The following is a 70,915-nucleotide window of genomic DNA, read 5'->3' on the forward strand; positions in this document are numbered from 1 at the left end:
TCCATAATTAGCTGCAAATCATGCCATATTGTTTCTCCTACTGGAAGGCTTCCAGATTAGCAAAGGTTTTTACAATAGCTATACACCTGCTTCCCTGTGAACTTTCAGGAAAATAGTTACCTGAGGATTTGGGGCGCTTGTCTCTTCGGAGTGCAACAGATCCCCTTTACCTCTGGAATACTTACGAAAGATGGATGAAAGGATGTATGAAATTTGTCAAGGCCAATTTGTGTTTTTCTCAGAACAAATATTTGCATTGACTTGGTTATTGAACTGGCTCAGCTATAGCAGATGGTAATGATTTTGAGAGAGCTGTGTAGAGAGATCCCAGGACTGAAATAGCAGAGGATGCTGCAAGACAGGAATACAGGGTGAGAGCAGAGTTGTGTATGTGGAGATAGTGGCTTAGAGGTCTGCAGAGGTGCTTCTCGCACCGTTTCAGAATTGAGAGTGGAGTCTTTAGCAGTGGATCAGCAGTGTCTACTTTTAGCTTGGCTACCTGCTTGAAATTAATGTACTGGTTACTGTCACTAGTAAAATCCTAGTTTAGTCTTCAGAATTTTCCAGGCCCTCTGCTTCCCCTTGTTGCCATTTCCTAAAAATAAAGCTTCAGCAAGTACACATTTGTACATACATATTCCTCTCCCAGTCTACAGAATTGCTTTTCTTTTTCAGAAGGATGATATTCTGCTTTTCTGTCATCAAAGAATTTGAAGTTCCAATTTGAAAAAAGTACGTTCTCTTTCTATAAATAAAGCTTAGTGCTTTTCATTCCAGAAGTTCAAAATTCACAAATGGACTTTCAAGCAATAGTTACAATGGCCCCAAATTTTTGTGATATTTTGTAAAAGATAACATAAAATCTCAGTCTTTCTTCTGGATTTTTAAGTCCCTCAGCACATTCCTAATCTGGGATAATTACAGAATTGAGAACATCTCTAAATGTATAAGACCAGTGATTTTGGTATCTGCTGGAGTCATTTTGACAATAGAACTGTACTAGGATTGAACAGTAAGGAGTAGTTGCTGCACGAAGTGCTCTGGTCGGTCCAAAGTGTAGAGATGAGAGAACAGGGGCAGGACTGGCCACATTCACCTCATGTAGGAGCTGCCAGATTTCCATGATGCAGGTGTGTATTTTGCTCTCTACTGAATGATTCAGGATTCAAACCAGTGACATGCCAAAGAAAAACACTATAGCATGCAAACAAGGCCCCAGGGCATCCAGTTGCACAGAAGTTCTACCATTACACTTCTCTGGAGATGGCTAGTTTCTGAAAATGAGAATTTATCAAATTAAGCTCTTACCTTTTTAGGGCTCATAGAACAGAAACTTCAGGTTTCTAAAAGAAACAATGAGAATCTTTCATGTACTGTCTTGGACATAAATTTTGTTATCCCCAAACATGCTTCAAGTAAATTAATAAGATGACAAATAAAGCATGTGTTTGTATAATATTAATATTAATTTAAAATACATTTGTCATCTAGCTATTCCAATATTTATTTGAGGATGTCAAGACTAACTCCTACATCTTCCCTTCCACATACATTATGGCTTTAATCTGTAGGTGCATTACGCAGATCTCTCATTTGAATTTTAGGAGAAAATTGTGGGATGGAAGCATTGTGTTACTTTGTGTAGATCAGCCTATATACAAGTTACATGATGCCATTGGGCTACTAAAATAAATTATGAATTGTCAGGGAACTGGTGAACATAGAGACTCTTGGAGCTTGTAATGGAGTGTAGCTTCATGATTACAGAAATACATTATCGTTCCATACGACAGGGAATGTAGCCACTAGTTTCAAAGCAAGAGTCTGCATGACTTACAGATACCAATCTCTTAGCGTGGAAGCAGAAGTCATGCATCTAACAGCTTGAGGATAGCAGTTCATGACTGCATTATATGATCACATAACAAACATATTCATGATTGCGTTACAAAGTGGATGAGTCTTGTCTCTTGTATTAAAAACTTGGGCTTTGTTCCCAGCTCCACCTATGTGACCTTCATCATGACTTAAACCCCAGCTGTAACTGTTAGTAAAAACTGTGAATGGCATGGAAAGTTTATTAACTAACAGTAGGAGAGCTGCAGCTAGCAGTGAGACTGTCCATAGTGCAATGGGCAGTGCAGTATATGTCTTTTAAACTACAGTGTGTTGTTTGTGTTACTTTTTGTTTTCTCTTCTATGAAATCAAAGAAGTGCTGCTGCTATTCGTCTACACTGCTGCTCCAGCAGGGGCCAAAATAATAATATGTTTTCAACAGAAGATGTGCAGACAAAAGCCCATCTAATGTGCACGCTGGCTTTACCAGCAGCGGTAACACAGAACCATGCCTGCATCTCTCCTGCAGGGTGTATCGGTTCTGTTCTAGTGCCATCTCTGTTATGTTCCTGTCTTGGAGACTAATACCTAGGCTGTGGCAACTGTGCCTGTCCTTTAGGTGCTGATTTCAGTGATATTTCAGAACTTTCAGCTCTTGTAATATGATTCAGTTTTGAGATCTGATCCTAAAGCTTCCCGTGAGACCTGTCTTTATTCTGCTGCAAATCTGTAATAGAGGAGGAACTTGGCAAAAAAGATCATTCAGCACTTACATGACAGTTGTGAGGAAAATAGTGCATGTGAACAGAGACAGAGTAGTCAGGGCCAGAAGATTTTTGCTGTTATATCCAGGATGTTTGCAGGTGACAAGTGGTAAGTGAAGACAGCTCAGGGAATCTCACAGGGAATGACAACTTCCTCATATGCAAGAAATGGTCTGGGGAGAGGAAGAGTAAGCAGAAGACAAAGGAGACACTGCAGGCAAGCACTGGCATATTGAGTTCTCCATGAGCTAGAAGTTTTGGTTTTGGTTTTCTTTTTCCTTTCCCTTCTGCCTCTGTCTCTTCCAGGAGGTCTGAGGAAGGGGTGCACTGCTTCGGTGATGTTATAGACTCTCCCACCCAAGGCTTTCCATGTGCTCTCACTCCTGCTGTCCCCAACAAGGTGAAGGCAGTCCACGTTCCTCTGGCTCAGGGTTGGAATGTGCCTTGAACCACTGAGTAGAAGAAATGACTGAAAGCAAGCTCGTGTGCATGCATGTGTTATAGCTATAGTTGCACACTTCTGTGAGAATCCTAAACTTGTTCATTTAATCATTTCTTATACTATACTGTATCAAGTCAGTAGTCTGACCCATTGAAAGAGAGAAATTCCTGATACCTGTCCGATCAGGTTCCAGGTCAAGCTTTTGCAACACAAGCTGAAGACAATTTGGCCAATTGTATTGTCCATGCTGTCAGTTAAGGAAGAACGATTCGATCTTGTCTTCAGCGAGCAAGTAGTTTCTGTGCCAAAACATGGAAGGAGCTGTTGGCTTCTTCAATATCTGGGTTACCACAGAAGGTAACATTAGCTTCTGCAAATGTTAAGTTCTTTTCCCTGTTGTCTTTTCCTTTTCGCAGGCTGTGGACTTGTTTGAGATGATTGAAAAAATGCAGGTAAGGAGAAGTTATTCTGTTGAACTTTGGGATCTCTTGATTTTTCATAGCCAAACAAATAATCAGCTGCTATTTGTCCTGTCAGTTCACTCCCAATACCCTTTAATTTGGGCTTGCAGAATATTTAGCTCTTCTAGGCCCAAGCTCCTATACCTACTCTTAAATGGGGTTTCAAAAGCGTTTTCCTGTGTTCACTTTTCCAACCAGCATGATGGAAGGAATAGACACAAATTATTATAATTCTGTCTGTTCTTTGCAGAAGGTGTTGCATTAAGGTATCTCTGGCATCTTCTTCAAGAAACTATGTTTCTGCTGGGTAGCAGCTGCTAATGACAGATGATTAACGGGATGTTAACATAACTGCATTTAGCAAGGTCAAACAGTTTAATAAATAACTACTGTAGGCCCTGTCTTTAACTTGCACAAGAAAGAAGGACTCTGGCTTAATTCTCTTATGGAAATATGTGCATTTAGTTGCATATATTACATTATAAAATTAAAATAGAGTAAAAGGGGAAAAAACCAACCCTGCCCTATGAAATAAAGAGACAGTAATATAATAATATGTTATATGTGTTTTATATCTGACAACAAAATCTTTAAAACTATATTTTTCAGATGATCTGTTGTCAGAGCATCCTTACAGACTACCAGTATTTTCTCTGAGTGGTCACCTTCTTTAAAATGCTGTGGCTAACTTTGACCTAACGTAATACGTAACGTGGCACAGAACTCCTGCCTTTTATTATGTGCAGGAATCAAACTTATAAGAAACAATTAACTTCTTTTCTGGAATTTAGGTGATCAAATTATGGATATGAGGAAAATGCAAGACTTTGGTGGGACTATAAAGGTGAGGAGGTAGAAGGTAGCAGCAAAATGCTGAGTATAGAGTTATGAGGCTGAAGTACTATTTGGCAGACTAGAAAGGAGAAGTGGGGGAAGGAGGGGCTGAAGGTATATCTTCTATGTATTCATGTGTAGACAGACACAGACCTTGAAACCACTGTACTGACACCCAAGCTATGTTTGGGATATATTCTCAGTGCTTTAGAATAACAAGCTCTGTAAGTGTGCCTGGCTCATTTAACTCTGTGCTAGAAAGTAAGCTTGAGCATGTAGAGCTTCTTGTTCAGTTCAAGCACATGTTAAAAGGTATGACAATCCTTTCCAGGCCTTTTGAAATCTGTATAAGGAAGAATCACTAGCAGATGTCCCTTACTGGAAGACTGTGTTGCTTAAGATTCTCAGTGTTTCTCAGCTCCCAGTTTACCACATGAAAATTGTCTCTCACTGGATTTGGAGCTCTTTAGTTAGACATATAACAGAGGGAGCTGATGAGAATTTCCAACATATGCAGACCACCTAATTTTGCATCTATATTGTTTTTTTTAGCTGCCCATTGTTAAGACTGTATAGTGGTTTGGTTTTTTTTTTTTAATTTAGGTTGTTTTGTCACCTGACTTGCACTAGGAGAATTAATAACTGCTGCTTAAGTGTGACAGTAATTTTTTGAGATGTGTTTTCCAAAAGAAAAAACTCCCCCCCCCATATTTCTTTTTATTGTTTGTTGTGATCTTTCTTTATATTTTTACTAATTCTTTATTTATTCTTTTTTGGGTTTTTTGCTTTCCCTTTCCTTCCATTTGACTCTGGCTATCCTTTAGATTTGTTGAATCATTCTTGAAAATGAAATCTGGGATTTTCATTAGCAATCAAGTGAGTAAAGGCAAAGCAGGAGACTTGGACATTTCTCCTGTAAAGTAACAACAACAAAGCCACAGGACAGAATTAGTTTTTGAGTACTTTAACAATTGAATTGGAGTATAATTGTTTGACTGAAAATTAACATAGCCATTTCACATTATACGTGATGAATTAACAGGTGAAGTTGTGCTCTCTTTTTAAACTGAAACCTGTCCCTGAGATCTGGGAATGAAGTTTGCCTTTTGTTTTTTCCTCCCCGTCCCCGCCCTGTCCCTATCCCCTCCCCCTTTTCCCCCCAAGAGCAAATGCATTGGTCCCAAACTTTTGCTCTTGAGCTTCTTAAATCTCCACTGTAGAGCTCCACTGAGATTTACATATTTCTACCAGATACTAGTTTACAAGCTAGTTCCGCTGTAGAATACTTGCATAGACATAGCTGTTATAAATCAGATCCTGCTTATTTTCAGAACAAAGTCGAGAGCTGCTTATCCTGTCTGGAATCCCTGATTAGCCACTCCATTAAGCAGTCACTGATGGTGTATAAAAATGTAGTCTCGGCATCATGTTCTGGTATGAGAGTTACAAGATTTAGGTGGCAGTAGTTGAATACTCAGGTGTTGTGTATAAGAGAAAGCTACAACTTAAATCCTGGTCTTCAGCTTCCTATCTGAGTCTGTCTGTATTGATGCTCATTTGGACTATGGCTGGCATTTTATGCAGCCTCTTGGCCCCCGTATCTTTTTGGCTTCTTTTGTTCTGGGCCTCTGCTCAGTCTGTGTTGGGGCTGTCCTAACTGAGATTTTCCTATTCATGTGTGCTTTTGCTGCAGAATTGTGGTGGAAGTGAGCTATTCCTGCCACGGTGAGAAGGCAGAGGATGGAATAGCCTTAAGAAAGAGAATCAAGTCTGGATGCCAGCTGCTGATTCAGGAAGAAACTAGGCATCCAGTAGTCTTTTGCCCTGCCATTCCAACCCACCTCACAGTAATGGTGCCTAGGAAAGCAGATGTGCAGGGCTTTGCTATGTGGCTCCTTGCTGCCTGCAGGAGTCTGTTGCACTAGTCAGATGTATGGATGGAGAGCAGGTCTGATCTTCTGTCTTACCTCCAAGAGACAGATTTGTTCCCTTATATGGATGGAAGCAAGGCACATAAGCTGCTTAATAAGAAAAAGTCTTCTTGCCTAGCCCTAATCCTCAAAACAAGTGTTTGTTACTTCTCTTAACACTGCTCTGAGGTTCTCTGTGCTCTGCCTGACAGTATCTTCAAGGGAGAGGGAAGAGCAGAACAGGAATGAATGGTTTGAAATACTGTTCTTTTGCATTCTGTCTTTACCTCTTCCTTTTTTTTATTGCTTGGGATAGGAAGTAAAGTAGCTAGAAGAGATTAAATAAGAGAATCAGTTTGGGAGACTGCTTTTGATTTCTGCTAGCTTTCTGCTTTTTAGGAGATGTAAGGTGGAGGGAAGCTTTTCGGTTTTAATGCCAAACTAGGGGACTGGCCAAGTTCTAACTTTACTACTCCTGTTTATTCCAAACTTCCAAACTAGCATAAAATAGATAATTATAGAAAGAGACAAAATATGCATATTGGGGATACGGAGAAGGACACAGAGGGTAAGTGAAACAGACATGCTAAAACATAGGATTCACTGTCTGTGACTTTGTTTCCAGGGGAGTCGTCTGGACGAACAAAGATGTTCCCTTCCAGCTCCTCTCAAGGTCAGGCTGAGTTGTTGTTGCCTCCCAAGTTGCTGAGAATGGCAGACAGTTATTGACCTGGCTTGCAGTGTATTTTCATCTTGGAATGAACAGGGAGCCTACAAACAGCCCAAGAACACATATATGCTTGCCTTTGTTTTTTTAAAGTTGCTGCACAAAAGGGTGAAACTATGTAGCTGAAATAGAATCAATACTTCCCTTTTTCAAATTTAAGTGATTCCAATACGTGTTTATTATTATTAACAATCTTAGTTTTGACTAAGTAATTTCTTAAATTTTATTCAATGTAAGAGCTATAATAATATTTATGAAACCACATTATATTTATTTCAGTAGTCTGCTTGAGGACTCATACAGATGCTGCTAGAAAGCTGGTCTGTTTCCCTCAGTATTAGGCCAATAAGAACAGATTCCCGTCTTTAAATTCTCAACTCTTCCTCTCCGTTCCTTCAGTCTCAGCTCAGGCACAATAACCTTAAGATCAACTATGACCTTGAATTTAATCTTGGAATGACCTTAAAAAAAAGGCACATAGAGAATTGATATAGCTCAGTTCTGACAGAGACAGTCAGTGCTCTTTGTGGTGATGGAAGGGGCATCCAACTGGCATAAAGCGGCTAAGATACTGCTCCTATTCTTGCAGTCATACCTCAGCACTGCTTGGTTGTATACCACAGGTCTGTATACCACACAACCTTGATCTCACAGTAAATAACAGTACTGTTTCTACCATCCCTACTGTCACCTCTGTCTGCAGAAGAACAGCAACTGTCTAACACTGTGTGGAAGGAAAGGAGAGAGGCTGTCACGCCTAACCTCATCCAATTTGCTTATAGTTTGGCTACCTCCTCCTTTTGCATGCCTGTATTCTGTGTAGTTTCAAGAAGGAAGGTGGGTGAAATCTGACTCCAAAGTTCTATATTATAATGCCGAGACCTGGGAAATGGAGTCTAACCTTAAATCCTAAAGTAAAACTCTAAAGATGGACTAGGACAGAGTGGAAGCTGAGGGCACAGCTTGCTCCATCATGAGAGCATAACACTTCAAAAGATGTCATACATTTTTGCTAATGGTATCTTCTGATTTCAGACAGAAGAGGAGTATATTCCTTACCCCAGCATCCATGAGGTGAGTTAGTACTGCTCTCCTCTGTTTTTCCTTGGACTTTATTGGCCTTTCAGCTTATTGGCCTGTTAGTTTTCATGTTCTCTGTCCTGAACAGGTATTACAGAAAGGGTGGCCATATCCTCTGATTATCTTACCCCAGTTTGGGGGCTACTGGATTGAAGGGACCAGCCACAACCTCTCCAGCATGAGTCCAACTCTGTCTGATGTACCCTTTACCTGGAGTGGTAAAGTGAAACTGGAAAGTGACCCTACAGCCAAGCTGTACCGCAAACATTTTCTGGGGAAGGTAAGGGTGACCTTCAGAGCCTTCTCTGCTCATCCAGCCTCAAGGCTGAAATGTATCTCAGGCTTTTTCTGATGGACTTAGAAATAACTACACAGCCACTCCATTTCAATTCCTCATGATGCCTTGAACTAATGTAACTAAGGTACATACTACCATATGGCCAGTAGTGTGTTAAGTTGGTCCTGTCCCCTTGTGATATGTACATCATCCTGTGCATTAACAGAAGAGAAAGATTTGCACAGAAAATGCTTATATTTGATTAAGAAGCTCTTTTGAGGCTCCTGGACAGATACCAACCTTGGGATGACAAGGGGAAAAAAGTGTAATAATACTGGAAATGGAGATGGTATTATTTTTAGAGGGGACTTCAGCACTGACAGTGCAAGCCCCTCAGTAGTAAGCAAAATGGTCCGTTTTCCTCGGTGTAGATAAGTAGCAAGTATGGTCACCACAGAATATGTATGAAGAAACTGGACAATGTGATTTATACTTGTTTGATTTAAGTTTGGTGCTAAGTGTTCCCTGACTTTAAAAATTCCAGTCTGACAGATAGGGAAACAGAGCTTGGCCTCATAAAGTGGATGTTTGCTGGCTGAACATGAAGGTCCATCTGGGTTGGCCTGTTTAGGGAATTGATTGATTCCTAGACTGGATCTCAGGATGATATTAACCATCAAGAACAAGTGAGAACAAACTCATGATCTTTTCTGAGATTCAGTTCATGGCATAAGGAGATAAGAAAGCCTGACAGGTATACGCACGCTGCATCTTATTCAGTGGTCTCCCTCTGCGACTGCTAATAAGTTCAAAACCAGGAAGGGGTGGAGCTTTGAGCAGTGCTGGGGACCTGTTCTGCAGTAGTTGGGCTTGTCTGAATGATCTTGTGTACTATGCAACACTAGAAACCGATATTAATATTATTTACATGTAAAGTACCCTTCCTGGAGGCTTCCTCTCTAGACTGTCAGATCTGCTGTACAATTTGTTAATGGGCATTTATCCTGTGACATTCTGGAAGCTTTCAGTATGCCAACTGTAATTATTTTTCTGTCATGGTAAATTTAGGGTTGTGCTTGAAGGTTTCCAGAGCCAGCTAGGATGAGAGGCAAATTGGGATATGATTTTTTCAGTCTGATTGTAGGATTCACTGCTGACCTGATACCACAAAATCACAGAACGGTTGAGATTGGAAGGGATCTCTGGAGCTCATCTTGTCCATACTCCTGCTCAAGCAGGGCCATATCATCATTGTTCCTTCCAAGTGAGATCCAGGAATTCCCGTATAGTCGAACTCTATGCATTTGCAAAGTTCTCAACCATCAGTGCTTCAGTGCTTCAGTACTACAGAAAAACTCCTCTCTCCTATATTCTTCCTTTTCTACAGTGTCCAGTGTTTTATTCTTTAAGTGACATGAATATGTGTCTGTGTTCAATTGAACATGCAAGTTTTTGAGCAAGCTAGTGTCAGAAAAGAACAAGATGAACAGGACTCTTGTCGCAGAAAAGTCTACCCATGGGTAGAAAACTTTACCTGTGTCTTTACCCATGGCTTAAAGGTGTAGGTAAGGAGAGAGCTCAGAGCTTTTCCACAAGGAGAGTGTTCCTTCCGTGCAAAGTTAGAGAGACCAGTGATTTTGATGCTGTGTGGATTGGTCCTTTTCTTGCTGATAACTTGGGAAGGTTATTTCAGAAAGGTAAAGGAAGGTCTCTTGCATGCTTTGAATAACTGCGAACAATTCTTAGCTGAAGAAGAGTCCCTAAGTACTATGTGATGGGAGAGGCATAGCCAGTGGTTTAGGGAATATCCTTTAAGCAAGATGGGAGATTAGAGTGTGTGTGGTATTACAAACTTAATATGCATGTCTGTGTTGTGTGTATGCATATACTAGGTCACTCAAACTTGGACAATTTTTTTATCACTTTTTGTAGAACACCTTGCAGCAGATCCTATAAAACAACCACAAAAAAAAGTGCTAGGGCATGCAAGCCATAGCTCAGTTCCTTTTATTTGTTTCATGGTCTATATTTTATATGACAATTACGCAGTAAGATTCATTTTGCTTGTAGGAAGAAGGCTGTAAAACCTTATGTCTTATACTGTGGGAATTATTAAATGTCTGTGTTGTTTTTCAAGACTATAATAAAGAGAATTAGCCTGAAGCCAGGAAGAATTTAATAAAGGTATACATTGGAAATACCAGTCAAAGAATCTTAGGGTGCAGTTTCACAAGCACTTGAAGCTGGCAGTGCTGATGAGAGAAGCTTTCTTGCCATACATTCATATGTGGTCATGTATTTGTCCATTATGCTGTCCTTTCTTTGTGCTGGTTAAAGTATTGCTGCAGTGCTGTGAACTGTTGGGGGACTGACTCAGTGGAGTCCTCTCAGTGGAAAGAACTATGTCTCAAGTTATTAGTGTGAAATTCTAGCTTAACCTGGGACAAAGAGGAGGAAACTATTTGAAGCAGTTAAAGGACATTTTTATTATTAGGTATAATTGTAATGATCTCTTTTGTTAATCTCTTTTGTTATTTTAAAGTCTCTCTAATTTTGTTTCATTACTACAAGTCTATGCTTTTAGTAAACATGTTCTCTGACTTGCTGAGACTGCAGGTCTTCTCATATTGAGGATCATTTTCCTCTGGTACGCAAATACATGTGTTTTGGAGCTTGTTACTGTTTTCCTGTCATGACAAGCTGACATCAGCCCAACTGTTTTGGTTTGGGTGGGGTTTGTTTGTTTGTTTGTTTGTTTTAGTTTTCTCCAAGCAGAGATGCAGGGAGGGCCTGCAAGGAGACAACTTTATCGGGTATTATTTCAGCACCAGCCCAGCCTTAGTGGTTGTGTTCTGTAGTTGCCAACAATGGCAGTAGCTTCTAGGTCCTTGTTGTCATCTGACTGGCGAATAACACCTTACACTTTTCCAGCAAGAAGGCTTGCTGGAATAATGATGCTGCCTACTCAGTACTGTAATTTTATTAGTTATCTATCACTGTTAATAGGATTGGATGTTCAGGTATCGTTATCTTCCTGTAGGTCATCACATAATCATTTGGCCACCAAAGCTGCTTTTCTTCCTTCTTCAGGGATGAAATCATCCCAGTATTTTACCAGGTGACCAGAGGTTGCCAAGTTTTTTCAAAGTTAATTGTTTTTTTATTTTCAGTTGTCTTGAAGAAAGAGAATGGGCTAATGAACCCGTTTTGAATCCTGTAAAGATCTTTTAGTGTTCTCTGGCTTCCTATGCTCCTATTGCTAAAAGAACTGATGAAACATACCAGATCCCATGGGGAAGACATCTTTTACTTTTGTCTGGTTTGTTTGTCTTCGGTGCAACTGCTGCTACTGAGTAGTGAAAAGTAATTCTACTTCATCAAAAAGAACCCAAGCGACTAAGAACATGGCAGATGTCTTAATAGCTTTATAACTTCTCAGGCAAACTGTCAGCACTCCTTGTGTATTGCTAGTCTTTTCCCTTGGCCCCATGGAAGATACTTAATTGCTTTTACAGAGATCCATTTGAAATCCAGAACTTCCTTTCACACTGCCTTAAATGTTACAGAAACTGCTTCTGTGGCTGAACAAATTTGTAGCTATACATAGGTCATCTCAGCTCCAGGGTATCTTGTCACTGCTGAGTTGCAATCTTCAGTATTAACCATAAAGCCTTTTGATGGTTCATCTCTAACTTCAGGACAGCTAACGATAAATGCTGTTGTAAGTTGAAGGACTCTGAGTCTGCCTTCTGTTGCCTGTGTGTTTTTACAGAAAAAGAAAATCACAGAGGAAAAAAAAAGTCATAATGAGGAAATTATAGTTTTGTTCAGACATATGATTACTCAGTTCTCAGTTTAAAACCCAGGCTTACATTCAGGATCAAGCTAGGCAGCCAGAGTAGCTTTGACAAAAATTCAATTATTTTAAGACCTCCACTAATTCTGGTGCCTGTTCCCCTGTGAAGATTGCACCCCTTTGTGCACCTCTGCCTGGTTATGCCAGCTGCAGAGCTGATAGCCCAGTCTCCAAAGCAACTGAAGTCCCAATATGTCAGACCTGCTGGGGCGTGGCTTAGAAGTCTCATCAAAAGGTGTCCTGTTTTCTGGTCTTTGCAGGTCAGTGTTGCTTTTGGCTGTAGCTAACCTCAGGCTTTGGCTCCTATTCCTCTTTTATGCCTTCTAGTCCTGACTTTTGTTGGCATTGTGCTTTTTCCTTAACAGCCTGTCTTGGGCATCCACCCTAGCATATGACTTCTTTGGTTTATGGACTTCTTTGATTCTAGACTTCAACTGACCATTGAGCATGCTCTTGTTTTGCTCCTTGAATCTGTCTGTTTCTCAGCTGCTCTGTCTTTCTGCCCTTGGTCACAATGACTGCTGCACCTGATTCTTGTTCACATCCCCAAAATCTATTAGTATCCTGAAGGTCATGGTCAGGAGAAAGAAACTGTCCTCTCAGCATTTGTGGCTTCCTTTGATTTCAGCTTTTCTTCTCACATACAGTTAAGTTCAGTCACTACCATTGACTTCTGTGACAGATCACACTGGACTGTGATTTGAACACTGCAGCTAGAGGCCACACTATTCTGTTTGCTGCTCTTTACTTATACCTTATCTTTTTCAGGACCCACTCGTTTGGTCTGCTTCAGCAGAAGGTAGACTATGCTAGCACCAGAAGCCATGAAACTTTTTCCCCATAAGTCAGTAGCAGGGCAGTTCTGGGTGTTGGGTTTTTTTTTCTGTCTCAAAGAGGAAGTGAAAACAATGGTATCTCTAATACTTAAAGAAGTTCAATAGCTTCATCTTCACACCCAGATTCAGGGTTGTGACTGTAGTCTTAGTTATTCCTTTTTTTTTTTTTTTCCCCCCAAAGAGGGATTGGTTTATGTCTGACTTCAAGATGCCTACGTCCGCATAGATATCAGAGTATTTCACTAGATGCATCTTCATTTCACAGTGAGTCAGAACTATGACTAATACAAAAATGGTTTAGATTTTTTCCACAGCAAAAGGCAATCTCACCAGTGTGTTGAGAGAGGTTGCAATCCACCAGAGACAGAACAGACCTTCTGTATTTTCTAGGCAAAAGGCTGAGGAAGGAACTGTCAGACTAGCAACTCTTTTTGATCAAATTACACACTTTGCTCCCATTGAGTCCTTATTATTAATTTATTGTGTCTGGAGTATTCCTTTCACAGAACACATTCCGAATTGTGCAAGTTCTGACTGTACAACTGGACACTTAACTTACTGTCCCAGTGCATAACATTTTTGTGTCATGCACAAGGATGCATTTATACAGTGCTTCCTGTGATGCTCCCCCCAAGTCTTGCAATCCTCGTTACTGACTTCATGCTCCCTGGCCATCTTCTCAGATTGCAAGTGACTCTGTCTTTGATTTAAGATGACTGCTATTCTGGTGGTAGAACAGCCCATTCATTATTTGCAGGGGAATGGTGTTTTATCTCTCTCCTCCATTTAATTTGACCATAACAAACACTTTGCGTTTAGGCTGAGGAGATCACTTCTACAACCAAACAGCATAAAACCACTGGTGTACATCAGAACAGAACCTGTATACACTAAAATGTATGCAGAGTACTTTGATTATATCTTTCAAGTAAGTTGGTGATGGGCAACAGTACCATTAGAAAATATATCAACAAACAAGATAGCAGTTGGTACCTCTTCTCTGTGAAACAGTTGACAAGTGGAATTTGGGAATCAAGCTCCCCATTAAAGTGTGTGCATTTTATCTCTGGGAGCGTCTGACTTCTCAGTGAGTGGACAGAGCTTCTTTTTCCTACAGGACCACAAGTGGGAAATCCAGCTGACTATCTTGAGGTACATCATCTGGGCTTTGGAAAATCCCGAGATTTGTTTACAAAAGATACCAAAAGAAAGCCTTGATTTTTTCCTGTTGCCTAAACTGTTCTGCACTGAAGATCTCTGTGGACACATTCCTGATTCCACAGTCAGCAGATTGCTGTATGACTTTCTCCTGATTTTCATGATTCCAAGGCACAAGGAGGCACTGATAATTCTGCCTGCTATAGGGTAGCTGATACAATTTTGATTTGGGGATTCTTTATTTTGTTTTATTTATTATTATTTTGCTTTGCTGAGAAGGAGTCTTACTCCAGCTTCCATCACTGCTAGCTCAGAAGTACCATACCAATCTCACTATATTCTCCTGGGTTGGAGGCTAAATACTGAAATGTACTACTGCCCCTTTCAACAGAAGTTCTCATTAGCAGCAAGAGATTAAGATATTAATCTAATCCAAAGAGAATCAGATCCCCTGCATGACATTCTCATTGGTCTCTCTGTCCTTATACCTTAAATCCAATAATTTTGGACTGTTTGCTGAAAGCATGAGTTCAGTGTCAGCTCTTTGTTTGGTCAGAGTTTATGTAGCAGCCAGCTCCAAAAACTGGCCATAAAGTGGTTTTCCACTAGGAACATGGGAGCGATCTAAGCATTTCTGGATGATTCCACCTATATAGTATTCTTATTGTGCTAGAGGTTTCCGTTCACATCCCTTGTCAAAAGACTTCAACCTTTTGAGGTTAGAGGTTATATATATCAATATATATGTTATATATATCAATATATAAAATATATATTGCTATACCCAGGCCATTGGAACATGGCTGTATACCCAGGAAAAATGTATGGCCACAGCCATTTCTATATAAAGTCTGTGACAATGTTTGCATTATGGTTCATTGTTTGACTGAATGACACTGTTTGAGGCACACTCCACTAAAGTTCAAGCAGTGTTAGTGGCACTGCTGAGAACAGTCTTCATCTGCAGAGTAGTTACCTGGAGCTCTGACTGCATCCTCCCTGAGATGTGAGTGCTCTTAGAGATCAACCATTTGGTATAATGGTCCTGCCGTTACTGTTGGTATAGAAAATTCCTGTGACCACATCCAGTTGAATGTACTGGAGGCCACTACTTAGTCATGCAGAGCCTGAATGGATATAGGCAAAGTCCACGAAAGACATGAATTTATTTACAAGAAACTTGATTTCTTCAGAATGTGTTGCTGAATGTTCTCATCCTATTCCTTCTCAGGAGCCCTTCTGGTGATGGACAGCTGAGGAGGAACTGAACTGACAGTAGATGAACTTTGACTGATATGCTCATGCATTGATCATCAAGGGGGCTGGGAGACAGCATATGCATGTCTTCAAGCATGTCATTGCTAGTTAAAGAAAAAAATTAGCTAATCTTGAGTAACAGGTTGTATGCAAAAAACATGGTAAACTTCTCAGGGAAGTGTGTTGGGAATAATGCATTTTGGCTTCCTGTTTTCAGGAGCACCAGAACTTTTACTCCAGTGACATGTCCTTGGGCTACCTGGTACTTTCTGTGAAGTATGAACAGATTGAGAAACAGGAAAATCTACGCCTGTTGCTGAGGTAACAGTGCCTGTTGTTGAAGTGTATGTTACTGTGCTATGTCTCTCATCTTATCTTGAGCTTCATCTGCATAGATATGGGTGTGAATCATGTCTTTCTCCTGGAGAGGACTGCAAAGAAGCCTTTAAGCCTTCTTTTCTTGCCTTCCCCTCTGAGTTTCTCTCAGCAGTTTCCTTCAGGAAGCTCAAGTGGTGTTTGCAGGCGCATCTTTATAGTTCCTGTGTGAAAAACATCTGTTCTTCCCTCAAAAAGAAAGTTTTCCTGTTTATTCTGTTTACTTAGAGACATGTGAGTATTTTCTAGCAGAATATGGGTTCCTCAACGGAGGGCAGCCTAGCCCAGGCCTGTCTTTGGACTTTGTGCTTGAGACTAAAGCTCCCTTGAAGGCGAACTAGAACATTCCTTAGCTTCCCAGGACAGCCTACGAAGTGCCATAACCTTTAGGGCTTCCACAGAGAGCCATTACCCAGAGACAGCTGCAGAATGAACTAGAGGAAGAATAGAAATGGATCTTGCATAGGTGAGAGGCATGCTGCAGAAAAGCTTTCTACCACACTATGGGCTGGGTGCACTTCCAGTAGGCAATGTGCTACTGGAACCAACTGGTGTACAGTTGCTGCTGACAAGGACTCATCCAGGACTGAGGGAAAATACTGGTTGCAGAGGAGTTGGCTACAAGAGAATCACTGGTGGGTTTCCTCCACTGTATGCGGAGAACACTTCAGAGTGCCAGGCGGAGCAATAATCTGGGGGGGGAAAGAGAGAGCCTATTTGTGAGCTGTGCCAGGGAATGTTTGTCTGAGCCCAGAAACCTTCCTACATGGAAGAGACCAGTGAAGAACAGAAGGGTAGTAATTCCTCTATTAAGATATCATATTATATACAGCACCTCTTGCTCAATAGCTTGTTTATAATGGTTTGAAGAGGACTCTGACAGCCCAATATTTCTTCTCCTCTAGAAAGACATCTCTCCTTTAATACACATATATAGAGAAAGGAAGCTTTTCTCCATCAGCTTTCTGGAACAATGCTACACCAGTTTCTACCTCCTATACTTTGCATAGATATGCTTTCCTCGGCTGTCTCTCACAGACCTTTTAACAGTCGTTCAAACCCTCATTGTATGATCTTATGAATGCATTATAATACTGTGTCTATGAATTGTATTTCAACATTTAGATTTCTGTGAAAGAAAATGGGGGGGGGAAGCAAAATATTTCTTCAAGTAAGAAAAGAATGCAAAGGAGCAAGAGACTAAGCATCCCTGTTTTGTCTTCCTCTGCTCCACACAACAAGTGATGAGCAATAAGAAGTGTAAATATCTCCTTTTTCCAGTGATTTTATGCACCAGGCTTAAAATTAATCCTCTGGAATTAACTGCTTTAAGGATAATCTGAAGGAATGGCTACTCTTTCTTTAAAGAGCCAGTGTTGCTTGTGTCTCCCTTCAGCCTTTGCTCTAATGCCTTTTTTGTTTTGTGTCAGGACTCGGACTGGCACCAAACATGACCTGATCCCCATTTCCTGTCTGAATGAGTTTCCCAATGCTGTCCAGATGGCAAAGGTGAGATTCGTGCTTGCCTGTTTGCTCTTAACACCTCGTTCTTCAAGTTATTTTCACCTCTGTCCTCCCATTTCCCTCTTTTCTACTATTCCCCAATAATACTGTCATACTTCCATTTAGCTTCTATTCTTTCTCTTCTAATTTTACCTCAGAATTTTTGCCTGAAGGGACTCCTGTCAGATAATTACAAACAGTGCCTATGCTCTCATGCCCACAGCAAGCTAGGGCACATGATAATCACAACTTCTGTTTCCCTCTCTCTCTCACTTGACAGCTACTGTGTGAGGATGTGAATGTTGAACGCTTCTTTCCTGTCCTCTACCCCAAGGTACAATGTTCTGATATGTCTGTATGTCCCTTTTCCATCAAGGTCTGGCTAATGACATCCAACTGATAATTTGTATTTTCATTACTTCAGGCTTCGCAGCTTATTGTTGCTTTTGATGAACATGTCATAAGCAATAACTTCAAATTTGGGGTCATCTACCAGAAACCTGGACAGGTAAGCTCCCTCAGATCCCATGATACTTGAAGCAAAACACAAAGAGTCAGTTCTCTTAGCTTAAATGTAATAACAAGGTCTGTACTATCCTGTGAAAAATACAGATGCCATAAAGAGAAAGGGTAGAAGCTTGCCTTATGTTGATCGATTTGTTTGTGCAGGTCCTCAAAGCTGGTTGAACTGTGTAAGAAATTACTGCCTGTTCTTTGTACTGCTTGTGCTCCTTATGAGTTCTCCTTTCCTTTTGAAGACGACTGAAGAAGAAGTCTTCAGTAACACAGAAGAGAGTCTGGGTTTCCTGGAGTTCCTGGATTTCCTTGGTGACAAGATTCAGCTGCAGGATTTCCGTGGGTGCGTACCCAGTGCAGTTGGGAAGCCAGATTGCGTTAGGGAACACCGTGTGTTCAGAGGCTGCGACACTGTTAGAGCCCTGCTTTCAGAAAAGTGCTGTGTCCTCTGAATGCCAGTGCAGGTGGAGAAGCCCAGAATGCTTTTGTCAGCCATCCTGTCTGGGAACAAGTTGGAGCTTAGGTCTCTGCTGGTATTTTCATTTAAAGGTCTCCTGGCATCTCAATCTGACCCACAGTATCAGTAAAGAATAATTTTATTTGACTGTGCGAATGTAAGTTTGTTTCACAATGGTACGGGCCAGTATTGTTTTAGTCCCTTTCTGTGGGGCAGCCCATCCTTTCTGTAGTTCTAAAATATGCATTGTGTTTCTCAGAAGAATGCCAAAGAAAGTAGCTCCTTTGAGGATACCTGGTTTATTTTTATTTTCATAGCTTTTAGCAAGCAAGTATGTTCATCAGCAGAAACAGTGTGCAGCTTCAGTCAGTGCATTTGTTTTGGGAAGATTTGGTGCCTCACTATCACTGATTTCTTAAAAAATTACCTTTGATAATATTGATGTACCAAGCTACTGTTATTGATATAGTCTTTCTTCCCTCTACTTTCTCATCTCTGTCCTGCCTGACCTATGGCGTGGTATGGATTTGCTCAGGTTCCGGGGAGGCTTGGATGTTACCAGAGGTCAAACGGGCACTGAGTCGGTCTATACAAATTTCCAGGGCAAGGAGATCATGTTTCATGTGTCTACAAAGCTGCCCTTCACAGAGGGAGATTCCCAGCAGGTATTGGAAGGAGAACTAAGGAATACAATAGTGTGGCTAAGAGAGGAGGGGTATTTGAGGGACTGCATAGAGGGGAGAATGCCTAACTGCATAATGTTGGGAATTATGGCTGGAGTAATGGTAAAAGTAGTGATGAGGGGTTTAGTTGAACAGTTGGGTTGGAGGTGCTCGGCAGACTGGTGTTTGAGGCTCCATTGTACTGCTCTTTTTCACCTGCCTTCTCGCTTTATTATTTTTTTCCTCTTCAGCTTCAGCGGAAGCGTCACATTGGGAATGACATTGTAGCCATCATCTTCCAGGATGAAAGCACACCTTTTGTCCCTGATATGATTGCTTCTAATTTCCTACATGCTTATGTGGTAGTTCAGCTCACTCATGACACCACTGGGGACACTCTCTACAAGGTAAACAGAGCCAATAGATTCCTCTGTACTGATTTACTGATATTGATCCTTGAAGTGGAAACCTGTTCTTGGGCCTTTGGGAGAGGTACAGGTTCAGCCAGCTGTCATCCTAATTTGTTAAGTATCTACATGTGAAACTAGAATGCAGTTTTATGTTTTTCGAAGTAGCTGATGAATTTCTGAAGCTTAAAGCTTGGGAATTGAAGCAGGACAAATTCAGATAAAAAATTTTTGTTTACATCAAAGAGCACGAGGTGCAATTGATCCCATTTTGGGGGATGTCTTCCTTGCATTATATAAGTCAAGTAAAACTCACTCACCTGACTGAAAGCCATGTCTAGGTTGCTCATGCTGCACAGCACAGTGCTGAGAGCTTGCGCTGCCTGAGACTGCAGGTCAGATACAGGTTGGCTTAATCTATGGAATCCGAACTAGCTACATCTGCTTTTAAGGATCCCAGAACTGATGCCCATCTGGCAGGGAAGTGCTACCTGTTAGGGACCTCCAGTTGAAAGAAGCCCTGCTAGAACATTAATTCCTGATCTGCAGCCTTTGGACACAGCTCATTCTCTGTCACATGACTCTGTATGGATGTCTATATAACTTTATGTTCAACTTTCACTCATGCTGAGAGAGCTGAAAACATATAGAAGCTTGCATTCTGTGCTGGATTTCCCATTGTAGAAACATTTTAATCAAAGTGCTATGTCTCATATTATGTAGGAATTCTGAGTTGGTGATGATGAGTCGTTATGCCTTGGAGGTCTACAAGAACACCAAGAATATCAAAATTAGGACAGGATCCCCATCTCCTCTCCCACCAAAGAGGGTGCTGGGGGTGGAACAACTACCTTCCATTGTTCCCTATGCTATGGGCAGCCAGGTCTGTAGTGACACAATAGCCTCATGTTGATCAGGGGCATGGGGTTCCAGTTCTCCTCTCGCTCTCTGTTTTGTAGGGCGCAGAAATTCAGTGGATTTTTTTTAATGACAAGAGAAAGAGCTGGGGAAGCTTGCCATTTGTCTTGTCTCTTCCTACTATTGTTTTTGTCTTTGCCTGTCTGCAATGCCATTGTTTTTGTCAGTGTAATAGGGTTGCTTGTATCACTTCATGAAAAAGAGATAGTCCCAGTCAGGACCCTAGAGCCAATGCAGAGTTTTCTGTAAAGGCTTTTCTAAAGGGGTTTTAACTCATTCTGCCTTGAGGGCATTCTAGTACCTAAGAAACTGCAGTTTGGGAAGATTTTTTTCCACCCATTGTTCCATTTACTTAAGCTTTAGTGCCTAGTGGTTAAATTGGAATATTAATGGCATTTATTTCTTTGAATCAATTTTTGCAATCAGAAAATCAAAAATGGAAAGCACGATTTTAACTGGTAGATATCTATTGGGAGGGAGAGGGAGGTCTTGTAATTAGGGGAGCTGGCCTACAATGTGAGAAATCTGAATTAAATCGAGGGCCCCTTTCCTTCTTCCTCTCATTAAACTCATGCCTCTCATTGGCTCTGTGGCATTTACACTGGAGTGTTATTTTGAGGCAGTTGTTTTTACATTGTTCTGACATTGTTCCCTGTTGTATGAGATGGCAAATAATGGTATTGTTCCATCTCAAACATGACAAAAAAAACCCCCCTGTGACATATTCTTAGGTGTTATATGTATCTGGTAAGATAGCTGCATATAATTATAGGTAAGTGCTGTGAAGAGCCAAGTGACAGTATGTAAAAACTGGACTGCATTACAGTTACTTTGGCATTGGTATGTCAGGTAGGAGTATGTTAAAAAGAAAAAAGCGTGCATTTCCTTATCTCTTACTGGGAAAGTGCTTTTGTATGTTTACCACATGTGACTCAGAGACGTGGTGTCACTGAGATACTCCTCTCAGTGTGCAGTGTATCTCCACTGAGGATTCTCTGTCAAAAAAAATAGGTCAGTACAACCATATTGACAAAGGTTCTTCTAGTGGAGGTAGATCTTGCAGGCTGAATAGAACCTTATTTTTTTTGTTCTAAATACACTGGTTATTATTAAAATATTTATTAAAAATATTTTTTAAAAAAGTAATCGGTTCAATAGTTTTTTGTTGCTCTGTGTGCACATCTAGCTGACTGAATTTCTGCGAGATAAATCAGCACATCCATTCACTGAGTTCAGAAGCAGATGGATGCACAGGACAGCATATTAGATCTTTTGAATATGTAAATGATTCAGGAGGGATCAGATGTACCATAGTAGTTTGAAGGCTTTGATAGTCTCACCTGTGTTATGATACTTATTTTTTTCCCCTTATACTGTTTCAGGTTTCAGTCACAGCCCGAGATGATGTCCCCTTCTTTGGACCCCCTCTGCCAAATCCAGCCGTATTTAGAAAGGTTTGTTTCTCTGGTCCAGTGTTAGATGGCAGGGGGATATGGTATAACCCCTTGTGTTCTGAGTCAGTATTGTCAGTCTGGCTAGATGACTGTGGAGGTCTAAAGAGTAGTAAGGCAGAGCTTTTCTCATGTGATAGTTTTGTTACTGTTTTCATCTCCAGTCTAGTCTTCATCTTGTCTTGTAGAGTGCAGAGTTTCGTGAATTCCTCCTGGTCAAGCTCATCAATGCTGAGTACAGCTGCTATCGAGCTGAGAAATTTGCTAAATTAGAGGTGGGTCTATTACCTGGTTGCTTCCATTGAAAATTATAAAACTATATTACTGCCAGATTAAGAAAATACAGTACAATTTTTTACTTTCTTCTACTTCTAATTTTATGTTGCTTAAAAAAGGAAGATGAAATGTGATTATACTCAGCTATGTGATGCTTCCTTTGTATTTCACAGCAGGCGTGATAGAATATGAACAGGTATATTCTAATGTAAAGGTTTAATCCTCAAGTAAGAATGGGAATATGATGCATACATTTTGCTGGAGGAAGTTCGGTATTAGCTGAAACTCAGTATTGTGCTACAGGATGTGTACTGATATCACTGATTTTTGGTTCAAGGTACCAAAATTCTGTTCCAGACTCTGCTGCTTGCCTGATCTACAAAAAGCATGCCTCTGTTTCATCACCTGTAAAAAAGTACTGATGTCCTTTATGACTTGCTTCAGAAAGAGCTTAAAAGGGCTGGGTATTACTGTAATATATTCCATAACTATACAGCTAAAACCACTTCATACTGTTTAAAGTAATTTTCATGGTGATTTTTTTTTTTTGAGGAGGATGTGAGACATTGCAAAAACAGGGGGGGGAAAAAAAATCCTTCCACTCCCAATAATAGCTGTGTTTTCATTCCCAATGTTGATGCAGGAAAGAACCCGGAGTGCCCTCTTGGAGAGCCTTTTTGAGGAGCTGCAGCTTCGCAGCCGCAGTATGATGGGATTACCCATAGGGGACGATGACAAGATAGAGAATGGCAGTGGGGGCTTCCTCGAGAATTTCAAGGTGAGCCATAGTGGATTGGTTTCTTACCCAGTTGCTCACACTCTTCTCAAGCTCATTGTGTGTCTCTCCAAGGAATATTGACCCTGCTGATCAGCTGTGCTTAGGGTGAGACAGAAAAAGTCTTTCCATCCAGCAGCCTTTCTTTAGAGCATCTTCAACTATGCTTTACCATATCTCTCAAGAAAAGACATTTTTCCCCTTCCTGTGCTCCTTCCTACAGAGCTACAGCATGGTCCAGGGTGGAATTCCATACTGTCCCTGAGAAGTCAAACTCTTTATGCTTCATGCTGGTGTCTAGTGTCAGGTGGGGTTTCACTCCGTGACTTACAGAAAAAGGAGTGAGTGTTTGCAAGAGGAATTGTAATAACTAGTAGCAAGCAGCTTTCAGTTCCTACAGCAGATCTCTTCCAATTGATTTTCATTATAACTGAAAGAGTTGCAAGAGCCACTGCAAGAGTTTCTAACATATCTGTGAGTGTACTGTCTAGAAAAACTGTGAAGTTTTACTTACCTTCTGAAAGCCAGAGTTAATTTACCTTTCTTCAGTGTAGATGACACTTTTTTTTTTTTTTAAAGAAGTCAGGATCAGGTGACAGAACTTACTTTTAAAAGTGATCAAGATAATATGAGAAAATAAAGTTTTTGTACGAACAGGCAAACGGAGTTTTGAACTGATTATATAGGGAGAATCTTATATAACTTTCCTATCTACTTCCCCTTTCCCACTTCTGTGGGAAGTGCCTCACCACTTCTTTTGTATAATAAGTTATCTGTCTGGACAGAGAGACGTATTACAAATAGCATTTCTTCACATGACCTCCACCTGCTTTGTGTGGTGGGCTGGTTAGAGTCATTAAGGGCTGTGAAACTAATCCATTCACCTATAGGTTTGGTAGCTATATGCGTAGCTTTGGTCAGAGCTGGGATGCTTTGGTGAGGTGTATTTTTGTGTACAGTCTACCCTGCCTTTGCTGCTAACTAGGAATTTCATACCCATCCATGTCTTACACTAATTATCCCAAAATGTCCTCCTCTGACTTCTAGCAGATGCTGTGATTTGCGTGTCATGTACACGGATGACCTTTGTAAAAGGCTGGAAAAGGCTGAGTAAACTCAGAAAATGGCGTTTTCAAATGCTGTAGATTTTGATGTGGCTGCTTTCCCCTTGGAACCAGCACTCAAGTTCATGCAAGACTGAACCTTGCAGTCTTGAACAGGAGTGTGATTTTGTGTTTTGTAGCCTGTACTGGGTAGGACTGCTCCAGATGATACTGTCTTATCCAGTATGCTGGGATACTGGTAGGGAATCTCTATTTATTGCAGCAGGACATGGGAGGTGAAAGTAGAGAATATACTTGAGGAAGAGTTCTTCCCTGGCAGTGAGCTCCATGAATCAGCTAGGACCAAAAATGGGTAATATCTAAGATGCTGCCTTCTAGGAGTTAGGATTTCTGTAGTTCTGATGTTGGTCTGTCACAACTTTCCACCCAATCTGTGGTGCTTTTCATACTGCCCTACCGTGTGCATGTCTATATGTGTATCTGTGCTTGTCTGTTTCCCTGCCTCCCTTCTGTTCAGCGGGTGATCAGAGGCCGCAGCCAGAGCCTGGATACCATGGGGATATCCATGAGAAAGCAGCAGCCAGCCACCCTGCCCAGCCGCCCAACTACAGCTGGCCTTGCCCTCAGCCAGAGTGTCGCCGAGGGCCCTAAGGCCATTGCTGCGGTAAGGTATTTGAGTGGGCTGTAAGAAGAAACCCAGTATACCTTTGTGACCCACCATACATTTTATTTCTCTTTTCCTATTGGTTTGTCCTCTTGTCCTGTGAATCTCTTTTTGTTGTATCATCCCATTTCACAAGTGGTGACAGCATGTGTTGCAGTCTGTTTTGTCTGTGCCTATCTCTAGCCCCAGTTCATCTGTAAATTAGAGCTGAAATTGATGCAGACTGGGAGAAGAAAGCCAAACATGATTCTACATCAGACATCTCTCTCTGCTATCCTGGATTAGATCCTGTACGTTGCCATACCTTAAAAAAATGCATGCGCTGTGGTACTGTATTGTCATATGGCAAGAACTGAGAACATAACGACACTAGATCTGTTCCATTTTCTTCAGTTTCACCAATCAGATTATTTTCTGTAATGTAAACAGGTATACAATGTTTATTCAAGGTGCTGTTTTGCTGTAAACAGTATTTGCATGCTGGGAACAAACAGCAGAATTAATAAAGTTTGGGGTGAGATAAAGAGTGAATATTTCTAGTCACTATAAAAGCCTTTCTTATTTGATAGGGATACTAAACATACACGATCAGTGTGAGCATAATAAATCCATGACAAATGTTTCCAGAAAAGGATCCATGTTTCTGATATTGGAAATATGGTTACCTTGGCCAAAGTGCATCTAGCTGATTGTGATCTCTGCACTAATGATGTCAATACAGGCAAACTAGGGGGGGAAAAAAAAAATCTCTGAATAAGCCAAGAAGGTGCCTTTCACTGTGGAAATTTCTTGGTGACAGTTTAATCAATTGTATGCATTCTTTATGTCAGCACAACAAAGTCGTAGAATAGTAATGACTTGGGTTTGCTGCCTCCTTCTCTCCTTTAACTTCTAATTTTCTCTACCTTTCTGATTCTGCCTCTCCTTCTCCCATCATATGGGGATACCTCCCTTCTTGAGCCTCGTTCTCTGTGTACTGGCTGTGTATCTTGTTCTACCTTTGTTTCTGTATCTCTTTGTCTCTTTCTCATACCACCTTTGTAAGCCCTAGCTTCTCTTACTGACAGAAAGTTACTGCTTGCACCGGTGGAGCTGGGCCGTGCTATTGTATGGCAGAGTAAAGGAGAGGATCTGGATCCACGTCGCAAGCTCCCTCTCCCATGCTTCCAGTTCACCACAGTTTTCCCTGTCTTGTTCCCCTCCCTCCTTTCTGTCACACTTTCCTTTTTTTCTAGTCTTTTGCCTTGCCTGGTAGGAGCCCATCGCGTACTCGAGCCAGCCGCTTTCACGGGCGACGGAGTAGTGCCATTGGCATTGAGAACATACAGGAGGAAAAGAGGTATGAGCCATGGGAAGATGAGACAGAGAGAAAAAAACAGGAGGAGATGAGAAAAGAGAGATAGAAAGGCACATAGATAGAAAGGACAGAAAGGGAATCGACAGGAATGAGAACTGGAATGGAAATGGCTGGAATGGGAAGAAAAGCTAATGGAGAAATGAACAAATGACAGAAACAACAAAATAAAAAAGGACATTTGGAAATGGGGAGAATCAATATTTGAGGAAGAAGGGAGGAGATGGGTGGAGGAACATAGTAAGAGTGCTCTTAAACATTGTGCAGTATGATCCAGAACTCTTGGTTCTCCTGTTCTGTATTTGTCACTTTTAGATAAGTCAGATGAAATGTTTTTACTTGGGAAGGGGGAATTGGGTGCTTGATTGTTTGTTTGTTTTCATGTTAAAAAGTTCAAATAGACAAAACTTCTGATATCTTAAAGAAAGGATTTTTTCCAAAAGCTTTAAGTCAAAATGACTAGTGTTTGAGTTAGATGGTCTGAGAAATAATTATAATTCAGGGGTAACATACAGGTTCAAGAAGTGATTTGGCATATTTGACAGAATTATAACCATTCAAAAGTTGTCTACTGGTCATAAGAGATTATTTAGTTAAATCAATAAATTTGAGCTCTAGCTGAGACACCTTTTTAAGATTATACAGATTCTCAAAAGTCACTTGAGTGCTCTGCATCTAATATACAGTTTTCCCAGTTGCAAGAATTCCAGGGTACAGCTTAAAGACTCAGTGTAAAAGAGGAAAAGCCATCTTTAATGTGGAAACTAGTAGTTTCACAACAGGAAGAATTACTACATTTTTCCTTCTTTCCAGTTATTCTCTTGGACCTTTCGTTAATGAGGTGCCTATGACCTAACCTGAATAAAAATAGTGTCCTGGTGTCGGCTAGGATAGAGTTAATTTTCTTCCTAGTAGCTGGTATAGTGCTGTGTTTTGGATTTAGTAGGAAAATAATGTTGATAACACACTGATGTTTTCAGTTGTTGCTAAGTAGTGTTCATACTAAGTCAAGGATTTTTCAGCTTCTCATGCCCAGCCAGCAAGAAGGCTGGAGGGGCACAAGAAGCTGGGAGGGGACACAGCCAGGACAGCTGACCCAAACTGGCCAAAGGAATATTCCATACCATATGACGTCATGCCCAGTATGTAAAGCGGGGGGAGTTGGCCTCGAGGGGCGGATCGCTGCTCGGGAACTAACTGGGCATCGGTCGGCGAGTGGTGAGCAATTGTATTGTGCATCACTTGTTCTGTATAGTCTAATTCTTTTAGTATTATTATTGTCATATTATTATCATTATTTTTCCTTCCTTTCTGTCCTATTAAACTGTCTTTATCTCAGCCCACGAAGTTGGTTTTTTTTGATTCTCTCCCCCATCCCACTGGGTGGGGGGAGTGAGCGAGCAGCTGCGTGGTGCTTAGTTGCTGGCTGGGGTTAAACCACGACAAATAGTATAGAACTTTCTTTGAGAAAAATAAAATCTTCTGAGAAAACCGCCCTGTAACAGGCTAAGCCAACACAGTAGCCACAGCTCCTCGCTACTTTAAATAGTTTTGTACTTCATGCAGCTGTGCCCCTCAATCCATTACTTTGTGTACAACGTCCTTCACTATCCCCTTAAAAGATGTGTAGAAGTTTTCTACAACAAGGAAAAACCCTGGATTTATTTCCTCTTTTTTTTTTTTCTGCTGTTTGCTAGGAGGGAATTGGTAAGCTATTGGCTTTGTTTAGCTTCCCTTTTGCTTATTTGTAATCTTAGATATGAGGAACAGTGAGCCTTATCTTGTGTTTTGTGAAAGACTTTTTGGGTGATTCTTGAAGGTGCAGTTTCACTAGCAACTGGTCTGTTCTAACAGTTCATTGCTACTGAAAAGCAGATGTCATACTTTCCCTCTCCCAGTGTCTCTTTCAACTACCCAATCCTGTCCCATTCCTTGTGATGGCTCAGATGCTTAGTGGACCATTCATGGAACTGATTCTGCCCATTAATCTATCAGAAAAAGTATCAATTTTCTTTCATTGGATTGATTGTCTGCCAGGTTCTGCTATGAACTGGCTCATGGAGAAGTCTGATGGGTACCAGGACTGATGGAAGGTACACTCAGCAAGAGTGAAGGAGGCTGGAGCAGGCTCGCTCTCTGGCAACAGTGAGCTCAACATGTCATGTGTGACTTCACCCTGAAGCTGTAGTTTAATGATATGCAGGCTTTGATGACAGAGCTGACCCAGTCCATCCCGCTTGTTCATGTGTCATAGAAGTTTCAGGGTTGTTTTAGTTTCAGGATTGTTTTTTGTCAGGATAATTTCCAGTCTCACAAACAGTTGTCTTAGCACAAGTGAGGGCATGAGGAACTGTAATGTGAGGGGTACAGGTAGGATCAACTAACCAAGAGAACAGAGGAGGAACTTTGTGAACTCCATCACCGAAGCCACAAAAAAATCCCAACAAAAACCTGAGTTTTCCAATCCTTAATTAAACATACCCCACTTTTCAGTTACTCACACAGATAGCTTTCTTCAGAAGTATCTTGACAAGTACTAGTAGCAATAAAACTATTGTAACCATCCTGAAACAGGGAAATTTGCTGAATCCTTTTTCTTTATGCAATAAATATATAAGCTCTCTAATCAGTCCTAAAGCTTCTTAAGACCAATGAAATGCGGAGGGTAGAAGAAAAAGTTGAAGAATTAAAGAATCCTGAAATTAATTTAGGCTTTTATATCAATTCAAAAGCAGCTTAAAGTTGGCTATTTCTAATATATTGCCTTCAACAGGTCACATCTAAGGAGTCTGCCCTTTTCAACACAACTGCATTTGCTTCCCTTTCATGTGTATACGAGAGATTCAGCTTTGTATTGTGGCTTGTAAGGAAGTGTTAGAATAGATAGTGGTTCACTCTGGCCCTGGGGTATAGCTGGTTTCCCTTTTGTCCCAGCAGAGACACTGCAGAGAGGATACAGAAGGTGCTGGACAGTCCAGGAACTTTCTTTGACTTGAAGTCTGATGGATCATCCAGTCCCAGCTCCCCAGAGTTCCCTAGCAGGAAGAGCAAGTGAGTTGAAAATAATTTTAATATTTGAAAGATGCTCACTGTGTCTGGTATTGGCTTAAGTGTGGTGCATGTCTTGCTCTGTTGGAGGCTTTTCTGAGATTGTCCACATCAGGCATTGCAGCATCTTAAAAGTTAGATGTCTGGCTGTGGCACAGTAATTCAGAGCATGTAAGTAAGGAACTCAGCTTTCTTAAACAGCCAGTGAAGAAAGATTGGACATTGAAAGGTGATTTTGGCTATATCTTTACTGTAATGTTAGCTTGCATCCAACAGGATACACAAAGCCCTAACTGTCCATTATCCATGCTTACTCATGTATGCGTCCTCTATAGTTTGCTCTGGAGTGATTTTGGAGCTTCATGGAGGAGCTTGGACAAGGGTCTGTTGGGATGTTGGGTTGTACTCGAGTTCTGCCCCTTTAAGCAGGATTCATGCTGCTGCTCCTAACCAGTGTGAACTACTCTGTCTTCAGGGTAGTCCCAAAGTGTTACAGCAGGTGTTACAGCAGGCTCTCATGTGTTGCACCTATGTTTCATTGCTAAAGCACGCCATACCACACCCAGTGTTCTCCTGCAAATCACTTCATGCAGTAGTCTGCAAAATAGTTCTCCAGTTTCTGGTGGTCAAAAACTGGAAAAATGCACTTTCCTGGTAGTGCAGCTTTGCTGTTGCTAAGCTGTGTTATGCTGGGATGTGATCCTGTATCTAGGACTTCAGGACTTCATGGAAACCACACATTTACATTTCCAAGACTTCAGAGTAGCCTGTCCCTCAATCCAAGCCTGCAGCTGACTTTCTGGAACAGCTTGCCACACCTGATTTTTTTTTCATGAGAACTTGGATGAGACCTGTGGCAAAAAGGTCACTGAGTACTTTGTAGTAGGGCATGTCCCTTTCTCAGGACTAGGGCTGCTGTAAGAAAATTTCAGGAGGTGCCCTGGAACCAGGCCTCTATGGTTGTAGTTGCTCCAGGTGCCAAGTCTGACAAGAAAGGGCCTTCCTTCCAACTAGACCTAAGAATTACAGACTGGTGACTATCTCTAGTAGTTCAGCTACCCAATTCTATGCTATAGGACTGCCCAGAATTTTGTCACAGCCAAGGTGCAGAGTTCTGGTAAGTATGTTTTTGTGATACTAGCTTTTGGGTTGAGTGGGTGTCCAAAATTTTGGTGGGGAGGAGGATGGGAGCACAGCTAGGAGATGCTAGCTCTGGCAGCCAAGGACAAGAGAGAATGCAGGTTGGTCAGCAACCCCCATCTTCCAGCATTACCACATCATTCCACTTCCCCTTCCTCTTCCTTCCTGGGACCTTGTTAGTGAACTAGAAGTTCCTGGCTAGGCATGTGTGAGGGACTCTTGCTCTGATTAGGTAGTGGAAGTAACCTTGCATAATCAGCAAGAATTTTGCCTGGTAAGAAAACATCTCATAGCTCGGCTAGTCATGGTTACCCTACTGTAGAATGTGGGCATGTCCTGGAAAAAAATGATGAAGTGTTCTTGACATCTGTTCCTGATTTCCGCATTTGATTGCAGGCTTCCCCCACTTCCCAACCTCCATTCTCCATTCATCAGCTGAGGAGGTGAGCCAGCTGCAATGGCTGTTTCAAATTGGTATCACATGCTTTCAGAGAGCAAACATAGCATGGGATTTCACTAACAATACTTGCATGAATATTGTTTATGCACATGAGGCATGACCTGTATGATCTGGCAGTCTGTCTACTTCTGTCCCCAGGATTCTCTCTATGCATCTTTTTCCAGCCATGGACTCAAAATCACTTGTACGATCACCAGAAAAAGTCTTGTCACAATTGTGGTGGTTTAGCCCATTCCTGGACAGTTTGTTTACAAGGTGGGATGTAGTATGGAGTTTGCACAATTGGTGATTAGCCAGAGTTAGAGTTGTGATTTCAGACTTAGGGACCAGCCCACGTGCAGTCATACCTTCTGCATCATATCTGGGACAGGGAATCAAGGAGATGTAATTCCACCATGTAAAGCACACCATTTTCACCAAGACAGCATTAGCACAGTATTGCAGGAACAGGCTAGAAGTGTAATTCTAACAGTCCGTCTCAGAGACAGTTCTACTGAAGTTCTACTGAAGTAGTTTATTTCTTCTTCATTAATTGTGGAACCACAAATCAGGGTCATGATATAGGCATATTTCTAATGCAAAAAGAGTTCCAGATGGTTCTAGAGTAATTTACACAGCCCGTATTAGAAATGTGATCCCTGGTAGTATGTCATCAATCCACTTCTGGTTCTCTCCAGAGAGTAGTGTCACAGGAAATTTCTCCAGCAGCAACATGCTGGGCATTTTTGCAATAGTCTTAAATAATCATTTCAGATTCCAGACTTGAATGATCAAACTCTTCATCTAAGTTCTGCTAAAACCAACCTGGAAATAAATGCAAAGGGAACACATAAATAATAGATTAATTCTTTCACAGTAGACACAAACCAGCATTTACTTTCTGTCCTCGCATGCTGATTTCCAACACACCCTTCTACAGTGATCGGCCTGCAATCCATGAAACTGCATTGTTCACTTGGGCTAACAGTGTCTTCTCTCCCACATGCAGGGACAATTGTCCTCAGTTTTTCTGCTCTACTGTCCAGGTAGCCTTCCAAATAATCCTTCTTCCCAAGGGACAGACTCAAAAGAATGAACCCAGCCTAAGTAACCAGGTAGCAAAACTCCTCAGGATCAGACGGCTTTCTGGGTTGCATTTGAAAAATCAAGCACTGTACTGTGTATGTCCATATCCTAGGAAAAGTACATGGGTTTTCTGTGTGTGTGTTTTCCCTCCTCAGACACATCTGAGTGGGGACATCAAGCCAATCAGGAGTGGACCGGATGCTACTCAGTCATTGGTTATCTATCTCACTGAAGATACTGGCAAGACTTTTGGGGTGAAATGAGAGTCCTGGCTAAGAGGAGCATGAACTTCCTTAGAGGACCTCAAGGACTGTGGAGAGACCAAGTGGCACCAAGTAATGCTCTACTGGCAGTGCCTGGAGCAGGAATCCTGGGAAAGGGAGATGGACAGATAGCTCCTATTGGAGTATTTTGGCTCTATGCCCTTCCCATTGCCCAGTCAGCAGCCACTGAACCAGCCTCTACTAATGATGGGGAAAGGAGGCCACCTTGAGTACCTCCTCTTCTCTTCCCCTCCCCTCAGATGAGCGAGCGGAGAACAGCTTGGCCTGCAGAAAGCAAGAGCAGAAGAACATGTTTCCACCTCTGTCTCTAGTGCCTTTGGATGACATAGGTCAGGAAGTACAGTGCAGAGAATGAGGATGGAGAAACCTGCTGAGGAAGGATGCTGAGAAGGAGATACTTTGTGGAAATCCAGGTCCCAGCTCACTTAAATTCATGTTATTGATTTGCTCTGCCAAGGGAGAAGCATGTTGGCCTTCATTTCCTCCAAAATTATATTTCCTAATCTCCTGAGGAAATAGCTTTGGCCTATATTGGCCCTATCTTTACTGTTCTCCCTGTTGCATGCTGGCATGTAATATGCCTGGGACTTCAGGTTTCATTACTGCTTGTAGGTCAAGACTGGCCACATTTTGCAGTGTTTCTGAAGGAATAAATATATTTAGTATGTTAAAGGTGTCTTATCTTTCTTGCCTCTCTTAGCTTTTTTTGGGTTTCTTAACATTTTTAGGCACTTCATCTCTCTTATTGGCTGGTCTGTTGTGCAGGCAGTGAGTGTTTCACCATAAATGTTAGTCTTACATGCACAGTGCACCTTCCACCATGTAAACATATCAGCCTCATGGACTGCTCTTTCTCCTAGATGACTGCAAGCAGTGGATCCCAAATTCTGAGTTGGGAGAAGCTGACCTTAAGGGTCTGTCTTGACAGATATGAAACATGCACCAGGCTACCTCAGTGTCCATGACATTTAAGAGAGTGGTGGTCAAGTGATCCAATACAGTTTGCTTTCAATGTTCCCTTTGTAATGGCCCTGGGGGAGCTAAAAGTTTAGTGGGATGGACCTACAGGAGCCAGTCTACTGGCAACTGGGCACATGCAAAATCACAAGGACTGGCATCCTGACCTAGGTATGTTCCCATCTATTAGCAGGAGGAGGGTTCTGATGTGTCTGTGCAAGAGCTTGGCACTTGAATCTAAATAGTTTGGCACTGAGACATCCTACAATAATGCAGATCTCATTAATTTTTTTCTACCTCCCTGTTGCTTCCTTAAACCTTTTTTAGTTAACCATTCTATAATACTGGTTAATGTCTATATGCTTTCCTGACTCCTCCTGTTACAACTGTCCAGAAACACAGCGGCAACAGTTTATAAGCTCTACAACACGAAAAATGTGCTTTTAGAGTCCCCTTCTACTATGTGGAATTTCACGTAAGACCAAACATGATAGGCTGAGAGGGGCTGTGGGAATGGGTGGCCTAGGCTGGGTAGTGCCTTCCCTTTATACTCAGTTGAACACCTCATCATGTTGTATTTAGGCTCCTAAAATCTCTGATCTCCACAATGAGGGCATCTGTTGATTTTAATGAATGTCTAGAGGTAAACAGTGCTTAAATGCAGGTGGTTTGACTCACTCTGCTTTAAGACATTTAGGTCTGTGACTTAAAAATTCAGTTAGTCTTGTCCTTTCATACAGTTATCCAGAATGGAAACAAGAAGTGGTGTTTCTACTAAATGAAGTAGCTACTAGAAATTAAGGAATGCAAGCCAGTTCACCTGAATTCCGTTCCTAGGTGGAAAAACTAGCTGTGGATGAATAACTTCTTACTGTTTCTGACTGCTATATAATAAAGCTATGTCACAAAAAGTGCAAGCCTATGTGTAATGATAAGCATGATGATGTTGAATGCTTGCATTTCACAGAATGCTCAGGAGTCAGACTTCAGGATACTGTGTGATGCAGCCATTCTCACGTTCTTCATCCACTGTAAGCAGTTGTTGTAGTGGTTTGAGGGAAAATGAAACATCTGAGGAAGAGGAGAATGACAGGGTGGGTGTATGATCTCTAACAAACAGACACTACCCTCCCTGATTTTACCAAGTGCATTATTAAAACACGTCTTCTTTGCCCTCTCCAGGAGCTGACGTGCTCTCTTGAGGGCCCTCCCAAACAGGATTCAGTGGTTCAGAGTATGTGGCTGGATAACAGTGACGGCACACCCAGTACTTCCAGCTCACCAGGTAAAAAAGAAAGAAAAAAAGAAAAAAATCCTCTACTTATGCTTCTAGAAGCATATGGGAGGTTGAGCCACATTCGTTTGGCAAAAACTTTTGTATGCTGTACTTAAGATTTGAGAAGCATAGGTAGATGATAGGCTCAGAGAAATGGGGAGAGAAGCTAGCATGCAAACTTTAATGGGGAGAAAATGGGAGGGGAAGTGTGTTTCAGTAGCGTGAGTAAATAGTGCTGTACATGCTGAAGAAGGATTTACAGTAGATTGCAAAGAATTAATGTGTTTATGTGTTTCTATGGAGAGCATGTATCTCAGTGGTTGCTTTTCTGAATGTAGTGCCCATATCTCTTTATAAACTAGATAGTTTGGATATGGGAATTACAGAAACAGTGCTTCCTGAACAAAGCAGTATGCTCCTGAGAAGGTGAGTTAATCAGGTAGCTAACCTGCACTGAGCTTTTTGACTGCCAAGGCTGGGCTCTTAGTGTAGTACTTGATTAAAGTTGAAGTAGTTGATTAAAGTCAGCTTGGATCCATTCACAGTGCAGAGATGATTATAGTCATTAGAAGTTCTCTTTAGTCCCATAGCAGACAGAACTATTGTAGTATCTGTTGCTGAGGTTGTATCAGCTGCCCTGATCTCAGACCCTGTTTGCAGTTGTCTTTCACTTTGTTAAAATGAACTGGTTTGGATTGAAGCATTTCTTGTTGAGCATCAGCCTAAAGCTAAGATTATGGAAAATTTAAATCAGTTTTAGTCTGTTTCTGAGAACAAGGCAGAAGGGACTGTGTAAGATTTTGGGAAAGTATGATTAAAAAGACTAAGCTTTTGAGATTGGGAAGTCATTAGGAACTGTGGAAGGCAAAACTTAACATTTGTTGCTAAAAGATTCTGGAATAGGAGCAGGCTGAGATGGTAAGAGATACTAGGGATTATATGGATGGCAAGGAAGAGAGTTGGTTGGTTGGAACAGTGAAATCTTTATAGGAATTGTGTGAAAAGGGATTGTTGAAAAAGATTACAAGGGTCAGAAAGTGGAGCCAATTTATTTTGAAGACAGTTAGGTGTCTCAGTCTCTGCAGCAGCCCTGTCTGAGATATCAAGAGCGGCCATCAGATCCCTGCTTAAAATTGCCTGTATCTTAGCAACAGCAATGAAGATGTCATACTGTCTGACGTTCTGCAGAGACCTCTGTTCTGTGAGATGTTCTGTAAGATTTCTCCACTTCTGCAGAACAACTCACAGCATGAGTGCTTGTATACTTAGAGGCACAAGAGAACCCAAGGGGCTGGTATTGAAATTCTCGAAGAACAGGAAAAACAAGTGGAGTTATTGATCGTGCAGAGGAAGAAGAGAGCCATGCTGTATGCTATAATTAGGAAGTGGGGTGCTATATATAGAGCCTGCCTGTCCTGAAGGAGAGACATAAAGGTGTTAAATGTGGTGATATGAAAAAGCAGCATGTCAGGAACCTTCACAGCAGAAGACCGGATAATGAGCTGCTATTAAGAGGCAGAAGTTGGGAATAAGCTTCTGTAGATCCTTGTGTTGAAGGCTAGGAAGAAAGAGTTCGGTGTCATCAGCTCAGAGCAAGAGTGATAAATAAAAACTGTAAGGCCAGGAGGCCCAACACCATGAAATTGTCTCCTTTTGAAGGGATCTGGAAACAACACCATAAAGGCAATAGCTGCTTTGTGCCTGGTGGTGGGAGGGTTTTCACTGTATCACCATGGCATTGTCCAGGCTACCATTTCCACAGGTCTGGGATTATCCTGAGCAGGCCACAGCTCCCCTCACAAATGTTTGAGCTTTATTCACTCCTGTTGCCTTTGTGGCACCGCACTGAGACCAAGAAGGTGTGAAAGATGATTCCCTGTCAAAAGTGAATGAACAGCTTGTGTTTACTTGTGATGAGAAATACTAATGGGAGCAGAAAATTAGTGTAAATGCAAACTAGTTTCTTTTGCTTGAGTGTCAGAAGTTGTCTATTGTCATCAAGTAAAAGATTTCACGTTCCTTTTGACCTTGTGGGTAACTGCAGTTCCCCTTGCCCTCCATTTCTCTGAGAGCACTCCCAGGCACAGACATAATGCAGTGCTGTTTTTAACAGTGCTGTTATGCCTCCCCTGCCACAGCCCATAGTTTAATCCAAGTGTGATCTTTCTACAGATTCACTTATCACTCCCATCTACCTGTGTCACATAAAGCCCAGTGGAAGTGATCCACTATAATCTTTCATTATATTGGCTTGGGTTCTCTCTCCTTTTACCCCTCTACTCACTTGCGCAACGTTTTCCTTCCTGTATTCTTTTTCTTGCCAGAAAATCCCACTGGATCCTAGCGCTGTAGCTGAGCTATGAAAGTTCAGATCCAGATCCAAGTGCTAGGTTGATAGTACAGGCCCAGCTTGCTCTGAGCTCCCAGCTTGCCACCTTGGGGAAAAGCTGCTGACTCAACATACTGTCCAGTAGAAGAGTGCTAGGTTATTCAGCCTAGCTGTTCCCCTTTTGTTATGGATATTGGAAGTAGGGATGCTTTCCAGTGGCCTCTGCTGCTCTTCCCAGATAGTTTCCCTATCTGCTGACTCCTCCTTATTGTCCCACAGGTATATACATCATTAATATACATCACTGAGAATAATCATTACAGAGAATGTGATGTAAAGTTCAACATAATTTTTAGGTTTTATACACTCCATTGTCAATGGCAGTGATCTGATACTGACACTGCAAAACTTTCACTGTGGTCTCTCAGTACCTTGGTATGGTAAGACAGCTGCACCCTGCAGGAGTGGTGATTTTTTGCTCTACCATATCTACTCTTATACCTTCAGTGCAGAGATTAAAAAAAAAAAAAAGTATATAAAGGTACACGAACAAACATGCAGGTTTGTATATGGACTTCTGATTTATGCCAGAAGAGCCATGGTTGAAAGGGATAAACATAGCTAATACTTTTCTGACTAGTTGAAATCAACTTACCTAATCAGGAGACAGTAGCGATGTAGTCTTGAGTGCCATTGCTGAATGCAGTAAGAAAGCTGGATGATGTCACCATCCACACCATTTAGAATGTGTTTGTGGTAACAGATGAAGGGGCAGAGAGGAAAGAAATTAAAGGTTACGTGTGTGTGTGAGGTACATGAGGTAGCAGAGTTGAGCCTGCATTTTCTAAGCACAAAGTGAAATCTTGTCCTTAGGAATTTCAAAGTTTTTGAAATTTTATTTTCCAGAAGTTATGACAACTCTTGAGCTAGAAAAAGATAGGATTAAGAGCAAAAATTTTAGGAAAAAAAACCCAGGGATGATACATTTATTTTGATTTTTGCAAATACTAAGAAGTTTTCTATTTACGTACTACAGCCAGTCCTGATAGAAGACTAATTACCAAAAGATCAAGTATGGCAATACATGTTAATATTCCTAGACAAAATTACATTTAAATGAACGTTGATAATTTGGGTTAATCTATGCACCAGGGAAGAACTGTAATATCCATAACCAAGCATAACAAACTGAAGAAATGCCAGAGTTAAGCTAAACTGAAAGCAAACAAAACACCTTGGGACACAGAGAGGCATCCAGTGTTTTAGTTTTGCCCTTTAGTGAGCTATACAATAACTATTCAGCCACAGTTAATGTACTGTGTAAAATCAGACTGAACTGATTTTTTTATGAGGAAACCTAAGACATTTTGGATGCCCACTGTAAGTCTGGATCTTACGCTGAATGATTCTAGAATTCCTAACCCATGTACACATTCTTGGATTCTCCGATTTGCCATTCAGATTGAGAGAGCAAATTTACAGAAAAGAAAAAAAAAAATGGCAGCAGTCTGTGGTCATTATGCTACAGAGCTAGATAAAGACATAGAGAACTGCCATTGCCAAAACTGCTATTTTCCAAGTTGGCTTTAAAGCACCAACATGTCTCCTAGGCCAGTGCGTATCACATGAGGCAGAGGTGACTTTCCCCCAGCCTCAAGGCCAGGATATAAATTCAGCTATAACCCTCCTTAACACTTTCTTTAAGACACTTCTAGGTTAGTTAATATGCATAGTTGTTTTAGGTGTGTTTTTATTCAGTTACTCGGTCTATTAGTCACTACCGACAAACATACATCATAACTAAATTTCAAAGTACTGGAGCTGGGATATATACAAAATGGAGAAGAACCCTGGTACTGCAAATTCGTGTTGCTTAAAGCCACAGTTTAGCAACAAATGGCAGTGATTTACCAGTTTTGTTTTTAAACCTCAGAGTTTTAAATTACATCATGAAACTGGGGAAGGGGATAGTCTACCTTTGAAAAACTGCTGAAACACAGTTGCATCTCACCTGTTCCCTAGAAAATATTGGTATGATCCTGTATAGTTCAAAAAGAAAAAAATCTTCCTGTGAAGAACATCTTGGCTTACCATCTTTCTTTATTGCAGGAATCCCTCATTAGCTGAATTTTACAGCTTTCTTAACTTTCCTGATTGAATGGTGGATAGGTATGCCATCAAAGTCATTCATCTGCTCCTTCTGCCCACTTAGCACATTCCACACTGACACTAACTCTTTAATTCAAACTCTTTCTGTTTTCCTCTGATTCAAATAAAAAAGTTATAATACAGATTTACTGTTGCAATACAGCTATGCACAAAACTCCCAGAAACTATACTATTTATGAAATTGACATTTAATTATTTTAAACCATCCTTAGTGCATAGGATGGAGGGTCGCCTAAGAACAAATTAGAATGGTGTAAGAAAGAGGGCTGTTACGTTAAAGACATCATACTCATTTCTTGTGAAATGTGTATGGTGAATATAAGATGATTACAGAAAGCAAAAGAATGTTTTAAGTTTGTGAATTTTGCAAAGTATTTAGTCTCTGTTTTTGCCATGGTGTTAATATGTGATGATAGGCAAATTCCTTAAACCCTGAGGCCAGATGTGGGAATCTTAAGGGAGGGGGCAGAGGGAGGAGAAGGAAGAGAAACACTGTGAGAGCATAAGATTAGACTCTGCTTCACAAAGTATGTTCTTAAGGATAAGGCACTCAGGTTGCACAGATGTATTCAGTAATGGCCTTTCTTAGCTTGACTGCATGATGCTGTCACCTACTGGAACCTGCTGTATTATTTTTGTGTATAACAGTAGACCGATACAGAAATTGAAAACGAGACTGACGGAAACATTTGGGAAAGTTGGAGAATGCCTTCATTACTCATTAGATAGCTATAGACATAGCTTCTTTAGGCAAGAAGCTATAGCCAGAACATCTGTGCATTGAAACACAGTCTGGAACTGGTGGCCAATGACTTTTTTGAATGAAATGAAAGTCAAGTAGTCACTTTCCTCGTGTTTCAAGCTGCAATGAGAAGTAGGTCAAGGTAACATTAGTCAAGTTGGGTGTAGATACATTCCTTTCACTCTTACCTGTGGATGGGCCACAGATCTGTGAACAGTTTGGGGTAAAACCAGTGATGTGTGCAGCTCCTGGGATACCCTCTTAATTATTTCTTTATTGTTCTGTGCTTGGTTCCCTTCTAGGAAGCAGGTTGCTTCCTTCCAGCAGTGTTGCTGGCTCCACTGGAAAAGGAAAAGGCAGCAAAGCAGATGCTCAGCACCATAATCCAGTAAGTGCTTTAATAAAATGTTTCCTTCTCACTTGCACAGAGATAAGGATGGGAGAAAAGAGAGAGACTTAAGAGAGAGGCTTTGCTTGCTGAGGGTTGAAAGGACAATAAGAAGGTGCTTGCAGGGGAAGGTTAAAGAACTGCCTTGTTCTGCAGGCCTCCATTTTGTGCTGCGTGTGAGGTCACCGCTGGAGGACTGTCTTGGTGCACACTGGGTGAGGAGCACAGGTAACGGACATGGAGAAGTGCTGTAGGCCCATGGTTTGGGGTGGAGGCAGGCCCCTGTGCCATCCCTGGCCTCACTGAAAGAGTGCAGCAAATACTGTAGGGCTTCACAGTAAACAGAGTTAATCCTATACATTCTTCCCCAAATGATCTTCCATGGCCAGCTGACTCCGGCCTGTTTAATCTACCTAAGCTCTGCCTTTCTTGGTTACCTGCTCCCTCTCAGGGAACAGCATTTCCCATTGAGACACCTGTCTCTGCCCTAATCTATGCTCAGTTTTATTCTTTTTCTTTCATTGTTTGGTTTCCTTTGCTCAGATGCAACCTAGCTTTCTCTGCACCTATCCTCTGCTTCCTATGGTTTCATTATTTTACTGAACCACTTTCTTTTGCTCATTTTGTGACTTTGTGCCTATCTCTACGCTTGCTTGCTATCAGCCTAGTATTGGTGGGACCTACTTCTCCATGCCAGTTTCACAGCTTTTCCAGACATGGAAAGTGGGATTAGATCTCCTGGTGAGGTCTGTAATAGAGCAAAGGGGAACTACAACTCCAAGTTTGTTCCTTAGAGTTCATAGTCTAGTTTTGCCTGCATCACTGAGAGTCTCTCTTTTGGCTCAAAGTCCCTTTCCCTGACCAGTATCTTCTCTGGCTTGACAGCTAAACAGCATGCTACCGTGAAAGCGATGTGGATGTGAGGCTCTCAGGAACTAGTTTGGTATATAGCTAAGTAGGAGAGGTATCGTCTTTACGGAAGAAAATTCTTCCAGCTATTCCTAAATAGCTGGCAGTTCTTACTATTGCTTAGCATCTACCCCAGTGCCTGGTAAAAAGAAGCAACAGTTTAGATCCTTAATGTTTTATCAACACTCAGCTTTTAGCTGCCCTGCCACCTGGTGGCATTCAGAGCAGTCAGATAAACAGTTCAACTCCATGCTGTCGTGGCCATTGGTGTCACAGCAGACTGACGTTTACAGACAGCAGATCAGAAAGGGAAACCAGGTAAAGAAGCTGGTACTCAGCACTGAGGCTACTTAAATGCATGTTACTCCAAAGATAAGTACTGAGAATGACAGTGTAGCTGCCAGCCAGTGTTTACTGGGGTAATCACCAGAGTGTCTGCCAAGAGCTTGTGCTCATGATCAGGTCTCTGTAATACAGGAGTAAGGTTGCCTAAACAAGAGGCAGAACTTCCTCAAAGCTCTGCTCCCAAACAGGCAAATTTTGTTCCAAGTAGGTATACAGTCAGAATTGCAACAATATGCATACTCACTGATATAAATGCAAAGGCTGTAACCACTTACTAGTGGTTATCACAGGCAATAAGCAATGTAAGGAAAATCCCGAGTTTGGATTTTCCTTATCTCAGTAGTGTTTAACTACTATTTTAGTACCTAAGGCTTTGAGCATTTAATTTCCACTGATTTCAAGTAGGTCTAAGGGCCTTTAAGACTGCTATATATTTCCCAAAATGATCTCTAAGATCCATCTCAACTGGTCCACCTGCCAAATCAACAACGTTCTGTCACAAAGGCTGTTTTTTTTCAGTCAAGCTGGTTCAAAGGACAAAGTTTCATGAGACTCTGGCTTTCACCACGAGATTACTTCAAGGTGTTCCTTGCACTCGCCCCACCTGTCCCACCAGAATTCATTACCTCCACAAAAGTGCATTTTACCCGTTTCTGAGACAGCACTGCCTATGGCAGTGGCCCCAAGTCACTGGGGTGATCTGGCTTAAAGTGATGTTTCAGTCATTCCATTTTTATCACAACTTCAGAATCAGTTTGATTGATAGCACAGATTGGAGACTAGCAAATTTCAGGAGTGGAAATGGTAAAAAGTTTCTTTAACATGGCTTCAAGGGACTCAAAGAAACCTATGGCATCCACGTACATGATAACTTCCCTGTCATTCTAACTCCTAAATGAATGTAGCCTCTTATATCTCACAAAGATTTTCTTAAATTCCAGGCTGGATTTGCCTAACGACTAATGGGTGCACTTGTGGAAAGGAGGAAGTTCTCAAATTATAGGATATTTCCTGAAGAGATGAAAGAGGTGTAAGAAGGAAAAATTATGGATGGGGGAACAAATGATACTCGCACACTTACAGCTGTAAGAACATGAAGGATACAGATTTTTTTTCTGATGCTTTGTTCCAGGATTTGCTGTTCAAGTGAACAAGCATGAATATGCTTTATCTTAAAGTTCAGAAAGAGACAAAAAACAGAATTCCAGCTGCTGCTAGTTCTTCTGCTTCCTTCAGTGATACGTCAGAGACAGCCACGAATCATTGAGAAATCAAGCCTCATACAAATCAAATTAATTTGAGTGTGTTATTCCAATTCAGCCAACACAGGGCCAGGTTCGAACTATTTCAGTGTGAAATTTCTTAATTTTATTGTTTGCATATCTTCCCTCTGCAGGAGGTATGATGGGAAGTCCCTCATAGCCATATCCAAATCACCTTTGGATAGGCAGCAATTAGGCCATCCTCGAGGAAGCAAAACACAGTCTGGTTCAGTTACCAACTAAACTTACATGGTATTCACCACTGTCCGCTGAAAGCATTACTGTAAAGCTGGCATTGATTAAAAAACCCTGCAAGGTCTGGGATTGGTGCCTGAGAATGCATGTGTGTGGTGGTCTGCTCAGATGTCTGTCACTGCAGAGCAAGGTGTATAAAATACTGTCCAGGAGGGGGACAGTTCCTTTTGAAATACTTGATTGGTTCCCTAGATTTTTCTTTGGGCTTGAATTTTGTCCTTCTCTCTTCCACTCTTCTTTCTCATGTCCCCTCCAATTGCCATGCTGCAGAGTAAAAGGAAGCGTGAATACCATGTCCTGTGCTTCTAGTGTCTATGTAGTACCTTGGACTTAAAATAAAAGGAGAATGTGGCCAGCTTCTCTTAGGCTGTATGTGTGTGTGTTTCTAAAGGACAAGCAGGAAGATAGGAGAAATCCAGAGATCGCAGTCCTGTAACAATTTAATCCTCATGTTTTTAGGGTAAGAGAAAGAGAACTAATCAGAAAAGAAGAATGTTTCATCTGCAAGAAGTTAATGTTTAATCTTTAATGTCTAATCATTAATCTGTTGAAAGAAAAGAAGCACACTTGTATTGGTAAAGACCTCACCAGACTGGTAATACTGGCAAACCTTGAACTTCTTCGTAATTGGAGATGAGACTGAGCTGTAAAGCTTGCTGTTAAGGATGAGAAAGCCATCTCTCCATAAAATTGGATACATTCAGATAATCAGTGAAGAGTGACCATGTACATATATATTTTCATTCTTATATATTTCCCCAGGACTTTTCACATCTTGGGGCTTGGAACGGATGGAACTGGTCCCAGCCATTTTTCACCTGCAAGACAAACCACCACAAAAGAGAAAGTTAAAATTTAATACATAGAAGTGACTGGCCAGTCACATTTCTGCAGTAGGATGACTGTTCCTACTCCTCTTTTGAAGGGTAACTATTTATGATGGAATACAGATTTATATCTTGTTTGGCATGCTTCAGCCAGCTCCATAAATCCTTCACTGTCTAGTCACAACTGAAGCTGTACAGAAGAATCATTTTCCTCTGTCACAGATGAGATTCTGTAGGTCTGGGGCACTCCACATGAGGGTGAAGCCAATTCTTTTTAGGACTCCTTTTTTGAGGGGCTGGAGTTAAGGAAGAGAAAAAGGGCAGAAGGCTGGACAGTCAGAGAAACAAAAGGAAAAATCTGTTGAAGTCCTTGGAGTTGAGACTAGAAACCAGGCCATAACATTCCAATTAGGATTAGTGACTATCATAGGGGGTGTTGGGTATTCATCTTCCTCACTCTCATTTTCATCAAGAATATTTTTATAGAACCAGAAACCCATCCAGAAAAGAAAATAAACCTCAAAAAAATTCCCTTCTGTTTAAGCCTATGACTAATTTTAATTTACATTAAGATTTTCTGCTGAAATTTTTCAACAAATGCATCAGAGCTAATTATGTGCATAACTCTTTCTAGTGACAAACTCTCTCAAGTGCCAAATCTTGAGATCAATAGTCAAATGCCCTCTAACTCATGTAAAAGCAGGTGACTGAGTTTTATTAGTTATCACAACCTATTCCAATTCTCTTTAAAAATTTAAAGTTCTTATTCTATTAATAGAAAAATGAAAAGAAGGATGGTCAATATATGAATATCTGTTAAAAAGTTGTGTAGTTAGGTAATTACAAGTTATGGATTGGGGAACTGCAACAATGTGCTTTTTATTAAGAAGGAACAGATATAAAATGGAAATGTTAAAACTACAAAAAAAAGGAGTATCAGCCATAGTCTTAATCTTACCCAAGACCTAATGCCCAGTACCAAAAGGTTAAATATGAACATTTTGAAAACTCAAGAGTTTCAGTAGTAATTTGAGAATGGCATGTGGAGCACAAAGCTTTGAAACATACCAAGAGAGGATGGAGAACTCCAGTTACTTCTTGTTTGGAAAAGGACTACATCTTTGGTTGCTCTGACTGTACTGAGATACATTCCAGTCAAGAGTTTCATCCCATGAGGATACCCAATATTATTTGATATTTGAAAGACCTTAAGAGTGTTTTATTTAGCTGTATTATATATTTCCTTAAAAGAGGGTGAAAGCATGAAACCAAAAGCGATGTTATTAGGTACACTCACCTATAACGCTGCCTAGCAGCTCTAAACGATCAGAGCCAAAAAAGAGATGAGGTTCCCCATTAAAATGTGCCACAACAGCAGGCATCCCAAATGCCTATTGACACCATGGAGATGAAACAGAGAATGTTATAATGAGAGAAGTTTTTGCAGACACATGCAATAAATATCTTCAGCAGTAAAAAGCAAAAACTTTGACTTTTTTTCCCTCCCCTTCTTTTCACATTCTTCAAAGATGAGTTTAATGGAGCCATCAGAAAGTAGGCTACTCTCCAGAGCCTGTGCGCCCCTTTTGAAGGAGCAAAAAAAGCAACCTGATAAATCCACAGTTTTATGTCAAGTAGTGATAAATGGTATCTCTTAGTCCTGGTCCTGTAGCTCCCCATCCTTGCTGTCCCGCTGGAATGAGCTGAATGGGTTAACCTTGGTTTCCCAGATGACAATGAGATAAACTACCAACAACAGTGAGTTAGCTTTCACATGTTCAAAAAGCAAAGACCACCTAAGAGAGATGATCTATACAGTGCTTTCTAATCATCACCTTCATTGTTCCTTGCTTCCCAGTATTCTTAACAGGGAAGGAATGCATAGCTGTGATGCCAAATGGCATTGGAAGCATCTTACCCCATATTTTATTGCTTCCTCTGTTGCCTCTTTCAGTCGGTTCTTCACTGCAGGGGATGAAATCATTTCAAGTAGCTTCTGGGCGAGCTCTGGTGATAGCCCAGCCTGTCCAGCAACCTGAGAAAAGATTATATGAGTACTCTAATACTAAATATTCTAATTCCTAATATGGTCTAATTAATTTAATCCTCAGTATTATCACCTATGGTCTATTAAAAAAAAAAAAAATTACAAAATACCCTTGAAGCACTTCTTGCACAACTGTCTGCTGTATTCCCAACCCATTCATCATTTATCAACTCTCAGATAAAAAGTAGAAGGGATATTTAAACTTCCAAGCCCCAAAACTGCACTTTTTTTCAGGAGTTCCTAAACAGAAAAAAAAGAAAGAAAAAAAAAAGATAAATACTAAACCTATGATCCAATGACTTATCTGATAACTTATTAAAAAAAAAAAGTTGTTCTGAGAATCTTACTGTACAAGCCTGCCAAGACAAAACCAGATTGTATGACAAATGTGGCCAGATAGGATCTATGAGTGATACTGCATGAAAGAGACTGTAACTCAGACAGGTTAAACAGAGGTTGCTAGTGTTATTGCTGTATCTTTTTAGCCTCCTGTGTGCCTCTGCCACACAGGAATGAGATAAAATGGCCAAAGGTAAAGGTCCAATGTTTATTGGGTAACATCAAAGTTACAAGTATCTATTTTAATAAAGTGTTTCACAAAAAATGTTAACTTCCATGCCATCTACCTGAATGACATGCCCTTTTTTCTTAAATAAAAAGATTAAAAAATGCTTACAGTGTTGCACATGGACCAGTAATCCTGCACATGCAGGTGTTAATGACTTTTTTTTCCTTTCTTTCTCTCCATCACTTCTTCATTTAGCATCCACATTTTCTTGTACCTTCTCCTACTTCCAAATCAGGAAGATTAGCTCTTTTTAACTCTGCTTGAACAGGAGATAAAGGAGTGTATGCTTGGTAGCCACAGTGTTTAGACTGCAGTATTTACACAGAGACGTAGTATCCGGTCCTCACCGTTTTAGGGCAGGAGGGGTATTTAAGTGGACTGGGACAGTATTCAAAGACTATACATTTCTTCTATAGTAATTTATGTGAAGTTACTGCTGACTAAAAAAATACTAAGGAACTGTATCAAGTAAACAACATTCCATTTTTCTAATTGATGTGTAAAATAAATTCACCTATAAAGATGATGAAAGGGTTCGGACCCCTCACCCCCCTTTGGATGACGTTTTTCCAGAAGAGAGGGAAGTCTAGTACTTGCTGCAGGGGTGAATGAAGACAGACACAAGCAAACAAGGAGATGCCTACCTCTCTGCCTTGCTGAACACAGGGGGATACTCATAGACCACCAAACAGTGACTAAATTACATAGAGATCTTTTTGAGTATGAAGTTTGTTTCTCTGAAGTTCTGCATGTCCTTGCTTTATCTTTATTTAAATAATGATGGATTTGGAGACTATGTGAGAACTTTCTGTATATATTTATGTACTGGGTCTGGCTGGGATGGAGTTAATTTTCTTCACAGCAGCTGCTATGGTTCTGTGTTTTAGATCTGGGACCAAAACAATGCTGATAACACACTAATGTTTTAGCTATTGTTGAATGACGTTTGCAGTGTCAAGGCCGCCTCTGTTTCTCACTTTCCACCCCACCCCTGCCAGTGAATAGATTGAAGGTGCACAAGAGGTTGGGAGAAGACACAAGGCAGATGACCCGAACTAACCAGAGAGATACTCCATGCCATATAACATCATGCTCAGCAATAAGAAGTGAGGAGGGGGTTTAGAGAGGTTAGCCACCTTTTGCTTGGGAACTGGCTGGGCATCAGTCTACCCATGGGAGGTAGTGAGGGACTGCCTTTGCATCACTTGTTTTGTTTTCCTTTCCTTCTCTCTTCTTCCACTTGTCCTTTGCTTATTAATCAATTTTTTATCTCGACCCACAAGTTTTCTTGTGTTTATTCTTCTTTTCCTCTTCCCCTGTCCCACTGGGCAGTGGGGGGAAGCGAGCAAGCGCCTGTGTGGTGTTCAGCTGCCTACCAGGGTTAACGCACCACAGTTTAATTATATCCTTCAAATCTTGACTCTTGAAAAAGCAAAATGCAAACCTTTGCTGAAATTCTGGTAAAAAAGGTACACTAAGATGAAGCTGAAGCGCAAGCACTGGACTCTGGGGAAACAGCGAGACTGCGTTTCAGGTTTCAGATAGGGACGTTGGATAGGAGAGACTAGTCATGGACAATTCCTCTCTTTTCTTCATATTCCAAGAACTTATAAAATAATGTAGAAATGAGAGCCCTTAAAGAGGATCTCATGGTATACTAACTTACATGCCATTACAGCTTTTACTGTAATAAACAAAATCTAAACAGCAAAAGAAAATACATCAAGAGAGTACAATTTCTAAGCATGTAAAAGGACAATACAGCACTGAACTTAATAGTAAAGCCTGGCTCTGTCAGTCCAAGGAAAGTCAACTTCCCCAAAGTGTTGCATTTCACCTGAAGATTTCATATAGCAGCAAAACCTCAATGCATTCTGGAGACACTGTTCATACTTTCACTACTGTTAATAAAACAGTATTAACAGATAATTCATTGTCCATCCTGGGTATCTCACCACGTGAATTAACAAAAAAGGAGATTCTGGTTCTGAGTGTCATTCAAAGCATGACCAAAAAAAAATTCCAAACAGAGCTGCTAGGAAAATTAAATCCACTTTTTTCTAGCTGAAATTTTTCAAAACTCCACGTGAACATTTGACTAAGCTGTCTTCATGTCTATTACTGATCCAAGCCATCAATAAGAATCTGTATCAGAAACGCAGAAGCACCAACAAAAAGGAGACACTTACAGCCAATATATTCTCCGGCTGACTGATATCTTCATGCTGGTAAAAGAATAAAATAAGTAATTCAGTACTTAAGAACAAAAGCTCAGCTCTGGACTTGAAAGCAAGTTTTCTAAGAAAATAGAAATAAAAACAATACTAGTTGCTGGAGAAATTTCCTCAGAAAAAGTTTTAAGTCACTTAAGGAATGTATTAAGTGCTTTCTGATATGAACTACTGATCCACTCAGCCCATAGGACTCACCATATAGACTTAAAAGAAGGCAAATTAAGCTGACTATAAACTAGTTCTTTTCTTGTAATGGCTCCTGAACCACTATGACCTTAAGTTTCCTGCTATGACTTTTCATTAAAAGACACTTCCTTTCTCTTGCTCGAATTCCACATTTGAATGAAGTGGGACAGGAAGGGTGACAGAGAAAGGATGAAGAAGTTGGCTTCATAAAATACTGACCTGTGACCAAAAACGTATCCAGAACTCTCTAGATAAGGGTTCCAAGTATTGTGGTTGTGTCATATCAATGGCTGTGATAAAGCGCATGGCGCCAAGACTGCCTGGAGGTAGTGGGGAGACAGAGAAACATACTGCAACAAGGCACAGGATCAGGAACAGATACAGTCTGCACAAGGGCTACCTAAGAACAGTATGATCTTCTGTGTAACAGTCCCCAAACAGTAAAGCTTATGTTGATTCACAGTATCTTCCATGCTAATATCATTCACAACCATATTTATCCAGAAATTCCTTTTATGGTTAAAAATGCACAGCCTTCGTATTGCTCACAGATACAGGAAGAGGCTGTGGGCAGGGAATTCATCTTCACCTTTACTGTTAGGGAGAACTTGAACCAGAAGTGCTAGAGTTGAAAGGTACCAGCTAAGCTAAGTCTCTTACTTACTTGTACCAAAGACATGTTGGAAGTTATCTTCTGAAATTTGTACAGGCACTTGGTAGTATTTTGCCATCCTTTTTATATCCTTCAGCATGTATTCTGCACGCTTTGGCAACATTGCTGGTGGCTTGTTACCTTCCAGGAAAAAGTTCTGTTGAGATTTTCAACTGTGTTAAAATAACACTGGACAAAACAAAACTGGACAAATTAGACCTCGTGCATACATGTGCCTAAGGAAAAGTATAATTTCATGTTGGCTTACTGAAACATATACAGCTTTTTCAAAGATAATGCTAGGATTTAAACATGATTTATTTTGGTTTTGCACAGATCAACCCTTTTAAGTTAGCAGAATCAGTTTTAAACCAAGGTGCAAATGTCCTAGCAGGGATTTATATTGATTCCGACAGATGACTTCTAAGCTAAACAACTACTAAGGCATGGGTAAACAAACGTAGAGACCTGTTATTTTCATGATTTATGTGTTGTAAGTCTCAGTGATTAATTTGTTCTAATAAGGCCTGAAGTACTACTTTATGGCATACTTGGATCCTTCATACATATTACAAACTGCAAGTGTTCCACAAATTAATTCTGGTTTTAACTCAACAGAAAACTTTTATGAAAACATTCCATATCAAATTATTATCATCCTATTTTAGAATGGACGAACTTTGGCATAGACTGTATGTGGCACAAACAGCGGCTGTGTAGTTGCAACAGCATGGAATTCCTTGTGGCTGATTTCTCAGTCACTACTGAGCTCCACAATCCTGTAGTTAATTTGTTATTAGTGCCAGAACTTAGTTTAAAGCTGGCTCTGTGGGCTCTGCACTCACTAAGAGCTTGCCCGCTAGTGTCCTACTAGTGAAGAAGGTATTTCCCTACAGAGCTAATCTCCCCATATTGCCTACCAGTTGCTTGCATTATGCCACCAAGGAAAGCTGGACGAAAGCGCAGGTCAATATTCCAGATGTGCCGGTACCGGCAGAGCACCTGCAACATAAAAAAGTAGTGATGGATTAACAGTCAGAGGAGATGTCTATAGAGCTGCGTGCAGCTGGGAAATAAGCTAAGGCATTAAATAGACACTGCAGATAAATCCTTTTCTAGTATATCACTGATAGTCCTAAAAGCCTTTTCTGGATGCTGCCAGAGAACTCTGATATCAGAAAAACTGAAAGGACTGCATTCATATTATGACTATACAAGTCTAAGCAGGGGTAAATAAGGAAAAGATCAAGCTCATGAGTGGACACTTGCACTTGTTAAAGATCAAAACTATCCCGAAAGCAAAATGTTCAGCAATAACCCCCAATTACACACAGGCCATGCTGCCATTTGGCTGAGACACGCTTCCTCAGTGTCCCTGGTTTTCAACAAGTGAGGAAGAGGCGAAATATCCCTCACAAGTGAGATAAAAATAAAACCTAAACATAAGGTGGGAAGGGCGCTGCCTGCAGCAGGGCGGGAGGGCACCGCGAGTCGGCCGGACGAGCTGCCCTTCAGCCGCCTCCTGAAGGGGAGGCAGCGACGGGAGCGACCGCCCGGACCCGGCGCCAGCAGCCGCAGCGGGCCGCCGCAGAGGCCCGGGCCGCGGGAGAACGGCGGGGCGCCCCGGGAACGGCCTCCCTCCGTCTCCGCCCCTCCTCACCTCAAACCCCAGCCAGGAGTAAGGGGAGACCACATCGTAAAAGAGCTCCACGAGCGTCCGTCCCATCCTGGCCCCGTCCTCTCTCGTCCCGTCCCGCCGCCGCCGCCGCTAGCCAACGCGCCCCAATGGCAGCAGCACCTCCCCCGGGGCAGGCTAGGGGCGGCGGAGGCGGGGCACTCTTCCGCTCCCGTGGGCCGCAGGCCCCGTTCGTTGCTTCTGGCACCTTCTCTCCTTGTTTCCCTGTGCCTCTGCCCACCCCGGCGTGGCTGGGGCCTGGTCCCAGCTGTGAGGTGCCCTTTGCTGTCTCTCCTTTGAAGCGCGGCTTGGGAGGAAGAGGAGGGGTGGGGGCAGGAGCCGGAGTCGGAGCGGGAGCGGGGACTTTGCAGGGAGCCGGGACGTTGCAGGGAGCCGGGAGGGAGCCTGTGCCCTTCTCCATGGCGGGGCAGGAGGAGAGGAGGCTCCTGAGGAGGGAGGCCGGGAGCTGACTCAGCGGAGCAGTCCAGCATGATTTCCCGGGAGCACGGCTTCTCTGCCGGAGGGTATGTAAAATTAAAAAAAAAAAAAAAAAAAAAAGGGCAAAAAATTCCCCCAGAAAACTAATCAGTTGGGGTAACAAATTGAAGTTCTTGCTAGCTAGAAAAATCATGCAGTTATGAACCAATTATGCTACAATCTAAAGCAAAGAAACAATCACTGTTTTTCCTTTTTTGTATTATGCTTTTTTAAAATTATATTACATACATCAGTGAAATAATCTGTCAGTCTCTGTCTTCTTTCATGATATTTAAAAGTCTTGTCAAGTATATTCCAATATTGCACTGAAGCATATAGCACATGGTGGCAAAATATTATCTTGCTGCTTTCCATCTCCTTTTTGATATACTCAGTAGGTTCATTTCACTATTTTGAGCATGGCTTATGTACATGAGCAACAGCACAAAGTCAGCTCTTCCAAAAGCACACAGCCCGTGCTGATTCCATCATCTGTTTCCTCAGGTGACTCCTCATGTTCAGAGACAATCTGGCCTTAGAGAAGTGAATTTCATCTTTCATGCTGCCTGATCTGGAAGTGCAGTATGCTTCCCTACCACCTTCTTCCACCACTGAGTATTTCCTCTTTGAAGTAACTGAGGTACATCTCCAGACTCAGCTCCTTGGTCTTTACTTCCTCCCTTATATCAGTGAACAATATTGAATATGCTGGGCTAAATTCAGCTCTTGGGTAGGCACCTCCCACTGGGTTTTATAGGTTTCCAAGCACTCAAAAGCTCTGAAAATGGGCCTGTTCCTCTTCAGAAGTTAGAATATGTGTCTAACTTTAGACAATAGATTTTAGATGTTGAGATTATAACAGTTTCCAGCATAGAACTATGGTTGTTTACAAACTTTTGTGTTAGAAAAATAGATGTTCATTATAGTAGAACTGTTTGTTTTTATATTTAACATGTTTCATCTATGAAACTATATTGATTGATCATTATGTATCTACCCTTGGAAAGGAAATGTGCTGTTTCACATGTAGTTCTGAAATGACATTGTAAGGATGGGCCAACATTATTAACAGCTATAATCAATACATACTTTCTAAATGATTTTGAGTGCTTCTAGGAATTTTATCCACTTGACTTTTTCTACTCAATTCTTCATTCACTGATACTATAAACAATCAAGAGGTTCAGTTTTCCCTTGGAGAAGCCAAACTGGCTCAGAATTACTGCTTATGTTATGTATTATATGTATTTATATAAAGAGAGAGAAAGTTGGGAAAATTAAAGGAATTTTGAAATCACATAGGATTTTATATGTAGTAATCTGAAGTATAAATATCCTTTAAATTTACTGTTGTTGCAGGAATCTGGTCCTTAATAAGCTTAACAAAATAGTTCTGACATTCAGCCTTTATAATCTGGAAAGTCTGAATGGGCGTTGGAGCCAGACACTCCTGAACTTCTTTTAGAATGTTATTAAGGAGAACATCAGTGAATATTTGAAAGAAAGAAGTCAAATCATTTGAGATCTCAAATTTGGCTTATGGGCCTTAATAAAGGTGCAGTGGTGTTACAAAGTATAGAGAAACCATGGCTATCTGCATCTGGAATGACTTGAGGAACAGTTCTTAAAAGCAAAGAATTAATTTTGGACCTTTATTTAAACACTTCAGATCACGAAATGTTCCAAAAAGTTTACAGAATCACTGTTCAATCAAGATACAAAAGAAGTGCTCAGAGAAAACAAAGTTATAGCGAAAGACTCTACTATCCCCACAAAAAAAACCCCATCAAATAATTTTTTGTATTAGTGTTTGTTTATAGTAAAGGAGCTTTGGGAGGTTCTTGTGCTAGAACTCTGCTTTCATCTATCTCAAACTGAAGTGTGAGTTGAGGGCATTACAGACCAAACACATAAAATGAGCAGTGACACACTGCCAGACTGAGGATGTTAGCCAAGAGTTCTAAAGGGATTTAAGAACAAAATAACTGAATAACCACCAGGGATGTGCAACCTCTCACTTAGCATCACTTGATTTCAGGAGGATGGAAAGTTGCTGGTGTGATACTGACTTGTAAAAAGCTTTCAAGGAAAACTATAAAACTACCAGTAAGTCTGGATAAATCTGGATATATGAGGTGCTCAAAATGTGCAGTTCTCAGGGAAAAGGAAGTCAAGGATGTTAAAGGAAATATGTCATGCTGGATCCAATAGCTGGAGAGAGGCAAGGCTGTTGCAGCTCCATGTCCTCTTCAGGTACAACCAGTGGTGAGGCTGAAGATATATTCCCAGTACGTGCACACATATATACACCACAAATATACATATGTGCACAGGTGGCCACACAGATCACAGAGATGCTCAGAGTACTCACAAACACAGATGGCACCAATGGCCTCATTCTGCTACCCTCTTTGGCTGAGCGACAATGGAAGTCCACTAACGAGAATATATATGTACGTATGTACAAGGTGGCTTCCTCTAGCGGCTGGGCTCAGACTCTCAGTCTGCTCAAGAGCTGCCCCTGGATGCCAGTGTCCCCAGTTGCTGGCACCTGTAGCCCTTGAGGCTACAGCCCCACTCCAGTTGCTGCTACAGACCGTCGTGTACACACAAACGCACAGAGCTGGCCAGGACTTCCCATGTCCCAATAGCTGACCCCTCTCTGGTCTTGCCCGTAGAGACACACAGGCACTCTCACACCCAGAGCTGGCGCTTAGAGACCCACTCAACACCCCAACTTTCAGGTCGCCTCACCTACTCACTAGCTGGTCTGGCTGGATCTTCACTAGCAATGACACACTCATGTGCACGCCTGCACTTGCTCCAGTTGCTGGCACCACGGGCATACAGGCCCCTGTGACCTGTGGTCTGACTCCAGTTGCTGCACTCAGAGCCATGTACACACACATGCACACAGAGCAGAGAGCCCTCACCCAGCAAAGAGTTAGAAATTACTTTAATAAGAAGATAGGACAGGCGCATGGCATGGCCAGACAAGTATACTGATCGGCAAACATTTACATGCGACTGGCCCTTTTATCTTCTTACCCTCTATTTTCCCACCCTTGTTCCTCCTCCAGTCACCTAAACCCTTCCCTTTTCCCACCTTTGGTTCCTCCCCTTACCATCCCACAAGAAGTCCTGTGAAATCCCAAAATGCTCTACCCCTGCATCCTGTCCTGTGTCACAGTCCCCTAGGCAGCAACCCCCTTTAGTCCTAAATGTGATCTGGAATATGCTCCTGATTACTCATCTTGCTGTAATCTTGATTTTCAACAAAGCAGCTTTCTGAAATTAAAGTAACTTTAACTCAAGGATTAAAAATCTGAACTGCCAACAGTAGTTTGTGACCTCTTGCTCAAAATCGTTCTTAACACCTGAGTACTGGGCAGTGAGCCAATCGTTAAGAAAGGATTTGGGAGAAAGCTGGGAAACTTCAGTGTGAGGTCTTTACCAGGCATATTGGTAAACATGAAGGCAAAAAAGAATTAATGAACAACTGAATAAAAAAATCTATTTAGAAGAATCGGTAGGGCTTCTGTAAAGGAGAATCCTGCCTTTTGGTTTTTTCAAGGGGCAAACAAAACTATAGAGTATGATGTTAAGGGATCTTATAAGACACTGACTCTGGCATCCTCTGGGGTCTGGAGGTTCCTCCTTTGAGGCCACTGGAGCCTATGGATGTGACTGCTGCTTTCCCATGTGCAGGTTCAGCCAGTAGTGAGGCTGTCTGTGTGTCCCAGAGAGATACATACATGCGCGCGCGCGCGCGCGCACACACACACACAGAGGATGCCAACACGGCCAGCTACACAGACTGCAACAGGCAGAGTGCTGCCTGTAACAACACTCACGTACAACGCTACCGGAACTCAAAAAAATGTAAGTATAGATAGTCCAATCCTGTTGCTCTGTGCCTGATCGGGGTTAAGTTCGCTAGTGAAAACACACCCCTTCACCTTCTAGATTCACGAGCACATGCACATTTGCAGATCCCTTGAATATCAGCATGGGCCCTCAGCCCCTCTCATGTTCATGCCCTGATCCTGAGCCCTCTTGCCCAGTATATGGGTGTCGTGGTTTAACCCCAGTCAGCAACTCAGCACCACGCAGCCGTTTCCCCCTCCCCCTCCCAGTGGAGTGAGGAGGAAGGGAAAGAAAAAAAAGTAAAACTCGTGGGTTGAGATAAGAACAGTTTAATAACTAAAGTAAAATATAATACTAACAATAGTAATAATGAAATAGAATAATAATAGTAATGAAAAGGAATATAACAGAAAAAAGGAAGGGGGGGGAAGAAAAAAGTGATGCACAAAGCAATTGCTCACCACCCACTGACCAATGCCCAGTTAGTTCCCGAGCCGCGATCCGTGCCTCCCGGGCAACTCCCCCCTGTTTATATACTGGGCATGACGTTCTATGGTATGGAATATCCCTTTGGCTAGTTTGGGTCAGCTGTCCTGGCTATGCTCCCTCCCAGCTTCTTGCACACCTGCTTGCTGGCAGAGCATGGGAAACTGAAAAGTCCTTGGCTTAAGTTAAGTGCTACTTAGCAACAACTAAAACATGAGAGTGTTATCAACATCATTCTCACACTAAATCCAAAACACAGCACTGTACCAGCTACTAAAAAGAAAGTTAACTCTGTCCCAGCTGAAACCAGGACAGTGGGTCTTTTACTTGCCAGCTAGTCCAGCTCAGTACTCACTGGCGGAGGCATGGGCTTACACACTTGTCTCACAAGCACTCTTACACTCATGGATCCCTTGATTATCAGCAAAGGCTCTCATCTTGGCCCATGGACTGTGCCACCTCCCGCTCAGACATGAGTCTTTCCAGGTTTTCCTCCTACGAACCAGGCAGTACAGCTTGAAGTTGTTAGGTTATCTGATAAAAAAACTAATCTGCACATCCACAGAGAAGCACAGAAGGACAATGGTGGGCAGGGGAGCCCAAGTAATACCCTGCCCTGGCTGCTACCAGGCCTATCACAGGAACATGTCACAGGCCCATCTCTGCAAGCCCAGAGGTGCTCAGGGGCACAATAGCACGTGAGAACCCAAATTCCACCTGTCCGAGAGGTGGAACACACTGTCCTGGGCTCCTCCCAGGGCGTCCCAGGACAGGTACCAGCCCCATTGTCTAGGGACAAAACCCATCAAGTCAGCAGGAGCAGGACTGTTGGGGGAGGGGGGGGGTGTACTGCAGGAGGGTCTGGGATGCAGGGGAAGATCATTTTGGGCTTACAATAGGGGTGTTTATGGGAGGAACCAAAGACAGGGAAAGGAATGAATCTAGGCAATTTTGGGAGGAATAAGCATGGGAAAATAGAGGTATAAGGAGATAAGAAGGGCTGGTCATACTTAAACGTGACTTGGCTACCACAGGGACCAGGGGAGTGTGAGTAAGCTCTGCGTGTGAGTGCCTGTATGTCTCAAAGGGCAAGAGCACAGAAGGAGTTGGCTACCAGAGGGGACCAGGTGAGTCCCAGCCAACTGCTGGAAAGTTGTGAGTGTACATATGTGTGTGTGTCAGTGAGTTAGGAGGTCTTTAACAGCAACTGGAGTGAGACTGTGGCCTCAGGGGCTTCTATGACCGAGTGCCAGCAACTGGAGAGACTGGGATCCAGTAGCCAGGACTTGGTAGACTGAGTGTCTTAGTCCAGCTATGGGGGCGAATCCACATTGTACCTAGTGGATCTTCATCCAGATCAGCCAGAGCAGGGATAGGATGAGGCTGTTGATTCTGTTTGTGTTTGTGTGAGTGCTGAGTGTGTCTGACTGCGTTGATCTGTGTTGTATATTTGTGTTTGTGTGTGTGCCTGCTGGGAATACATTCTGAGTCTCACTACTGGGGTTGTACCTGGGGTCATGGAGCTGTGGCAGCCTTGCTTCTGTGAAGCTATCAGATTCACCCCATCCCTACCAGAAGATTACTAGCAAATTACACATAGGCACCCATGCACATCACATTAGGGGAAAATATAAATGGACAGGTCCCTCCAGTTGCTGGCATCCCAGCTACATGTGCCTTATGACCCATGGACCCTCCCATTGCTGATGCTGAGACCCACCACAAAGTTGGTTGCTGGCACCACAAAGACACGGGCCGTTATCACCCATGATCTAACTCAAGTTGCTGGCATTGGATTTAGTTAGTCTGGTCTCTCCAGTTGCTGTCACCTAGACCTTTGAACAGTCTCACATAGGGTAGAGGGTGAAATTAAACAGAAAGATATTTAATAAATATTAGTAAGATAGGATAGAGTGTGGTCAGGCACAGGGCTCATTCAGACAAGTGTTCTGACCAGCAGCTGCTTACACACAAATGGACCATTTTATTCTTCCCCTCTGTTCCCCCCACTTTGTTCCTCCCTGATTCCCCTTTTTCCCTACCTTTGACTCTTTCCCTAAATATTCCTTAGTAAGTTTTGCATAGTCCCCAGACCTCCTCAAATATCCATGATACTCCTGTTCTCGTTTCCCCCTTCTTATCAGTTACAAAGTCCAAGTCAAATCTCTTCAAAGCTATTCCTGTAGATTGTTGATGGCCCACCAACTAGTGGGTAGGGAATTTTAGTCTTCTTGTCTCTCTTATCATTTCTCAGTCATGTTTGTGACTCTGTATGCATAAGAGCATAAGGATGTATCAGAGAAGGGTGCCTCATTTCCAACCGATTGACCCCAACATCTCCATCCTTCAGTCCCCCACTCCAGTATCTCATCTCAGTCTGTGGTGGTTCAGTAGTTAATTTAGAGTAAGTTCAATATGAATTAAAACATAGTTCCTTCTGCTCTGGTGAATGAACCTTGCATCTTTGGCACTCTAGCGTGGGGTGGGGCTAGTCTCTGAATGCTATTTCAACCCTCTTCCCCCACAGTGACCCCTTTTAACTGCTGTTATTTTTAGCACTTAAATTATTGGGGGAGGGGGGGATGTTGAGGGGTGGGATGTCATGCAGTGTGACACATAAACTGTAACCTGACCCATCCTCTGTGTCCATATTTCTGTTGTTCTTCAAGGGCAAAATCTTTAAGGTTCCCTAGGCGGGTCCAAGCTCTTTAGAAATTGTGTATTTTCCCTTGGATCAGGATCGTTATCCAAGCATCCTCAGAAATACAGGCCTTTCTGCTGCTAAAATAATACTGGCTGACCCTGGGTTGTCCTGTCCAGCCATTTCTTGCTTCCTAGCAGGATGTCTAGGTGTTTGTCTAATGACAGGAGCTATGAGAAATTTGTATTTCCACTAGCTACGTTATTTACATTATTTATGGAGTTGTGTTGTTTCAGAGAAAGAATTAAAGGCAGTATAGGGAAAAATAGGTATGGGAGGATTAGAGGGCTCAAACTGAGTAAAATCAGGTGAGGCTGAAATTTGTATGCAATACTCAAGAGTTCTGCTATCAGAGTCCATGACGTTTAATTCTCTCTGTAAATTGAGGCTATACCTTTGCAATTGTGTATTTTCCTTTTCTACCTGATTTTTTCACAAATTTTAAAGATGAATTTGTAATAAGCCCAACCTTAGCCTGATTCTCTTGGTTTTCATCCTGCTCATTAGCCAATATTGTTTCTGATTTAATAATTTGAAGTGATCTGTTACTTATAGGAGGTCTTATACATACTTCTGTAAGCATCTGTTTTCATCCCTCAGAGTAGAAATGTTGCCTGATAGATCCCACAGTTAAGCCACTTTACATCTGTTACTATTCTCATGTTCTGTTAATGTGCTTTCAATCCGATTACTCCCGTTATCCTAAAAATGTCCTTGGGCAGGTCCCATTCAGGTGCATCTATAATGCTATAGGAGTTTAGTTACAAATTTTAACATGGTGGGCACGTTTCCAAGATCAGTCCACTTGCCACATTGAAGATTATATACCCTTATATACAGTCACCTGGGGAGTACTCAGCTCAACTGGATCATGCCAATGACATCAGTTGTTGCCATCTCTGAGGCCCAGGGGATTCTTCCTTCCTGGTCGCTGGAGCGCAGCCTGATGCACTCAAGGAGGGGAAGTCCTGTCCTGTATAGATAATTCTGACAAGGATAGTCTGCTACACCTACTTCTGGCATAGAATTGGTTGCCCCTGTCAGTTTCTGCTGCCTTTTCCTATTCCTTGCAAACACTATTTCTACTTTCCTAGTTTTTCTATTAGGGAGCCAGGAAAAGCAGATAGCGTGATGCAGTTAAATTACATGGATGTATGTGTTTCTCTCCTTCTGTGTCTCACAGCATGCCTGTAGCATGCCTGTCAGGTCTTGCTGATGCTGCTGGAGAAGCAATCAGCAAGAATCCCTTTCTCAAAGACTTGGCTGCTGCAATGGCTTTATGTCCCCCTGTGATCCTAGGTTTAATCAGGGAAGAAGTAAACCACTCTGGCCTGGAGCTAGATGGTAGTTGCTTTCCCTTAGGATCTCTTTTAACAAAAAGTGCCTTGTCTTTGCCAGACTTGTCTTTCCTTTTGAATTTCCTCCTAGCTACTTCCAGTCTAGCTTGGAAAGGATAAAGTTACACAGATAGAAACATCCTATGCATCACAGAATCATAGCAGTACAGAGTACTCCAGTGCTCTCACGATATTCCACAGGAAGCTCCATTCAGTGCTGAGAGGGAGACAGCCAGGGAAGCATAGATTTGCCAGGATACTCACTGAATACAAAGAAGTATTCAGTTCATCTCAGTGCAACCTCTTCTGCCTCAGTCCTTGGCACAGGGTTGTAAGGTGTCCTGATGCTGGGCTAATGAGGTTAGTGAGATTGTTTGGGAAAGGATTTGCTTGTCTGTGTGTCTTCTCAGCTGTTTGGGACAAGCATTTCTTTATGTATCATGATGGCTAGAACAACTGTTGGTTTTATGTACAAATTAGAGTCTCATCTAGATTATGGTGACTCTCACAGGTATTTCTTCTAGACACATCATTACACTGGCATGCTCTAGGCAAATTCTCAACAGCCTGCATTTCCACTACATTTATCCTCTGATCCAAAAAATCATATCCATGTTGAAGTTTCAGACCGTTTTCTTTTGAGATACTTAGTTGATTTGAATAACATTCATAAAAAATTTCCTTCACATTCTTGAATAAATTAGCAACTTTCTTGGGTGGAGAGGGAGTGCCTACTGGAAGGGTAGGGCTCAGATTTTGAGGAATAAATGGAGGCCAAAAGAGATGACAGAATGCAAGGGAGGCTTTTTATTTCCAGACCTGAAAGAAATTTCATTAGGAGCCAAGACAGCAATACTTCACCTTCCATTCCATCAACATGTGGACTTTTTCGATCTGCCTTCATATGATTAAAAGAAATGACATGACAGACACCTATAGGTATGACCACCACTTGCCATTTGTGGAAAGAAATTAAACTTTCTCTTACGATACAATTGGTATGACTTTGGGACACAATAAGTCATCATGGTATAGAGGGAGAAAAGAGAAGCTTTTCCCTCCAATCAAATGTGTGATTGACTTGTACATAATTCAAATGACAGACGTGCATCTAAAGTGAGGACAAGAATAACCTCTTGCTGAGTTTCTCATCTCACAAAGTGCTATCTAGAAAATTATTTCTAGTCCTCACGTTCTGTGTGACAAGCAAGAATATCCAAAAGATGAAACAGAACTTTGATGATTTTCTTGCAGTTCAGTCTCCGTTCCTAATAATTTCCAGAAAGCTGTCCTGTGTATCTGGGAGGAGAGGCATAAATTTGAGAAGAGATCTTTAAACAGTTCCAAATAAGAAAGTATCATAAGTTGAAAAATTAACTCAGTAGAAAAAAAAATTACAATGAAAATATTTAGAAATAAAAAGCAAAAAGTGTCCAGGCAGTCTTGGCAACAAGAAATTATAAGGGAAATTAGAAAGACTTTCTTAACAGTCATGCTTGTGTATTTTCTAAGTATGTAATCTTTTCTCTGCAAATAAGCCAAACTTAGGTAAACTAATCCTAAATGCAGGTTGTTCTGGTTCTACTAGTACCCAATTAGCTTTTTATGAACAGAGGTGTATTTCCAAAAGTGGTCAGTACAGCTCAGCAGTCTCTATCAGTGTCCCAGCTCTTCAATGTCATCATAGCCTGTATCTTCAAGAGCAGGGGATGAATGTCTCTCAGCCTCAGAGGTCCTGCTTCCTGACACATTAGGACTCCAGTCTGAAAACATGAAGGGAAGAACACTGAGATAAATGCGCATCTTGTACGTGTTGCCTTTACATGGTTGTGCAGCTGGCAGCATGGGCTGTCAGTTGCCTCCTCCAGAAATTAGAACCTTAGATATGCATGGCTGTGAAAGACCTGAGAAATGTTTGTCTCATCCTGCCTCCCGCTACGTGTACACAGATCCAAGGATCAAGCTTGCTGTTCCCAGAAAACAGGTTACTGATCTAACTTTAAACACTTCTAATAAAAGCAATTCATCAAAATCCCTAAATAACACTGCCTCAAGTGTTATCATCTGACACATTGCAAATTTAGTCGATCTGTCCTTGTCCATCCCACAAATGTGCCCTGATCTGGGTCCTCCCAGGGCTATCACAGGAGAGTGCTCAGCCCATTGTCTGTGTTTGAAACCCATTAAGAGGATGTAACCCACCTTACTGACCTGAGGGGTGTTGTTGCCCACAAAGGTACGAGACTTACTATGAGATACAGGGGAAGAGCATCTTGGGATTATAGACAACTTACTATGGGCTGCTTTGGGGAGGAAACAAAAGCACAGAGGAGGAGAGATCAGTGTAGTTTGAGGAGGAACAAACATGAGAAAATAGAACGATAAGGGGATAAAAGGGGCTGGTGGCATGTAAACAGGCTGCCGGCCAGTATGTGTGTTTGGCCATGCCCTGCATCTGATCAGCAGCATTTGTCCTGTCTTCTTATTAAACTCCATTTCTAACTGCTTTCCTGACTAAAGGGGCTCTCCGTTCTGTGTGTATGTGTGTGTATGGAGGTCTAAGTGCCAGCAACCAGAGCTGGACCATGGGTCAGAGGGGTCTGTGCATCTGTGGTGCCAGCAACTGGAGAGACCGGAGTGGACAGAGGACAGAACTCTTAAGTGCCACCAACTGGGGTGGGACTCTGGGTCTCAGGGGTTCACATGCCGACACCAGCAGCTGGGGGAGGTCAGGGGATCCAGGGGCTAGTTACTTGGTAGACTGCATATCTAAGCCCAGTTACTGGGGGATGCATTGTGCGTATGTGTGGGTGTTAGTGTGCATGTGGGTGTGTGAAGTAACTGGAAAGCCAGAAGGTTCCAGGACCAGTTACTGGATAGACTGAGTGTCTAAGGGCATTTATTGGTGGAAGTATAGTGTTCATGTGCATGTGTGGGGGGGAGGTGTGTGTGTGTAGGTCTGATTACCAGAAACTGGAGTGGGTCTGTGCACCTCCAGGGTTAGTACATGCAGGTGCCAGCAACTTGAGAGACCTAGGATCCAGGGGCTGCTACTGGATAGACTAAGTGTCTAAGGCCAACTGCTGGAGGCATCCATATTGTGTGTGTACATATACATTTTGCACCAACAGGCTTTCATCCTGGACAGCCTGGTCAGCCAGAGAGGGGAACAGGATGAGGCCATTGGCGCTGCTTGTGTTTGAGTGCTATGTTTTCTGTCTGTGTTGGCTCTACAAGCCAGCCTTGTGTATCTGCATATATGTATTATATGTGTGTGCATGTGTGTGCATGCCTGCACATGCTCAGCCTCACTACTCGCCGGACCTAGGGATATGGAACCTCCATCAGACTACCAGATTTAGCAACCCCTAGTATCTTCTAGTTTTTAGAAGACAAACAGCAGATGAGATTAATATACCTTAACTATACACAATTTTTGCAAACGGCAAAGTTTGTCAATACAACGGAGCAGCTTTGTATGAAGTCAATAGCAACTGAGTTTCACAAAGACACTGAGAATTCATTTAAGTAAGGTAGAAATGTATACAACTTTATACATAATGTTAAAATGAATATAATCATGGGTTCTTACAAAAAAAAAAATCTCTAATGTTTCTCTAATCGCTTTGAGTCCTAAAGTATTTTGATTATTTTTTCATGTCTTCAATCTGTCAAATTTATTTATCACTACCCCAAAAGGTGGAGTTCAGCCGCTGATCAGAAGGTGTTCCTTCTGATCACAGTTATATTAAGTGCACAGAGAAAGAAAAGTTTGTCTTAAATATTTTTTTGTTAATTCTTTCTGAATTAGATGGGCCTGACAAAATTTAGTGCTATGATAAAAACCTAGCTGAATCCATCCTCCAGGCACTATCGCTGTCTTTAAGAACTCACAGAGAACAGGCTCTGAAGGACTGGGAAAACATGAACAACATATGCTTATTTTTAAGATGGTGTGTGTGGGAGAAGAATCAAGATTAGGAATTATAGAAAGTTCAGAAAGATATGAGAACAAATAAACTACTTGTAAGGAGACAGAAGAAAAAAAGCAGGTAGATAACAGATAACGTGGATTTATCAAAAATAAATCACAGCAGATAAATCTGATTTTTCTTGTTGCTTATCTAAAAGTGCTTTTATAAGGGAGTAGAGCTAACTGTCACTCAACTCACATGATATTTTTGTAAGTAAATTAGAGAAATATGGTCTAACTCAAACCTCTGTAGACTGGGTACAAATTCAGTCAAAATGGTATTCCTAGTGTAGCTCACTGTACCAGGTAAGATTCTTTGACAGCCCTAAATACAACTAAGTATTTTTATTAAGTCCTAAGATAAACGACACATGTTCTTACTACATTTTCCAGATGATACCTTACTATACTATAATTCAAATGATCCTGGCAAAGTTTTGATGAACAGAGAATGAAATCTAATAAGGACACTTACAAGACTACAGATGAAGGGAGAAACAATCAATCAAATCAACTGCATAATTAGAAAGATTGGTGTCTAATGGTATGTAGTATTTTACAGAGCAGGATTTGAAGCTGCGTCAGGCCAGACATTGAACACTGTCAGGAGTGTCATGCTGTTGCAAAAAAGAGAAACATCACACTAGCATGCATAAACAGAAGGATATCCTGTAAGACATATGAAGTGGTCCTTCTGTTCTCCCTGGCACTAGTAAGGTCTTAGTACCGTGCTGTACAGAAATACTGTAGAATTTTGTTTTTGAAACACATTTTGAAAGATATGGACCTACTGACACAGCCTGAGTGGAGACATACAGAATAAGCAGAGGTCTAGTCAACAAGACCTAAGTAGAAAATTGACTAATTTAGGTTGTGGCAGTCTAGAGAAACAAAACACAGAACAGAACTGTGAGGAGATATGTTAACAGTATTCAAGTGCTTAAAAGGCTGTTACAAAGATGAATGCAACTCCGCTATCCTCATGGTCATTGCAATAAGAAGTAACAATTTTAATTTGCAGCAGTGAAGACTTAGGTTAGGCCACAGGCAAGAATTTTATAGCTGTAAGGAAAACACAGCGTGGGTATAGATTGCCTGCAGAGATTGTGGAAACGCTGCTACTGAATGGCTGTAAGAACAGAATAAAAACATCTAACCTACACTCTTCGTGTAGTTAGGTAGTGTTCCTTCCTGACAGTCGTTAGATAAAACCTAGGTGATCCCTTGAGGTACCCTCCATGTTGATTTTTCCTGAATTCAGTACAGTAACTATAGATTATGAAAACTAACAGCACTGCTCTTCTGGCCTCACCTGTCTGTGAATCCTTGTTTCTGTCAGTTTCTTCAGGGATCGCAATGATTTCCTGTTCATTCTGCCCAGAAAGAGAAGTATCTTTAGGTCCAGGAGCTTCTGTCACATCATCATAACCATCTTCCAGGGCATTTCCAGGCAGTGGAGAGACCTCTGGAACAGTACAGGTATTAACTATAACAGGGAGACATCTTCCACTAGAGAAAGCAGTAGCTGATGATCCAGCAATAAGGGCCTGTAATACTGACATTATCATGATAATAATGAACAATAATAAACCAAGAATCCTCCTGAGGACTCTGAGGTATTCCAGACAATGATGATATAGCTCCAATAATTGTTATACATTCCTGTTACAAGTAGAAAGTGAAAATCAACATGGAGGAGGGACAGGAGCGTGAAGAAGATCTGGACAAGGACGCAGTTAGTGACACTGTTTATTTGAGAGTAAGATTCCCCATTGCATTTCATAATCACAAAATGACAAATTACTCCTTGTTTATCTCTGTGTAGCACCTGCTTCCTTGTCTTTTCATTACTTTAACCACCTTCTGTTAAATTTCTCTGAAATGGTCTAGCTCAGTAGCCACCCTTGGCCATTTGCCTATGGACATGTGGCTACAAACTTAGGCCAAACCTTTGGAGAAAAACATCTGCAGTTCTGCTTCTCTTCTCCAGGCTGAACAACCCCAACTCTCTCAGCCTTTCTCCATAGGAGAGGTGTTCCAGCCCTCTGATCATTTTTGTGGCCCTCCTCTGGACCCGCTCCAACAGGTCCATGTCTCTCTTCTGCTGGGGAGCCCAGAGCTGGACACAGTACTCCAGGTGGGGTCTCACGAGAGCAGAGTGGAGGGGCAGAATCACCTCCATCGATCTGCTGGCCACGCTTCTTTACATGCAGCCCAGGATGTGATTGGCTTTCTGGGCCGCAAGTGCACATTGTCAGCTCATGTCCAGTTTGTCACCCACCAGTATCCCCAAGTCCTTCTCCACAGGGCTGCTCTCAATCCATTCATCCCCCAGTCTGTACTGATCCTGATGATTGCTCTGAGCCAGGTGCAGGACCTTGCACTCGGCCTTGTTGAACTTCACGAGGTGAGGTTTGTGTTGGCCCATTGCTCAAACCTCTCAAAGTCTCTCTGGATGGCATCCCTTCCCTCAAGCATATCAACTGCACCACTCAGCTTGGTGTCATCTGCAAACTTGCTGAGGGTGCACTCAATCCCACTACCTATGGCATTAATAAGGATATTGAACAGTACCAGTCCCAGTACGGACCCCTGAGGGACACCACTTGTTACTGATCTCCATTTGGACATTGAGCCGTTGACTGCAACTCTTTGGGTGCGGCCATCCAGCCAATTCCTTATTCATTGAATGGTCCATCCATCAAACTCAGTTTTGTGAGTAGCCAGCTCTCTGATTCCTCAGGGGCAGCTGGCTTTGTAGTCTGTACTTAACTGGAATCCATCCCTCAGAGAATATTAGTTTTCACTGTTTTATGTATATACATACACACATGGACATATGAATAATACATATATAAAATTAAAAGTCAATCAAAGCACTCCTATTTCACTTTTTACCTAGTACTCAATATTCTGTCTGAATAAGAAAAAGAGATCTTATTCGGAATAATTATCTTCTTGATAAGCATTTCAAAGCAAGTAAGGAAAAGAAAAGCTTTTAGTTTAAATAATAAAAAACCTTAATATAAGAAAACCAATAGAAAATAAAATTAAAGACATAGCACAGCAGAGAGTCTGGTAGTTTGGAGCTGAGGTCCAAAACTGCTTGTGTCTTTGGCAGTTGATCTCTCAGATACTATAGCTAAGAGAGCTTTTTGATCAGCTCTAGGAAAATGCAATTCTTCTCCGAACACTTGCTCTCCCTCAGCTTTTTCAAATTAAAAAAACCTCACATCTGGCAAACTGCATTTTCTTCAGATCACTCAGATTAAAATTCCCTAATCAGCTCCAATCATATGCCAGTGTTCCTATTTGGAGCATATTTTTCCTCTGTCTTAATTCTCCCCATTTATCTCAGAAATGAAGCAACAGCTTACAAGCTGTTAAAGTTGCAATTTCTGGGAGAAGCAGTTGTCAAATTGTTGGATTCATGTTACTGGATCCTGTGAAGAGTGCAATACTACCAGCAAACATTTATTTTCAACTTCTTATATACAAGAGAAGACTAGCACTTGTATACAAGGTTGTATGACATTCTTCCACCACAAGAGTTAAACAAATTTTTGGTTCACATCAAAACATCACTAGCAGACATGCAGTGCAGCAAGAAAAAAGTTTTAATTGCCAATAATGCTTTGGAAATTAAAAGCTACCGTGATTTTAGGTCTCTTTCTTTGTAGGACCCCCATCTTCCATTACCTTGAGTTGCTCCAGGACCATTTTCTTCATCACTGTCCCTGCTATAAAACTGTGCCTTTGTTTTTGAACTCTCTGAATAAGAATCTAGGCAAATGAGAAAGAGTGTGATATCAGATTAAACTCTCCTTAGCTGCTAAGACTGCATCACAAGGAGAAGAGTAGGCTACAGTAATACCATCCAAGTCCAACAGATTCTTGGGCAGTCAGTATTACTCCTGCAAGGTAAAGGGCTTACAGTGGAATAGACAAGAATCCCTCAGGGGCCCCATAACACCTCTCGTGGCTCGTGGGGGAGGCAAGCCACGAAGGGAGAAAAGCAATCGACAGGAGGAAGCCTACAGAGACACATAGCTGCTGGGAGGGAGATACAAATTATTCCTTTATTTGTTCCTGCTTTAAGTAATTGCAGCAAGAGCCTTTTTTGTTTGTTTGTGGGTTTTTTGTTTGTTTGGTTTTTTTTTTGACCTATACTGATCTATGCTCTATGGCTGCAGTGAGGACAGCACAAAATGAATTGTCCCTAGGAGAGGAATTGGCGGAGTCCAGTGGGCAGGAAACCCCTCTCCTCAAATCTAGGAATTTTCAGTTTCCCCGTAGATTTGGGAGCTGCAAAGTATCGGATTGAGATCTGGGCCACCAGGAGGAATTTTCCCTTGACAAGAGCAAGACACACTGACCTGAGAGGCCAGTCATGCCCTGCTTTTCCCTCATCAGATTGTAGTTGATCTCTTCATAGACAGCCTCAGAGAAGGGGTCATAGGATAGTCTGGAGCCTGGAAGTAAAAGGCAATGATCATTCACACAGTCTCTGCTCATACTCAGGCTGGGGTCATGAAAAGGAGAAGTGACCTAAAGGGGTCTACATGGGCTGGTTGGTACCCAGAAAGTCACCGAGAGGTGCTGACTGAGGATAAGCACTGCTGGGCTTTTTCACTGCCAGACGGTAAGTGAAAATCTCAGTGTGGCAGCAGATGCCATTCATCTCAGTCACCCGTCCCCCCAGCCTCCCCAGCCAACTAAACACTGGCCACCAATGTCAAGGAGGCATTTCATACCAGTCCTGAGGGACCCACCTCTCTGCTGTGCCCTGGCACTTCGGATCTGTCCAGCAAGAATGGCAAGAACCAGGCAGAGAAGGGCCCCCAGGATAATGCAGAGGATGACAGGCATTGAAATTCTCATACTGTCTGTTGCAGGGCGGCGGGGAGGATCTGAATGGAAATGGAGAAGCAACAGGTAGAGAATCAGGTGCCCAAAGGGCTGCTCCTCTGTAGCCTCCTGCTGTGCCCATGCTAGCAGGGTGAGGCAGGTCACCTGCTGCCCAGTTGTGGGTCCTGCTCAAGCAGCTAGAATTCAGCAGCTGAGGATAGTGCCACTCGGCTCTCCTTTACAAAAGGCTGCAGGAGATGCTTTCTTGATGAGCTGGAGTATACTGCTGACTTACCAGCTATGCAGTATCAGGGACATTAAATCCTTATTTGATGGGAGAAAGAAAAGGGAAGAAGGAATGTTTTACCTCCTCTAGTGGGTGACGCTGTTGTTTCTGTCATACCTGCAAAAGGAATGCGAGTCCAGATTAAGGAAGAGGCAAGTGTGAAAAATAGGGAGAACATCTCCACATAGTTTGTGAGGTTCCTGCAGTCAAAATTACGAAGGGGCTAGGCACTGGGATATACAGCTGACATGATGTTCCTCTATCCACCACCTTCCCAGATCTGTGTAATGAACCAAAGGAGCAGTCACTAACCGGAGCAATCCACAGCAGCATCTTCCTTATGATCACAGTTTTTGCCGAACAAGGGCTTGGCAGGACAGTCCGAAAGAAACAGCTCTGTTCCTTTACAGTGCACCTTCTCCAACCAGATGGGACCAGTCCCTTCCCCAAAGGCAGCTTCACTCAGAGCAGACACAGCAGATCCACAGCCCAGCTGCCTGCATACAACATTAGCATCTGCCATGTCCCAGGAATCATCACAGACTGTTCCCCAAGAACCTTGGTGCCAAATCTCCACTCTGCCTGAACACTCATCCTCTCCTCCTATGACTCGTAACTTCTCCCTGGCTGCAAAACACAGAAACCTTCTGTATGGCTGAAACAGCAGGAAGGTCCGTAGGGACCAATAAGGAGAAACAAAGAGGTAGAGGTACCTGAACAACTTGTAGAGTTTGGACACTCAGCAAATGTGGCTGGAGACGATGCCTCTTTTCTTCCTGCAGAATTTAAATACTGAAGTAAATAATTTGATTATTCTCTGACAAGAGCAAGGGAGTATAAAATGCCTGAAAATTAATCATGAAGTTAATTTTTTCCTATAATACATATATGGCCTATTTAGTACTTCGTGGATCGCTGTTTGGCTATTGCTGTGAATTAAATAATCTTCCTGATGACTGTGCTTTCTTTCTTCTTGTGTGAGGCAGCTGCAATCCTTTTCAGGAGATCTGAATGTCATCTAGAGTTCATTTATATTATAGTGGGAACTCACAGGTATGAAATACTGTCATAAAGGCAGGTATTAGAAATGGACCTTTAGAACTGAACTAATTCATACACTTGTCTGTGGCTATGCGCATGCATGTGTGTACATGTACATATACACTGATATGCCTCCATACATGCAGAAACACATACATGCCTCTAGACTTCTTGAGAAGTCTGATCATAACTCAGATCTCACAGACTGAGTGTGTAGCATAGATTTTTACTTTAAAAATATGCAGTGGCACCATCCTATCAGGGACTTCTTGGGATTTCCGCTGGGTAACTGCACTCGGTGACACTCATGTAATTTTAATTCACTCATTTACATCAAGGATATAGACAAAGAAAAAAGTTTGTGCCATTTGCATGAAACTAGAAATAATATATACCAGATAACAAACGAACATGAGGTAATTACTGTAATGTCCATATATGCATGCATAAGTTTATGTATATGTCTGGGCAGTCCTGTACAGATGCATTTCTAATTACCAGTGCAAGAAATATGGGTCTCTTCTGCTCGGTTATCACATGACTGAGGATCCCAGGGGTCTGACTGACATTGCCAGAGAGAGCTATGTTGCTCAGTACACTCAATGTGGTCCAGCCATGTGGGCCCTGAACCTCTGCCGTATTTGAAGTCTCTTGCGATTTCCCCACCATCTCCGCAGTTCAGATGTTTGCATACAGTTATTGCAGTGAGTTGAGACATACGATTGGAGCAAATGCTCCCCCATGTACCATTGTAGAAAACTTCTAGCCGCCCAGCACAGTCATTGCCATTCACCAGCCTCAGATCCAGGAACTCTAGAAGTGGAGACATAAAAATGGAATTAGAGGGGCCTGATTCTGCTAGGAACTTGGCTGTGATGAGTGAAATCCAGAATCTGCTAACAATCCTGTTCATCACTCTAAATGAGAAAGTGCCAGAGGAAACCACTCTAAAAGTGACAAATGCTTAAAAGCAAAAGTCGTACAGTGATCCTCTCTGGTTAGCCAGCATTCATCAGCATCTACATCAACAAACAACAGTGATGGCCACCCCCCACAGTTACAGGCATATTTCTTTGGTATGTTGACACGTAGGTGCCATGTGCTCCTCTGATTTGTTGAAGTGCAATGTTGGTGCGCACTTGTTTACAACAATTTCAGAGCCAGCTGGAATGGCTCCCCTGCAGAAGCACCAGGCACCCCTGCAGCCTCCGGTGACTGAA

General features: G+C 41.8%; 3 protein-coding genes across 4 annotated transcripts in view; 1 reads left to right on the plus strand and 2 right to left on the minus strand.

Moving 5' to 3' along the window:
* Positions 1-3,459: 3,459 nt before the first annotated feature.
* On the plus strand, positions 3,460-42,066 carry LOC127014225 (rap1 GTPase-activating protein 1-like). Its single transcript, XM_050893436.1, has 22 exons — positions 3,460-3,495; positions 6,874-6,921; positions 8,011-8,049; positions 8,144-8,335; positions 15,657-15,760; positions 17,245-17,323; positions 17,598-17,651; positions 17,742-17,825; positions 18,076-18,176; positions 18,826-18,955; positions 19,204-19,359; positions 21,660-21,731; positions 21,917-22,003; positions 22,648-22,782; positions 24,361-24,507; positions 25,743-25,846; positions 28,796-28,912; positions 33,783-33,909; positions 33,998-34,100; positions 39,634-39,719; positions 39,876-39,947; positions 41,915-42,066. The coding sequence occupies exons 1-21, from the start codon at positions 3,478-3,480 to the stop codon at positions 39,897-39,899; spliced, it is 2,007 nt and encodes a 668-aa protein (XP_050749393.1). The 5' UTR covers positions 3,460-3,477; the 3' UTR covers positions 39,900-39,947; positions 41,915-42,066.
* Positions 42,067-42,161: 95 nt separating this feature from the next.
* Positions 42,162-50,733, minus strand: GSTK1 (glutathione S-transferase kappa 1). 2 transcript variants are annotated; one of them, XM_050893449.1, is made up of 8 exons: positions 50,665-50,733; positions 49,925-50,006; positions 49,017-49,145; positions 48,572-48,672; positions 48,122-48,157; positions 45,236-45,352; positions 44,615-44,708; positions 42,164-43,308 (listed from the first exon to the last, which is right to left on the minus strand). In XM_050893449.1, the coding sequence occupies exons 1-8, from the start codon at positions 50,728-50,730 to the stop codon at positions 43,259-43,261; spliced, it is 675 nt and encodes a 224-aa protein (XP_050749406.1). In that variant the 5' UTR covers positions 50,731-50,733; the 3' UTR covers positions 42,164-43,258. The 2 variants fall into 2 exon arrangements, with proteins under 2 accessions (XP_050749416.1, XP_050749406.1); XM_050893459.1 differs by lacking the exon at positions 49,017-49,145 and having other exon boundaries at positions 42,162-43,308.
* Positions 50,734-64,677: 13,944 nt separating this feature from the next.
* The window catches only part of LOC127015562 (antigen WC1.1-like), a gene marked incomplete at its 5' end in the record, with an annotated part of 19,467 nt that continues 13,229 nt past the window's right edge, over positions 64,678-70,915 (minus strand). The window contains 8 exons of the mRNA XM_050895612.1: positions 64,678-64,985; positions 67,220-67,291; positions 67,897-67,985; positions 68,289-68,430; positions 68,736-68,771; positions 68,967-69,281; positions 69,368-69,430; positions 70,194-70,508. Of these exons, the coding sequence (XP_050751569.1) occupies positions 64,678-64,985; positions 67,220-67,291; positions 67,897-67,985; positions 68,289-68,430; positions 68,736-68,771; positions 68,967-69,281; positions 69,368-69,430; positions 70,194-70,508 (1,340 nt within the window). The remainder of the gene's footprint in view (positions 64,986-67,219; positions 67,292-67,896; positions 67,986-68,288; positions 68,431-68,735; positions 68,772-68,966; positions 69,282-69,367; positions 69,431-70,193; positions 70,509-70,915) is intronic.

This window comes from Gymnogyps californianus, chromosome 1 (genome assembly GCF_018139145.2).
Source record: "Gymnogyps californianus isolate 813 chromosome 1, ASM1813914v2, whole genome shotgun sequence".
Classification (NCBI taxonomy): domain Eukaryota; kingdom Metazoa; phylum Chordata; class Aves; order Accipitriformes; family Cathartidae; genus Gymnogyps; species Gymnogyps californianus.

What these genes read in the sequence shown, in the direction of transcription:
- GSTK1 (XM_050893449.1), bottom strand. Translation starts at nt 50,730, where the DNA reads ATGGGACGGACGCTCGTGGAGCTCTTTTACGATGTGGTCTCCCCTTAC. An exon ending in TGGCATAATGCAAGCAACTG is followed by an intron (nt 49,146 to 49,924) that starts GTAGGCAATATG and finishes TTTTCCTGGAAG; the next exon opens with GTAACAAGCCACCAGCAATG. An exon ending in AGGAAGCAATAAAATATGGG is followed by an intron (nt 44,709 to 45,235) that starts GTAAGATGCTTC and finishes TGGTGTCAATAG; the next exon opens with GCATTTGGGATGCCTGCTGT.
- LOC127014225 (XM_050893436.1), top strand. An exon ending in TCTACCAGAAACCTGGACAG is followed by an intron (nt 17,826 to 18,075) that starts GTAAGCTCCCTC and finishes TTCCTTTTGAAG; the next exon opens with ACGACTGAAGAAGAAGTCTT. An exon ending in GCTTCCTCGAGAATTTCAAG is followed by an intron (nt 22,783 to 24,360) that starts GTGAGCCATAGT and finishes CCTTCTGTTCAG; the next exon opens with CGGGTGATCAGAGGCCGCAG.